This window comes from Tenrec ecaudatus, chromosome 1, assembly GCF_050624435.1.
Source record: "Tenrec ecaudatus isolate mTenEca1 chromosome 1, mTenEca1.hap1, whole genome shotgun sequence".
Classification (NCBI taxonomy): domain Eukaryota; kingdom Metazoa; phylum Chordata; class Mammalia; order Afrosoricida; family Tenrecidae; genus Tenrec; species Tenrec ecaudatus.
In genome coordinates this window covers 77,890,257-77,962,052 of record NC_134530.1, presented here as the reverse complement: position 1 = coordinate 77,962,052, position 71,796 = coordinate 77,890,257, and the positions used below count along the sequence as shown (strand labels likewise).

General features: G+C 46.9%; 2 protein-coding genes across 2 annotated transcripts in view; both read right to left on the bottom strand.

The window, feature by feature from the left end:
- The window catches only part of SHISAL2A (shisa like 2A), a 20,603-nt gene extending 4,509 nt beyond the window's left edge, over window positions 1-16,094 (bottom strand). Inside the window, exons 1-2 of the mRNA XM_075539836.1 lie at window positions 15,913-16,094; window positions 8,325-8,464 (exon numbers count right to left, since the gene is read on the bottom strand). Coding sequence (XP_075395951.1) covers window positions 8,325-8,464; window positions 15,913-16,094 — 322 coding nt within the window. The remainder of the gene's footprint in view (window positions 1-8,324; window positions 8,465-15,912) is intronic.
- A 27,659-nt stretch (window positions 16,095-43,753) lies between these two features.
- Window positions 43,754-59,345, bottom strand: GPX7 (glutathione peroxidase 7). The gene is made up of 3 exons (XM_075556162.1): window positions 58,858-59,345; window positions 54,041-54,302; window positions 43,754-44,360 (listed from the first exon to the last, which is right to left on the bottom strand). The coding sequence occupies exons 1-3, from the start codon at window positions 58,990-58,992 to the stop codon at window positions 44,197-44,199; spliced, it is 561 nt and encodes a 186-aa protein (XP_075412277.1). The 5' UTR covers window positions 58,993-59,345; the 3' UTR covers window positions 43,754-44,196.
- Between the last annotated feature and the right edge of the window lie 12,451 nt (window positions 59,346-71,796).

Genomic DNA, 71,796 nt, shown 5'->3' with positions numbered 1-71,796 from the left:
GCACTAGACGATTTGGGGACATGGGTTTCCCCATCTGTAAAACAGGGGGGTAATAAGATTTACCCGTGACAAGCAGGGGTGAGCATCCATCAGGAGCCCAGTTCACTTTCATTGCTGAATAAAACTCACTGCCGTCCAGTTGATTCTGACGCGCAGCAGCCTGCAAGCCTGCAAGGCAGGGTGTAACGTAACTGACCTTGTAGGTTTCTAAGACTGTAAGATTTTATGGGAGTAGAAAGCCTTGTCTTTCTCCTATGGATGGGGCTGGTGGTTTCAAACTGCCGACCTTTCAGTTAGCAGCCCAACTTGTAACCACTATGCCACCACGGTGATACGCTATCTCATTATTACATCGTGCCAGATTTTATTTATCCATTCTTCTACTGATGGACATTTCGTTTCTTTCCCATGGGATACGTAGTGCCACTTAGAAGTGGAATAATTGAGGCATAGTGTGTGTATCTGTATGTATACATACACACACATGTAAGTATGTACAGATACATTACACGTACAAACACACACCTTTGAAGCCAAAATAGATATGCGCAAATGCTCCATAAACTGGCTGTGCCAATTCATACTTCTGTAGTATGTTTTATTCCTGATTTTTGCCAGTGTGTATAAGGCATGTCACTGTTAAATTTCATTCTCTGATTATCCACGAGGTTGAGTATCTTTTCTTTCTTTCCTTTCTCTCTCTCTCTCTCTTTCTTGCTGAGATAAATTTTATTGGGATGGCTTCGTTTTAAGAAAAGGAAAGAGGGAGAGTCATGAGCCAGGCTCACGCAGGCGCTTAGGCAGCAGGGTGGGGGTGGGGGACCTTTGTGCTTCGTGCCGCGGGTCCTGGCCCGAGCTTCCCGGGGCCGTGGCCTGGCCGCCGGCCGTGGGTCTCACTGCACCTTCTGGAACACGTGCGTGCTGACCGCACCCTGCGCTCTCACCTCCAGATGCAGCTCGTCGCCCTCGATTGGGTCCGGCCGCGCCCCTCCTTCTCTCCCTTCTGCACACACTCAAGTGCCTCCCCTTCCCAGTTCACCACGTTCCATGCGGGTCAGATCCTTCCCAACCTCCTCATGGAAGTCCATGACGTGGTTCCTAAAAGTGCTCCGCGTGAAAATCAACATGTGTTCGCCGCCCGGCACCATCTCTCTGTCCGACTTCAGCAAGCTGGCGATCATGCCCAACGCAGCATTCACGCGGAGAGGCGGCAGCAGCTACGCCTGGGAATTCTCGTTCTCAGCGTCCTCCAGTAATCGGCGAAATGGAAAACCATTTCTGCGGGCGCCTGATGGCCAAGGAGAGGGCGGGGGGGGTGGGGTGGCTCTGGACTCTGCTGGGGCAGCAGGGACCTCGAGTATCTTTTATTGTGCACTGGCTATTTACCTATCTTCGCCCACCCTCCACCTCCCATTTGCTTAAATGTGTACTTGTTACTCACAGGTATCAATTCAGATTCCAACACACACACATCTAGATATATGGATATTGTTAGGCACTGTGATAATTGAGGCTTTGTGTCCACTTGGCGGGGCCAGGATTCTCAGTGGTTTGGCAGTTAGCGCCTCTAAATTGACTCGGTGGCTGTGAGTTTGCTTTGCTTTTTGAGCTAAACCCCCATGACATGACCTAACACAATGAAATCACAATCAGTTATAAGCTTTCATAATGGGACACGATTTGAGTGACAACCTTAGATCACAGCCTTGATGCAATTAACTGAAAGGATGTTTCCATGGAGATGTGGTCTGTTTTCAATATAAGTGGACATGATGTAAAAGCTTTTTGCTTTTAGCTGGATCTGGATTCTGCACCTCGCTCATCAACTTCCTATTCTTTGACCTTGAACCATGGCCTGCTATGTTGCCTGCCGATCCTGAGAACCAGGAGCAGTGCCACCTGATCTGCCGAAGTTACGATTCATTCCCCTCCGCAACCATGAGCCTGATGCCGAGCGCGGATTCATGTGTCTCTACTGCTGACTGGGGGTTCAACCCTCTCAGATAAGTGAATCAGGGGGAGCCTACATCCACAGACTTGGCCCTTCCCAGTTCTACGACTATGGGAGATATTTTCTCGATACAAATTTCTATCTCCATAGCTCCACTGGTTCTGCTTTCTTAGAAAACCTAGCCTGAGACAGGCCTTGTTGAGTCCGCTCCAACTCTATATACAGCAGAACAAAACTCTGTCTGCTCTTGCACCGTCGTACAAGCGAGGCTGTGTCCACTACTCTCCTGGAGAGCCTTCCCCTTTTTCACTGACTGAGCATTATGTCCTTTCTCAGAGAATGTTTACTTCTGATAAAGGTTCAGTGTACACGAGATGCAGGCTCACCATCCTCTCTTCTACACTGCATTCTGACTGTACTTCTTCCAAGACAGGCAGTCCACGGCATAGTCAATATGCACCCACACCAGAAGGCAAAGCAGAATTTCTTCTTTAGCTTTCCTTATTCCATGTCCATTTCCCCCAATCATAGGAAGTGATTGAAAATACTATAGCTTGGGTCAGGCACATCTTAGTTCTCAAAATGGGATCTTTGGTTTTAAACTTTTAAGTGGCCTTCTGCAATAGATTTACCCAATGTACTGTATGCTTTGCTTTCTTGCTGTGCAGCTTCCAGGACATTGATTGTGGATCCAAAGAGGATGAAATAATTGGTAATTCGAATCTTTCCTCCATTGATCACGGTGTTGCTTATTGGTCCAGCTGTGAGGATGGTTTCCCTTTGTGTTGAGGTAGAGTCCATACTGAAGCCTCTTGAAGTCTTTGGTCTTCGTCAGTGAGGGCTGAAAGTCCTCTTCATTTTCAACAACCAAGGCTGTGTTATCTGAATCTTGGAGCTGGTTAATGAGCCTTCTGTAATCCTGATGCCAGTTCTTCTTCATGCAGTCCAGAGTGAGTACGTATAGTGAAAGTATGCAACCCTGATGCACACCTTTCCTAATGTTAAACCCTGTAGAAAGATGAGGCTTTCTACTCCCACAAAGATGTACAGTCTTGGAAATCCACAGAGGCAGATCTACCCTGGCCTAAAGGCTTACCATGAGTCAGAAATGTCTCCTCGGTGACTTTGTTTGCTATGTGTTTAGTTTCCCCATGGTTTGTTCAAATGACTGCCACTTGTCCATGTACAATTTAGACATGGATAAAATTATATAAAGGCAAATAATGAGTATATCTGTATTTTCTGTTCATTTGCCTTTTAATTTTATGTATGATGTCATTTGCATTAGAGATATAAGTAAGATTTGCATTATAAATAGGCAGATTTGCCAATTTTTTCTCTTTAAAATGAAGCTTCTTCTTTTGAAATAATTGTTAATACACATGTAAGAAATAATAGATTCATGCATCCTTTACCCAGTTTCTTCAAAGGGAAGAAACATCTTTCAAAATTATAGTATAAGATCACAACCAGGATATCCACATTAATATGAAGGTAAGTCAAAGGCTTTGTTTTTAGGGTTCCAGTTCATATATCCATGTGTTTACCAAATGAAACATGTTCAACATGTCTCTGCCATCAATGGATGTCTTTGGACAAGTTCCCTCAATGGCACGCATGTCTTGGAGCCCTGCTGGTGTAGTGATGAAGCGTTGGACGGCGGTCCTCATGGTTGGCAGTTTGAAACCACCGGCAGGTCCGCGGCAGAAAGACTGGGCTTTCCACTCCCGTCAAGTTACAGTCTCTGGAACTTGTCACTGATATTTCAAATGCAGCAGGATCATCCAAAGTGAGCAGGTTTGGGCAGAGTTTCCGGACTAAGGACAGACGATGAAGAAGGAAGAGGCTGTCCACTTCTGAAGAACTAGCCACTGAAATCCTTATGGACGTCACTGAAACATCATCAGATATGGAAAACCTAACGAACAGCAGATGGATCCTTGTCAGAGATAGGGCCAGAAGATGAGTCCTTTAGCGAGAAAAGCACTCAAAATATGCCTGAGAATTGCCTTCTCAAAGTAGAGCTGATCATATTGACGTGGGTTGAGGAAAGCCTTCAGGAGGAAAGCCTTCAGGTCCTTAATTTCTAATGGGGCACAACTCGAAATGAGAAGAAGCATCTGCGAACATCAATTAGTGACTCGAAGTTAAAGAGTATGAGGGGATGCCCCCCAAACATGGGGGAAAAAGCTTCATTGGATGGCGCTTTCCTAGCAGTAAGCATTTTTCCTGCTAGGACTGCTTTGAGTAGCGTGCTCTGAGTTAGTGCACCCAGTGGCATTGTCTGGGAAAGTTCTCTCTGGCTACAGTGAATGTTTGCGTGAAAGCAGTTTCGCTTGAACCTTATTTTTTGTGATGGCTGATTTAAGAGAACAGCCTGCAGCTGTGAAATTCTGTTTCCTGCTCAGGGGGGGAAAGGTTGCAGAAACAGTTGGGATGTTGAACACAGCTTATAAGGACAGCACTATGGGAAAAACTCAACTGTAGGAGTAGTTTTCTCATTTCCAAAAAAGGTGAAATGTCGATTGATGACAAACCTCATTCTGGATGTCCATCAACTTCCCGAACAATGAAAATGTCAACCTGTAGTGCATTTGGAGCTCAAGCCTTCTATTTAGAGGGTCTGAAAAGATTGTGTAACAGTGTGCCACAAAAAAAGGCCTGATTTGTGGCAGACAGGAAACTGGGTTTGCCACCATGACAATGCACCTGCTCACAAAGCCATCTCAGTGCGCCAGTTTTTGGCAAAACACAGCATGCCTCCTTTGCTCCACACACCTGACTCACCGGACCTCACTCCATGCAACTTATTTTTGTTTCCCCAAATGAAGAGGGACATGAAAAAACAATGATTTAGGGCATAGAAATAGTGAAGAAAAAAACAAGGGAGGTGCTGTCAGTCATCCAAACAGGTGAGTTTCAAAAATGTTTCTAAGAATGGAATCGCAGATTTGACAAATGTGTTAAATGTAATGGAGAGTACTTTGAAGGTGATAAGGTTGTTTGGTATAAAAAATTTAAATACATAGCTTTGAAAAAAGTTTCTGTTTTGGGGGGGGTACCCTCTTGTATGAAGTATGAATCTAGAAAAATTTTAAGTTGTAAAAAATGAAATGAAACACATAAGATTAATATTGTAGGCATCAGTGAGCTGAAATAGACTAGTATTGGTCATTTTGAATTAGAAAATCATATGGCTTATTACGCTGGAAATGACAGAATCAAGAGGAATGGTGTCACACTTATCATCAAAAAGGACATTTTTTTCTTTTTAAAATCATTTTATTAGGGGCTCGTACAACTCTCACCACAATCCGTACATCCATCCATTGTGTCAAGCACATTTGTACATTTGTTGCCATCATCATTCTCAAAACATTTTCTTTCAACTGGAGCCCTTGGGATCCGCTCCTCATCAAAAAGGACATTTCCAGATGCTGTTTGTGATAGGATGATGTCTATCCACATAGAAGGAAGTCTATTCAATGCAACTATTATTAAAATTTATGCATAAGCCACTAAAGCTATTGATACAGAAATTGAAGAATTCTACCGTCATTTTCAGTGTGAAATTGATCAAATGTAATTAAGACGCACTGATAAATTTTTGACAATTGGAATGCAAAAATTGGAAACAAAGGTGGCAAATGAACTGGAAAAGCTAAATTAACTTTGAAAATCAAGCATAAAATCACTAACTAATTTCAAGCATGCTTTTTATATGCATAGTAATCCTGCCATTAGTGAAATGACAAAGATCAATGAAACAGATGTAAACCCATAGGTTGTTCTCGTCCTTAGATGTTGCCTGCTTGTTACACAGCACCCCTGTGTACATGAGAACAAAACTGCCCAGTCCTGTGCCATCCTGACAACCACTGCTTTGGTTGCCACCAGGGTTGCCAGCCTGTGTCAATTTCCTTGAGGGTCTCCCTATCTCTCACTGACCTTCTACTTTACCAAGAATGAGGTCCTTCCCCAGAGAACACTCCTTCTGGAGCGCACGTCCAAGTACAGGAGATGAAGTCTCACCATCCTCATTTCCAAGGAACGCTCTGACGGTCCGCCTCCAAGACAGACGTTTGTTCTTTTGTCAGTCCATGGGAGCCAGTATTCTGTCTTTCTTATTCATTGTCCATTTTTCTCACATAGGGAGGGGCCAATTGAAACACCATGGTTGGCTCAGGCTCCTCTTCTTCAAATTGATATAATTGATTTTTAACAGTTTACAGCTGTTATTCCCAATGTAATATGTCCTTGAATTTCTTCTTTAAAAAAAATCATTTTATTGGGGGCTCGTACAACTCTCATCACAATCCATCCATCCATTGTGTCAAGCACATTTGTACATTTGTTGTCTTCATCATTCTCAAACATTTTCTTTTTACTTGAGCCCTTGGTATCAGTTTTTCATTTTTTCCCTTCCTTCCCACACCCTCCCTCTGCCATAAACCTTTGATGATTTATAGATTATTATTATTATTTTATGTCTTACACTGACTGATGTCCCCCTTCACCCACTTTTCTGTTGTCCATCTCCCTGTTTTTTCTGGAGCGCTCTCAATCTTTTTCTCTATCTGTTGAAAGTACCTGAATGTCATTCTTTGAAATGCCTTTTCTGGTAATTCCAGTGTCTCTTCTTCCTCAGGAATGTCTTGGCTCTGTGCATTCGTCAGCTGTCTATGCCAGCTCATCTTCCTACTTCATGTAAATGGAGATGGCTGTTGTCTCAGACTCAGAGCAGATGAACTCATGTTGCTCATCTCATGTACAACAGAATAAAACACCTCCTGGTCTGAGGCCATCTTCACAATTGTTCTCATGCTTGAGCCCATTGCTGCAGACACTGTGTCAATCTATCTTGTTGCAGGCTTTCCTGATTTTTGCTGACCCTCCACTTCACCTTCGCCAGGGACCAGTCTCTCCCTGACAACGTGTCCAAAGTACATGAGATGAAGTCTTGCCATCCTTGCCTCTAAGGAGCATTCTGGCTGTACTTCTTCCAAGACAAATTTGATGCTTTTTTGGTAGGCCATGGTATTTTCTATATTCTTTACCAGCACCATAATTCACATGCATCGATTCTTCTTCGGTCTTCCTTACTCAGTGTCCAGCTTTCACATGCTTAGGAGGCAACTGAAAATACCATGGCTTGATTCAGGCAAACCTTAGTCCTCAAAACAATTTCCTTGCTTTTCAATACTTGAAAGAGGTTTGGACAGCCCATTTACCCAAAACAATGCATTGAGTTCTATACTGCAGTTCCCGTGAACATTGATTGTGGATTTAAGCAAGACGAAATTCTTGACAACTTCAAACTTTTCTCCATTTATCATGATGTTTCCTTTTGGTCCAGTTGTGATGATTTGGGTCTTCTGTGTATTGAGTTGTAATCCATACTGAAGACTGCAATCCTTGATGTTCATCAGCAAGTGCTTCAAGTCTCCTCACTTTCAGCAAGCAAGGCTGTCTCATCTGCATACTGCAGGTTGTGAATAAGCCTTCCTCCAATCCTGATACTGCGTTCTTCATAGAATCCAGATGCTCTGAGGATATGCTCAGCATACAGACTAGGTATGGTGAGGGGCTACAGCCCTGATGCACACCTGTCTTCACTTAAAACCTTGCAGTAGTCCCTTGTTCTGTTCCACATGAGAACAATGAGGTGTTCTGGAATTTCCATTCTTCTAAAAGCTATCCATAATTTATGTTATGATCCACAGAGTTGAATGCCTTGGCACAATCAATAAAACACAAGCAAACATCTTTCTGGTATTCTCTGCTTTGAGCCAGGCTCCATCTGATTTCAGTGACGCTGTCCCTTGTTCCATGTCCTTGTCTGAACCTGACCTGGTACTCCTGGCAGCTTCCTGTCAATGTGCTACTACAATCATTGGGGGGTAATCTTCAGAGAAACTTTGATGGCATGTGGTATTTGTGGTCCTGTCTATAATTTTAGCATTCTCTTGGGTCACCTTTCTTTGGAACGGGTTCAAAGATGAATCTCTTCCAGTCGGCCAAGTGATGAGCTTCCCAATTTCCTGGCAGGGACTAGTGAGTGCTTCCAGTGTTTACTCACCCGGCTAGAATTAAAATATTGTTTTTGAAAATGCACAACACAGATTAATCCTTGTGTGACAGATGGAGAGCTGACTTTATCAAATTCTTTCGATAAACACGGGGTACAGGAAGAGCTGGGGATGGAAATGTTCAGACCATGAGCCTCTTGGAGAAATGTGCTACTACTTCTGAAGATCCCACCAACACTTGTCTGGCAAAAGCCCTGCATGTTATTTCCAAATCTCTTCCTTCTGTAAAGCTTTTATTTTAGTCTGCCGAATCTATAGAAGAAAACAACTGACCGCTCTCTTACCTGTAGCCTGTAAGTTTAATCCTGGATGCAGCCTTGTGTGGGGTTTGGAGCTGATGAACAGGTAACAAAGCACACAGGCGGTCACAATGAAGGCCAGGAGGACCACCGCTGCTATGGACAGGCCCACGAGAGCGCCAACGCTGGAGAGAGAAGATGTGCAGGAGCTGAGTGTCAGGACGCAGACTTGAGAGGCAGTGTGAGGTAGCAGACCTGGTGGAAGTGCTATAGAAATGAGCCCATTTTGACTGTACTTATGTCCTTGTTGGTCTTGGAAAATCATAGTTGACCCACTAACTGAAAGGTTAGAGGTTTGAGCCCCCTTATGGGCTCCTCAAGAAGCCCTGGTGGTGCACTGAGTTAAGGCGTGAGCTGTTAACTGCAGAGCTGGCGGTTCCAACCCACCAGCTACCCTGAAGGAGAAAAAGGAGGTTGTGTGTTCCCATAAAGATTTCATCTCAGAGATCCTAAAGAACAGCTCCGTTTTACTCTGCCTTAGATGGCACTGTGAATCAGAATCCACTCAAAGGCTCCTCAGAAGGCAGGTTGAAGACCTACTTCTGAAACATCAGCTTTGCAAACCCAGCCAGCACACACCGGGCGGGGGTGGGGGTGGGTTGACACACCGGGGGTCCCAGTGAGTGGACAGCAGCTCGTTTTTACCCACCTTGAACAGGCTCTCTTTTCCCGAGGAGGAGAAAGGGCCCCCGATGAACTGTTGGAAGCCCCTTCATAGGTGGTACGCTTTCCTGTTCCCAGCTCAAATGTCCTTTCCTTGAGCCTGATTCCTCGGCCATCCTTCCTTATTAATCCAAGGAACTTTATCGGTAAAGGGCACTTGACTTTTAAACTTGCTTTTAATTGTGTGTTGGGTGTTGTATGGTTTTTACTTCCAGAGCAGATCATCAGTTTTACATGCAACAACTCATACACACGGTGTTGCAATTCATCCATCACAATCCCCTCAATGCACCATCCTCGATTCTACTCCCCCCTTGTAGTTTCTCTTCCCATTCCTCCTTCCCCTTCCCCATGGGACTCTGACCTTGGGTAGCCGCTGCACCTCTGACCTTAAGTGGCTGGTTTTGCCAGCACAGGGGAAAAGCTTTGGTCCTGACCAGGGGAGGACTGAGGGTCACAGGCGCGGAGGTTCCACCTGTCTCTCTGCAACCAGTAAGCTCAGTCTCTTTTATGATTTGTGTTTTGTTCCACAATTTTCTCCCATTCTATTCAGGATCTTCTAATATATCCTTTTCAGTGCAGTTGGTGGTAGTCCAGGACACTGTACGCAAAGACCTTTGGCACTGTGGTAGTTACATAATCTGGTGCCAGTTTGGGGGTTACGAGGGTAGGGGTGGAGTCTAGCCATCAATTCGGATATAGCCATTGAGGGCTCTGGGTGGGCATGACTTTCTCCTGAGGTTTCTGGGAACTGTGGTATTTCTTCCGTGGAGGCGGGAGACACACACTCTCTCTGCTCACTCCTTTGGAGACTCTACTGACAAGGCTCACTCCCTGGGAGACACTGCAGCTGACAAGACACATGGAACTACGCTAGTGCCCTGAGCTGGAGAAGCCACGTGGAGACCCTACCAGCGCTGAGATGCTTACAACGCCACTGGATCCAGAGGGGATCCTGATAGATCTTCTCCAAGGACACAGGGTGATCAAGAGGAATCATTAGACTCTATCCATAATTGAGGGATGGAGGTGGGAGGGTAAAGGGTTACTAAACAGAGGGCATTGGAGAGATGAGGATAGAAGATCAGCGGCATAAATCTGACTTGAACAGCTACAACTTTGTCAGTTGATTCCCCCCTCTGATGCATGCCGGATCTGACCTGGTTTTCAACACTGTCTGTCTTTTTGTTTTGTTCTGTTTGGGGCTGTTCTGTTTGGGGCTGTAGGGAGTAGCTCAGAGGTGTTATGTCACTGGAGATCACACTCTTGAAGTTGTGTGATGCGCTGTTCTGTTTTTCGGTAGATGCAACAACTCAGGAATGATGAGCCGAGAGGGACAGCAAGTACAGCAAGGGTTTCCGGAGGCCAGGGTACAGTGGGGGTTGGGGGGGGCGGTGGGGTAGTAAAAGGGAGGCGATGTCAAGGAGTCCAAAAAGAAAAGTTTGGAAACTGATTGTGGTAGCAATTGTACGGGTACTGCTGGACATGATTGAACTATGGAATGATATATGTACTAACTCCCAATTAACAATAAACTAATAATAAATAATTAAATAACTAAATAAGAGAGTTACAATCTCAGAAACCCACAGTGGCAGTTCTACCCTGTTCTATGGGGCTGCTATGCTAATTGAAGCAGGCAAAATTCTTGGAGTCAAGTTTAGTGAGATGGGACTGTTGCCTTCAGAAGAGTCAATGGAGGCTATGTTCAGAAACAATAGTTTCACATTATGATATTTTTGCTTAGTAAAGGTTTCTATGACTTTGTAGCAATTCTTTTTTGATTTGTGTGTGTGCGCATGTGTATAAAAAGATGGAAGGAATACACTGAATCATGAACTGGCTGTCTCTGGATGTAGCACAGGATGTGTACATTCTGTCCATGTCTGTTGAGCCTTATCGCTGTAGAGCCTTCTGGCCTGGTTTTAATTGCTGGCATCTGCATCTCTGTGCCTGAGGCCTTCCTTCAGGCCAACGCAGGCTGCGTGTACCCACTGGAGAGGTCAGACTGCAGGAAAGCCCACGCCGCCCTTCCTCCAGCAATTCGAACCAATGACTGGCCTGGAAACACTCGTCTCCTCACTCCAGGGGGCTAACTGAGGACACAGTCTACACTGGATGGCAGGGGTCAGCTAGCAGAAGCTGTGGTGACCTCTCCATGGTGACTTGCTTGGTAGTATGCCCTTGATTGATACACCTCCTCTTCCCGGTTTCCCTTTCTCCCACCTCCCAGTGTTTCTTGGGGTCGCTTTCAGGATCTTCCTTTGGGGAGAACCGAAACCAAGACCTTGGATTCCCCATGACTTTGCCCACCTTTTGTTGGTCCTGTTCTTTTCACAGGAACTTATCACGCACTTGACTGACCCGATCATACCAAGAAGGGCTGTGCCATCTTCTTTACAATCAACTTTGGAACTCCCCCGCCCGCCCCTTTCGGCACCTTGGTGTTGATTCTGCATTTGCCCCTCGTCTCGCTCAAGTTCCCAGGGAATCACCAGCCCTGTGCCTATCGTTGAGTTAGTCTGAGGCCTCGCTAGGGGTTGTAAGGCCACTGTTGGTGAGTCCTTGCCTGGTGTCTACCCCAGTCTCGTATCGTTACCTGTATCGGGGAAACTGCGATTGGAGCATGTCGTACTTCCGAGGTCTTTCACATGTAATGAAACATGGCCTGCTCTTCTGAGATATACTGACTGTTCACAGGGGAGACCTGTGCACCGGTTGAGAACCTACCCTTTAAAAAAGAAATCTCTGGGCACCTGGATATAAAGGGGCCTCAAAATAGGGTCATTGCCCCAATTCTACCTTACAAATCTGACTAGACCAGAGCATGTACACAGGTATAAATAAGAGCTCAAAACACAGGGAATCCAGGACAGATAAACCCCTCAGGAACAATAATGAGATTAGCCATATCAGGAGGGTAGGGGTGGGGTGGGGGAAGATATGGGGAACTGATAACAATGATCAACATATAACTCTCCCCCTCCCCCCTGGGGGGATGAACAAGAGAAAAGTGGGTGAAGGGAGACCAAGGTCGTTTAAGACATGAAAAAATATTAATTTACATATAATTAAGGATTCATGAGGGAGGGAGGGAGGGTGGGAGAGGGAGGGGAAAATGAGAAGCTGATACCAAGGGCTCAAGTAGAAAGAAAATATTTTGAAAATGATGAAGGCAACATATGTACAGATGTGCTTGACACAATGGATGGATGTATGGATTGTGATAAGAGTTGTACGAGCCCCCAATAAAATGATTTTTTTTTAAAAAAAACAAGTCTTGGAAGGTATGGGTAAGCGAGCTTGGAGGATATGCCCCAGACTGAAGGATATCTCTCTCCACAGTCTCCACTGGTCTGTCTAGGGGCCGGGGAACCAGCCCCTGCGGACAGAGCTGGGAACAACAGTAGACATTCCAAAGGCACGCATCTGGGCTTGGTGTAAGGAGAACTTTAAACGATCATGGTCTCGTAGTGAATGCACAGTCTCAAGAGGTGGCTTGTCCCCGTCCCTGGAGAGGTTTTGGCAAAACACCCGGCGGAGTGCATGTGTCAGTGAAGTTAGGCATGCCTGCCCTGGGTGGGACATCAGATTAGAGAGCTAGCTGTCAGCCTTCTAGGCTTGCAATGATCTATGATTAGGAAGGAAGCTCTGGGCAATGCAAGTCGTTTATGGGCTTGGCTGCACCAGATGGGTGGAGTTTTGAGTCCTCCCAGAGGCAGAAGACCTGAAGACAGTCTTCTAAAAAGGCAGCCTTTGAAACCCATACAGTACAGTCTGCTTTTGAGAGACAGGAGCTAGCCTGCAGGCAGAGAGGGAGGAGAGGCCCAGCAGCAGCAAGTATTGGGAGTGGCAGCCTGTCTGGAAGGGTGATTTCCACATCCCAGAGCAATTCAATCACTGCCATCAGACTCCTAGGCTAATTCTAAACACCAAACTCAGCAAACCCCAGACTCTTTTGCTGACCCATTGCATGCTTACTTCCCACAGACAGGCCAAGTACCCCGCATCAGACAAAAGCCCCTAGACACAGTTCATTCAGGAGCAGCTCACTTGAATTCCCGCCTGCTGTGCAGGTACTTTCCAAATAAACTCTGCTGGCTGCTGGCTGTTTTGTGGTCCGTGAGTCCATTTTTCGGATCTCAAGATCAAGAGCCCCTGGACACATCAGAGCAGTTGTAACACTTTGACACACATGAAGTCACCATGAGTCTGAACTGAGTTTTGTAATGATTACCAACCTTTGAAAATTCACTGTGACCCTCTAAGGAAAACTGGCCGGAGCAGCCTACCAAACAAAGACACTGGAGTCAGTCCTAAGTGTGAATTTTGGGTCTGCAACTTATATATCTGCTGCAATATTCTCTGAGCTCTCTGAACTTTGTTTCCTTCATTGGTAAAGAGAGCAAGGAGCTAACCATACCTGACCACCAACTCTACTCTCCAGCAAGGCTGCTGCTGCCTTAAGGCTCTTGCCCTGGTCAAAAGCAGAACTGGGTTGTTGGGAAACTGGGCCATCGGTGTAATAGCACCAGCTGCTTCTTGAAGGGGAGGACAGATTGCCTGAGGCATGCTTTAAAGACAGCTACTCTCCCTGAGCACTCTCTCCCCAAGGAAATGGTGATTTTGATTGATTGATTGATTTTTTTAAAGCCAGTTCTTGTGAATCAAGCCAAAGAAGAGTCTAGGACAGAGTCAGGTCTTCACCTTCCAAGGGTAAGGCTGTCAGGCATAGACTGAAAGAATCTTTTCAGGGTTTGGAGCACACTGAACAAACACCCAGCTGTCTGAGGGCACTCGATTCCCCTCCTCCACTTTGTTCATGAACCACGTGACATCGCCCCTGTGCCCAGGAGGAGCCAACCCTGCATGCTTGGACTCTCCAGCTGCCCTTGGGAGGAGTGGTGTCACAGCACGGAAGTCACCCATCCAACCCTCTATCAAAGTGTCTGAGCCACGAAAGCACTCCATGTATCCAGAGGGTCTCTAAGGCCACAGAAACCCCCAAAGAGGCAGAGCTCTAGGTAGGAACAGGAGTGGTGGAAGAGGGATCGGGTCTCGCTTAGGCACTGCAGGGGTGGCACATCTCTGTAGCACCATGGGCCAGCCCAGTGCCGAGTTGGAAACCCTACAGAGGGTGACTATGAGTTGGAATCGGTGCCTTCGTTACATGCAGCAATCACTGTCAGACGTATTATTTTACCCAATCCTCACAACTCCACAAGCAGGTATTACTACCTCCATGTTAAGGATGAAAACAGTGACTAATGAAAAGGCTCTGAGATTAACTAATTTGCTCATATCCACCGAGCTTGATAGAGCCAAGGTTTGGACCAGCTTCTGACAAGCCAAAAAGCTGTGCAGTGTCTCTGGGCCTCAACAAGAGGTCAGACCCGTCATCTTCTAGCACCCAGCTCAGTGCTAAGCACCCAGTGCATCTTCCAACAAACACTCCATTGCTCGACTGTAAGGGCATGCCCTTTTCCTCTCAGTGGACTGTGAACTCCAGGGTAGAAGACAACTGATTTCTGTGTTCTGGCACAAAGCACAGGCTATAACGAGAGCACGAATTCATATACTAATGACAAGAGAGTAAGTTAATACGATTCTCTGAGTTACAAATAGTTGTTACATGTGCATCCAACACATAACACACACACACACACAAGCCTTCAGAATGCTGGCTCATAGAGCCTAGAAAGGCTTTACCACCTTGAACTGTCACTGGTGGTATATGCCAGGTTGACTTCACCTGTTTCCTTATTTGACCCTCACCACTGCCTTGTTTGGGAATCAAATCACAATCCCTTTGGATAAGATGCAAAGAGAGACACTAGGGGTTTGGTAGCACACAAAGTTGTCCTTTCCCACCCTTAGCTTCTGCGGCTCCTGCTCACTCCCCTTCTGGAACAGGAAGCCCATCGGCTACTGAGATGGTCCACTCCAGCTCTTCTGTACTTGGCTTCCCACAGCAGGCTCAGCACCAGGCCTTTTTTTTGGCGGGGGTGGGGGTGGGGGGGGTGGGGGGGTGGGGGGAATGGGGGCCAGGCTATGAAATTGTTGCAGACCCAATAATAATGAGACCTTTTGCCTTCCCACCCTCATACTTAGGATTCAGGAAGTTTGGGCTGATCTTGCCAACTCCTACCGGGATCAAATGGGGAAACTGAGGTCCTGTGGGTAGGGATCCATCTACACTCCACTTCTGGTGAACTTGGAGTCCGCTTTTACCCCCAGGTCACTAGCCTTGGAGTAAGGATGAACTTCGACCTCAGTAGGCACCACAAAGCCTGGCAGGATGGCCAGTGTTCAGTAGGGTGGCTGAACGAATGACAGACTATGAGAGGAAAGGCTAGGGCGGAGGGTGGGGTGGAGGCTGGGGTTGGGTGGGTGCAGCATTGTCGTTAGCGTTTGGTGGAGGTCTGGATACTGAATGAGGATGGGTGAATGGGGTTGAGGTGAGATCACAGAGAGGGGTGAGGAGGTTAGGGTTATGAGGGCTGGAGCCAGCATTGGGGGGTTGGGGATGAGTAGGAATGAGGTGGGTGATGATATTTGAACGAGGACTCTGATGGGCGGTTACATGATGGTCGCGTCGAACATGGGTCTCCTGTGACGTTTGGAAGATGGTCATTTTGTCTGGGGTTGTGGTCCTGTGAATGGAGCGAGGGCTGTTGGGGTACGGTTCAAGCCAGGGCTAGGATGGAGGAATGGGGTGAGATGAGGCCGGTTGGGCTGTTGAGGATGAGGGGCTTGGGTACCAGCGGTGAGTTGATGCGAATGTTGCCCTGGTCCCGTGCTGGGGCTGCAGTGTGGCTTGGGGTTAGCAATGGGCTGGGCTGAAGCCAGCGGGAGGAGGCCAGGGTTTGGAGGGGGTTCAAGGGCAGGGTGGTGAAGGCGGGGCTGGTACCTGAGCCACCACATGTAGCTGTGCTCGTAGGGGAAGAAGCTGTGCGGGTCGTCGCAGCAGTACTTGTGGTCGCGGAAGCCGCAGCAGAAGACGGCGGCCGCCTCGCCCCCCGGCCGCGGGCAGCTGAAGCCGCGAACCTCCACCTGCTCGGCGCTCACGTAGCTCGTGCAGGCGCCGCTCATCGCCGCCCGGGGCCCCGACGGCGGGCAGGCGCCAGGGACCGAGCCGCCGGAACCCGCCAGGTAGAGAGCGCCGAGCCGAGGAAGAGGGGCGAGAGGGCGCGGAGAGCCCGCGGGGCGGGTCCTGGAGCCCGGGCTCCCGGGAAGGGGGGAGGGGAGAGGCGGCCCGAGCGCCCGGCGCCCCACTACGCGCCCCAGGGAGCGCGGGGTCCTGGACGCCGGGAATCTGGGGGGGTGCGCGGGGGTGCGGGAGAGAGGCACGCGACGACCGCCACCGCCCCGCCCGCTGTGCTCGGGGACCGCGCGGCCCCTCTTTGACCCCCTCCACCACCGCTTTCAAGCTGAAAGCCGCGGGCTAAGGGGGCTCCCCCTCCCCCCGCGAGTGGGCTCTTCACCCCGATCCTGAGTTCGGAAGCCCTCGCGCGCCCTGCCGCCGTGCGCTCGGTGGGTTCCTTTCTCGTGGTAACTTAGCGCGGCGGTCTGGGTGCGCGCCGAGGGTGCGAACGGATTCGACAGCGCATCTTTCTCTTCCACTCACACGCAGTTGGATGGGGGTCGCAGTCACCTCGCGCTGCCCACTTCCCGGGCACCGTCCCCGTTAGTCTCCTGCCCTGTGGACGTGTCATCAGGGGAGGCCAGTCCCGAGGACCTCACGCTGGGTAACGTCGAGGGGCGGGAAGACAGAAGGCCCTCAGTGGCTGCATCAGTGGGCCCGGGCATCGGAACCATTCTGAGGATGGCGCAGGACCGACCGGGCAGTGTTCGGTTCATTTGAGCACAGGGTCGCAACCAGTAAGCACATGCCTGTCCGATGACGGTTGGCTTGCATTAGTTCCTGGGTTCCAACTACTATTACTTGCAAGGAGGGTCTTTGGAGTGGTTTCCTTGGCCCAGGTCACTTGCTCAGTAAGGTGTTCTGGTTTCCTTCCAGAGTCCTATGCAGGCAGGGCCCAGCTTGTCCTGTTTGTGACCCTCACAGTTGGGCACTGGGGCCCTTACAAGCGGTCAGATCTGGGTCTTCCCCTGAGAAACAGTGTGGTGGGGAATCAGACCCACAGACAGATGGGCACAGGAGGGCAACAGGAGCTCTGGACACAGAGGGGCCTCTGGCTACTCTGTCTGAGGGAGCAGGGAAGAGTTGTGAAAGGGTGGGGTCCAATTTGCCCCATGGATCCTTGGGGAGTCAAAAATTATAAAGCTGGAGAGAATTGTTATTATCCTCCAGAAAACCCTTCCCCAGCACTGTGCATCCTGGCAAACCAGGGGCTGGACTGCATATGCTAAGGAAGGTGCACTCGGCATGTTCATTTTATCAGGTGGCTATTGGTGGGTCAGTGGGTAGCAGAATTCTCAGCTTCTATGTAGGAGACTCAGATTCAGCTCCTGGCCAGTCGTACCTCGTGCCCAGCCCCCGCTTCTGTCGGTGGTGGTTTGTGTGTTGCTTCATTGCATAATATTGTCAGCAGAGCTTCCAGACTAAGAGGGCCTGGAAGAAAGGACTGGTAATCTACTTCCCAAATCAGTGGATGGAAACCTGAAGGATCGCCACGGTCTGTTCCACAACCCAACACGGGACTCAGGCGGGCATTGTTTTTGTCTATTGTGCATGGTGCCCTCATGTGTTGTGGGCAGACTGTCCGGCAGCTAATTTTATCATGTGGAACGTAAAGGGAACAGGGGACAAATACTGTGGGAAGGAAAGAGGCCTTGGGCAGCTGCAGGCGGTTTTCCAAGGCACCTTCCAGCTGAAAGTCTTATCACTTCCTGGGCCGAGCAGGGATCATTGTGCTTCTGAGTTTCATAGTGGGGCTAGAACGAAATGCCACAAGTGTTTCTTGGTCTCGCACTTCGGAGATGTTGTCAGGAGAAACCATGCTTGGCAAAGTGGAGGGGCAGAGAAAGAGTGGAAGGCCTTCAATGAGATGGGCAGACTCTGATTGCAACAAGGGCTCAAATAGAAGACCCCTGTGAGGATGGTGCAGGGCCCGTGGTGTTCCCTCCTGGTGTACACAGGATCGCTCTGATGTGGAGCTGACGGGGTGGCAGCAACAACAAACAACAGCAGCATTTCCTTTAGATTAAAAAAATCATTGTATTGGGGGCTCTTACCGCTTACCACAGTTCATATATCCATCTGTTGTGTCAAGCACATTTGTACATAAGTTGCCATTATCATTTTCAAAATATTTTCTTTCTACTTGAGCCCTTGGTACCAGCTCATTTACTCCCTCATGAACCCTTGATAATTTTTTTTTTCACGTCTTAAACCTACCGCAGTCTCCCTTCACCCACTTTTCTGTTGTTTGTTCCCCTGTGGGGGGTGGTTATATGTCAATCATTGTGATCAAATTTGTGTTTGTTTTTTTTCACAGCGTAGGAAGCTAGAAGGCCAAATTCAGAATGCTGGCTCTGGGTAATGCCGTTTTTGTCCGCTCTGGGGAGAAAGGCTTGTCTCTTTCAACTTTTTCCTCTGTTCCTTGGTGATCTTCCTAGGGCATTGATCCATCTCCATTTGTGCTTCCTTGTGTCTGTGTTTAATCGCAAAATCAATCATTTTGAAAACATCCTACAACTGAAATGACACTCAGTATGACAAAGCAGCCCTCTTCCCACATGGGATTCTATTCACAGGGATAGGATTGAGGATTTGCACCTTTTTCTTTTCTTTTTTTTTTTGGAGACGTGATTCACTCCCTTACCATATTCCTGAGATGAGTCATCAGTCTGCAGTCACAGTGGTCAGTGGCACAGACACTGTCTAGTGAGAGGCCCCCCTTGGCAGTCTGATGTGGCCTGTGGACTTCCTATTCACAATGATGTTTATAAATGTAAAACATGAATTAATTAGGATAACAAAGGTACTGATTATATTGATTCATTATCAGAATATTAATTGAGTGTGTTGTTAGGTGCCATCAAGTTGTTGCTCGTTGCTACTCAGAATGCCCCATCTGTAATAGCACAAAACGTTGCCCAGTCCTGGGTCTTTCTCCCAGTAGTAGGTGTGTTTCAGTCCCTGTGGCAGCCACTGTGGCAGTCCATCTGGCTGAGGCTCCTCCTCTTTTTCACTGACCCTCAACTTTACCAAGCACAATGTCCTTCCCCAGGTCCCTACTGAGGATGTGTCCAAAGTAAGCAAGACAGAGTCTCGCTATTCTTGCGTCTAAGGAGCATTCTGACTGTACTTCTTCTAAGACAGATGTCTGTTCGTTTGGCAGTCCACGGTACATGCAATATTCTTTACCAACACAACCATTCAAAGACATCAGTTCTCCTTGGACTTGGATCTTCCTTACTCATTGTCCAGTGAGGTAGGTAGTTAGTTGATTGTGCCAACCTGGCCGATAAACGCATGTGGGGTTAATTGAAGGGCAGAGGGATAAATGGCTTGGTGAGCCTCGCCTTTCTAGTTTTCTCAGGTCTCTTGCTTTCTGATGGTCGGACCAGGGTGCAGCTGCTTTAGCCAGTTTCCTGCTTTAGCTGGCAAGGCTTACTTCTGCAAAACATCCCTGAGGAGAAGCCGCATGGACCTACGCAGATGCAGCCCTGGGTGCTGGAGACCCCTGTCAGCGCTGAGATGCTTACACATTCACTGATTGGGCTTTTCTCCTGCAGTCGGCATCATTGTGTCTGTTTTGTGAGTTGGAGGAGGACTTTGTGGATTGGTGTTGGACATATGGGTTAATGTTGGATTTGTTGGTTTGGGCAGCACTGGGTTGGGATGTTTCCTTGATGCTCATTTAACTTTTATATAAACTCTCTCTTATACATGCGTTTCTGTGGATTTGTTTCTCTAAAGTACCCAGACTAACACATCCAGCTCTCACCTGCAAAAGTGATTGAAAACACCGTGGGTTAAGCCAGATGGACCTTAAGTCCTCAAAGTGACGTCTTTACGGTTTACCATTTCACAGAGGTCTTCTACAATAGATTTGCCCAGTGTAATATGTCTTTTGCTTTCTTGTTTGCTGCTTCCATGGACTGTGATTGATTGTGAATCCAAGTAAACTGAAATCCTTCACAACGCCAGTCTTTCTGTCTCTCATGACGTTGGTCCAAAGGGTTTTGTTTTATGGCGAAAAGATACAACCCGGACACACACCTTTCCTGATTTTAAACCAGTGTGCCCTTGTTCTACCTTTCAATGCATTAAATAACAAGATCTAGAGAAGAGTCTACTAGTACTTTGATTTTGAGGTGCTGTTTTGACACATCTCTACTGTAATATATTACGAAAGTACCTCTGATGTGTATTGATGACAAAGTTACAGATACTATTGATACTACTATGGTTTGTTGCTATGTACACTGACGAAGAAAATGCTGCATTTCTGCTAGAGGTTGTTGCAAACAAGTATGTCATTTTTTTGTCAACTCAGATTCCTGGGCGCCCTGAATTCTAACCACGGCCCCACTGGGCTCTAACTCCCCTGGCCAAGGCCTTCTCCAGTGCTTGTTCTTTCAGGACGCACGTTATGTTCCTTCATTGTGTCCCCTGCAGATCACCTGACGAGGGGCAGTTCCTATCCTGTTCCTCATGCAGTTCTCGAAAATGCCCTTTGAGGGTAGCTGCTATTTTTTTTCCCTTTAGAGACAGAATTATTCTTTTATTGAGGACCATTATTAAACATCCCCATGGGCCATACGGTCATTCTATTAATGTTTTCATTAGTTTAGGTATCATTAGTATAGAATTGAAAACACTGTTGAGAAAAGGAAATTATAGGTTTTCTCAAAAATTTTTATAAGAAAGAGCTTTATAGATGAAAGCAGTTAAAATGTTGAAAAAACATCCCAGCCCAGTCCAGATCAAATATATAAGTCTGATATAGCCCATATGTCTAATACCAATCTATAAATTCCTCTTCAGACTCACACACCATATGCAATGACATACAGGCCAGTGAGTGGAAAGTCCTGTGGATCCAGTGGCAGTACAAGCATCTCAACACTGACAGGGGTCTCCACGGGCTCCTCCAGCTCCAGGGTTCTAGCATAGCTCCATGTGTCTTGTCAGCTGCAATGTCTCCCAGGGAGTGAGCCTCAATTTTTTATTGGTTTTTAAATATCATTGATTTCTTCTCTTACCTATTACTATCTACTTTCTTTTTTTGGTTCTATCATTGTATTGGGACTCTTACAGCTCTTGTAACAATCCATACATCAATTGTGTCAAGCACATTTGTACATGTTGCCATCTTCATTTTCAAAGCATTTTCTTTCTACTTGAGCCCTTGGTATCAGCTCTTTTTTTCCTCCCTCCCCCACCCATCCTCGTGAACCCTTGACAATTTATAAATTATTGTTATTTCCATATCTTATACTGTCCGCTGTCTCCCTTCACCCGTTTCTGTTGTTCTTACCCCCCCCCATCCCTACCGCCTTCCTCCTACCCTCATGGTATCGCTACTCTCATCACTGTTCCTGATGAGGATAGGTGCTGTTATTCCCATCTTCAGATAGTCACTGAGGCTCAGAGTGGTCAAGTGATTTACCTTGTTCTCCTTTCTTCCCAATGTGTGTGTGTGTGTGTGTGTGTGTGTGTGTGCAAAACTCACTCACAATATGAACTAGGAACTCTGAGGTGCTTTACGTGATCTGCTTTAATTCTCACGCCACCCCGGTCAGTAGTAGTACACTTTGCATTTTGAAAAGTTTCTAAGTGACAAAGCATACACATACTCATTGCAATACAACTCACTAGAAATTGCAACTAAATTTTAAGTTAAGAAAAGAACTCAATCTTAGCATGCAGAAAAGTCAATTAACACTTTAGTATGGCGTCTTCTACATAGAAACATGCACACACAATTATGAATTCACTTGGCGGACAGGAGAGCTGACACCCAGGGAGCTTAGTTAGCCGGCCCGAGGTCACACAGTAGTCCCTCCAGTCACCCGCCGGCCCGGGCACTGGTCACTCTGGCCAGCTCCCTTTCCCTCTCTGCGGATGAGGGCGGAAGCTCGGGGTGTCGCGGGGGCGGGGACGCCTGGCACGTGGTAAGCCTGACGCGAAGGATCTGCGAATCGCCAGAGCGGCGGGACCTCGGCGGCCTTGGCCCTGGGAGCCCGCACTGGCCCTCAACTCCCAACCCCGTGGCTTCCCGAGGGGCGGAGAAAGACACGCCCACGCACCGTGGTTGGCCGCCCCGTGCAGTGACGTCACGTAACCGAGGCTGCCGGCGGGACGCGAGTGGCCTTCCGCTCGCGGGGCGGGGCGGGGCGGGGCCTCCGGTCCCGTTAGCGGAGGGGCGGGGCCCTGGACGCCGAGCGCGAGCCCCCGCGGCCCCTCCCCACGCCTCCTGCCGAGCCCCTCCCCCCACCCGGCTGCCCCGCCCGGGCTGGCTCGTGGCCAGCTGCAGCCCCTCCCCCCACCCCCGTGGAGAAACAAAAGGAAAGCGTGGACGTGCAGGTTTCCCCTGGGTGCCAGCACCTCTTCGGCCCCTCTGGTATTCCAGCCGGATTCTTTTCTTTCTCTTCCAGGACGGAGCGCCCGTGGCCAAAGGGGCACCTCAAATCCGTGCACAAATTGGGACCAAGCCCAGAACTCAAAAACAAACAAAGCGCCAGCCAGGCTTCCCTCCCTCACCCCTCTGTTAAGGCGCCCACGAGCCCACTCCGACCCCGAGGCGGCCGTCCGCCATCATTTGCGGCCACCCTTCGTAGCCCCCGCTTTTGGTTGAGGGCTTCATCCGTTTGCGGGGTTTTATCACACTACCTTTAAGACACAAAGGGCTGCCTTGTGGGCTCTCTGCTCCGGTTAAGAAAGAAAACACATGCATTCAGCCTGGAGCCTCCCTCCTTCTGCTAAGAGGTCACCTCGCTCTGGGGATTTGTTGTTTACCTTTCCCTTGCTGTTCTGAATACTGTTCTGAATGAGTGGATCTTCCAGCAAGGGGGGGGGGGATTGTTTTACAGGCGGTGTGCTTTTCAATAAATGGCACCATCCTCTTGAAATAAATGATCCCATACGTGTGTTCTGGAACCTGGTTTTTTTCAGTCTTATAAACACTTGGGAGTGTTGGTCTACCTTGATGCGCGTGTGTGTGTGTGTGTGTGTGTGTGTAAAATCATTTTATTTGGGCTCATACAACTCTTACCACACTCCATCCATCCATTGTGTCAAGCACATTTGTACATATGTTGCCATCATCATTCTCAAAACATTTGCTTTCTACTTGAGCCCTTAGTATCAGCTCCTCATTTTCTTCCCTCCCTCCCTGCACTCCCCGCCCCATGAACCCTTGATAATTTATCATTTCTATCTTGTCATGTCTTACACTGCTCAACGTCTCCCTTCACTCACTTTTCTATTGTCCGCCCTCCAGGGAGGAGGTTATATGTAGATCCTTATAATCGATTCCCCCTTTCTACCCCACTTTCCCACCACCCTCCCGGTAACACCACTCTCACCACTGGTCCTGAGGGGTTCATCTTTCCTGGATTCCCTGTGTTTCCAGTTCCTATCTGTACCAGTGTATATCCTCTGGCCTAGCCAGATTTGTAAGGTAGAATTGGGACCATGATAATGGAGGGGAGGAAGCATTTAAGAACTAGAGGAAAGTTATATGTTTTATCCTTGCTACACTGCACCCTGACTGGCTCATCTCCACCCTGAGACCATTATATAAAGGGATGTCCCGTTACCTACAGATGGGCTTTGGGTCCCCACTCCGAATTCCCCCTTATTCCCAATGATATGATATTTTTGTTCTTTGATACCTGATACCTGATCCCATCGACACCTCGTGATCACACAGGCTGGTGTGTTTTTACCATGTGGGCTTTGTTGCTTCTCAGCTAGATGGCTACTTGTTTATCTTCAAGCCTTTAAGACCCCAGACGCTGTATCTTTTGATAGCCAGGCACCATCAGCTTTCTTCACCACAGTTGCTTATGCTTTGTCCTCAGTGATTGTGTTGGGAAGGTGAGCATCATGGAATGCCAGTTTAATAGAACAAGGAGTTCTTACATTGAGGGAGTACTTGAGTGGAGGCCCAATGTCCATCTGCTACCTTAATACTAAACCTATAAATATATGCACATAGATCTATTTCCCCATAATCATATGTAAACTTATTTACATATGTACATGCCTGTATTTATACTCTATAAATGCCCTTTGCCTTCTAGTTCTTTACTCTATTTCCATTTACTTTCCTCTTGTCCCACTATTATGTTTGGCTTTCATTCAGATTTCAGTAATTCCTCTCTGTTACATTGCCCTTGATCAAGCCCTACCAGGACTCCTACACCCTCCTCGCCATTGATTTTGGATCACTTCTTTTTCCCTTGTCCCTGGGTTTCTTAACACCACTTCCTTTCTCCCACCTCCCCCCTCCCATGGCCCCCTGGAGCCCTCAGTTCCATTGTTTTCTCCTCCAGATTGTTTATCCTGCCTATCTTATCTAGATAGACCTGCAGAGATATAATATGCACATAAACAAGACAGAGTAAAACAAAGCAACAAAAGAAAATAAAACAACAAATAAACAGTGACAACAAAAGAGAAAAGCCTGTAAATAGTTCAAGGCATGTTTGTTGACCTTTAGGAGTGTTTTACGCTCCCCTGTGCTCTGACTTGATGCCTATATTTTACTGAGTGCATTTCTTTTGCCACTATATACTTTCCATCTTGTAAATATATAACAAGTCATTTATCCATTTTCTTGAGCATCTAAGTCCCTTATTTTTAAAAATTGTTATTACAAACACATATTGCATGGGTAAATCTGCTGTGCAAGAAGACCTCTTTAAAATGTTTAAGGGCAAGGGACGTCAGTTTGAGAACCCAGGTGAGCCTGACCCAAGCTGTGGTGTTTCAATGGCTCATGCATGTAAAAGCCGGACAGTAACTAAGACCTGAGAAGAACTGATGTATTGGAATGAATTGTTGTGTCGTCAAAAAGATGGAAAGTACAGTGGGCTACAAAAGAATAAATAAACCTATTTTGGAAGAAATACAACCCGCATCCTCCTTAGAAGTGAAATAGAACTGCCCCTTTGTGTTTCCTAAATTTTAAATCCTTGTGAGAGTAGCCAGCCTCCTCTTTCAGCAAACCTCACTCCCTGATGAAGTATCTAGAGGCAACCTACTCTATAAGCTGTCCTCCTGCCCTAGGCACTGGGCTGTTTTCATCCTCCAGCCAGGAAGCGTATTGCTCTATCCTAGGCTCTTGGCAGTGTTGCCTCCTGGATGGGCGATCCGGCGGGCAGGGATCTCAGGGTCCAAAAGTGCTCTCTCCCTCTTCGCTCTTCTTTCTCTATGATGTAGAGTCCTCATTCTTGCTTCTATGCATAAGATATTCTGTGGCTACTTCTTCTGAAGTGGATCGCCTATTCCTTCTTTGCAGTCTGTTCTTAGTCTGGAAACTTTGCTGAAACCTGTTCACTCTGGGTGCCCTACTAACATTTGAAAGACCAGTGATACCGCAGCTTCCAGCATCATAGCAACACACAAGCCACCACAGTGTGATATACTGACAAGACACGTGGTGTTGAAAAGCAGGCAAGTTATTAAGAACTTTGAAGACTCAGGTGTGCCTGACCCAAGCCAGGGTATTTTTAGTTGTCTCGTATGCACGTGAAAATTGGACATTGAATAAGGAAGACCGTAGAAAAATCGATGCATTTGAATGATGGGGCTGGAGAAGAATGTCGAAAGTATCCTGGACTGCACAAAGAACAAACCAACCTGCCCTGGAAGAAGTCAGGCCAGAGTGCTCTTTAGGGGCAAGGTTGGCAAGACTTCATCTCACATACTTAGGATAAGTTGTCAGGAGAGACCAGTCCCTGGAGTAGAACATCATGTTTGGTAAAGTAGAGGGTCAACAAAACAGAGTAAGGCCGCAACAAGATGGGTGGACACAGTGGCTGCAACAATGGGCTCAGACATGGAAACAATTGTGAGGCTGCAGGACCAAATAGTGTTTCCCTCTGTTGTGCGTGGGTCACTATGGGTTGGAACTGACTCGATGGTACCTAACAACAACATTCTTGCTTTCGAGATGGCTCATTTTAAACCTAGTGGTGTGACAAACTGACCGGTTCCCTCATTAGATTCCCACATACCTTATTTGCATGGCCCCACCCAAAGGAATTATATCAAGTAATTCAAAGCACTTTATCACTCATGCCAATTTATCACTTTTATTTTTCTATTTTGGTTAGTGCTTTTTGTCTTCTACCTAAAAAAAAAAAATCTTTGCCTACCCCAAGGTCACAACTGTTTTGGACTAGGAACTTTATAGTTTGTTGTGATTGTCTCATCCTGTTGCATTGTTTCTGGCTCAGGGCTACCCCGGGTGTTACCAAGTAAAACAATTCCGGAGGATTTTCTTGGCTTTGCTATCTGATGGAGCAGAGCACCGGGACCACTAACTGAGTGCCAGCTGCCAGTCTTTTGGTGATCAGCTGTGTGCAAACAATGTGCACGATCCAGGGACTGTCTTTATGGAGTTTACTTTTACATTGATGTCTAACTTTTGTGGAAGATATAAAATAAGATCAAAGTGTATCCTGTACATATGGATATACCCTTGTTTCAGAATCATTCTTGGCAGTATATTCTTTCACCATTGAATTAACTTGACACCTTTGTTAAAGATCAATGAATAATAAATATTTGGATTTATTTCTTGATTACCTATTTTATTTCATTGATCTGTATCTATCTTTAAGCTAGTAACACTCCATCTTAATACTGTAGCTTTAAAAGTCAAAGGCTTCTACATGGTACAGTTTGCATTTCACTGAGACCTGAATGTGGGCAGTTTGAACCACCTAGCAATGCTGTGGAGGAAAGTCCTCCTGGTCTGCTTTGGCAAAGACAAGAGCCGAGGGAAACCTATGGAGCACTGGTGTCTCCAGGAGTCAGCATTGACTCAGGGGCAACTGGTTCAAATTTTTTTGTTTTTTGTTTACAAACAAGTCTTGAAATCAGTGTATGTCCTCTAGAGTGCTTTTCCTTTTTCAAAATTGTTTTAGTGATCCTAGGTCTTTATCATTTACGGATAAAGTTTAGAATAAGCTTGTTAATTTCTATTTTAAACAAAAAAAAACATACTGCTGGGATTTTGTTAGTTTTTCATGAGTCTGGAGATCAATTTGTGGAGAATCAAGATAGTAATAATGAGTTTTTCAATCCATGGACATGGTATATCTCTTGATTTATTTATTTCCTTAATTTTTCTTGGCATGATTTTATAGCATTTAGTATACAGGTCTTGAACGTATTTTGTTAAATTTATCCCTAAGCATTTATTTTTATTTTATGCTGCTGTAAACAGTATTTTTAAATGTGATTTGTTTTCAGTTGTTTGCTACTAGACTAGATAATTGCGATGGATTTTTGTATTTCATTCACCTTGTATCCTGTGAACTTGCTTATTAATTAGTTCTAATATCTGTTTTATAGATTACTTAGGATTTTCTATATATGTGATCCTATTGTCTGTGAATGAAGTTAATTTTACTTCTTCCCTTATTTCTGATACCATTTGTTTGGTTTATTACATTATATAGGATCTCTTGGTTTCTTGATTTATTACATTATATATAGGATCTCCAGTATAATGGTACATAAAATTAGTTTGAGTTTCGAGGCAAAATGGTACAATTCTTTTTTCTCTGAATAATATTGTGCTTCTTCCCTCCCACGTGCTATCAACAGAGATCCTTGAAGGCTGTTGAAGCAGCCCCACTGATTCCAACCTGACCTCTACAATTGGAACCGCACTTCTCCACCTACACCTGTTTCTTTCCTAGAAGCAGCTGTCACTCAGCCTGTCTGACCTCCAGTAGCTCAGGTTTTTGTCCATGCCGCCTGATCTCACTCGCTCCCTGTATCTGTTCGTTATCTAGTGCTGCTGTAAAGGAAATGCCAGAGTGGAAGGCGTTGACCAGCAGCACTCTGTTCTCTCACAATTTAAGAAGCTGAAAGACCCAAACCAGGGAGCTGTTTCCAGGGAAAGGCTTTCTGCCTATCAGCTTTGGGGGAAGGTCCCTGTCTCTTTTCAACACCTGTGAACCTAGCATTCCTGGAGATCTCTGTGTGTCTTGGGATTGATCCTTCCCTCGGGTAAGGAGCTTCTCTCAGTGCAGAGACCTCAGGTCCAAAGGATACATTCTATTCCAGTTCTTCTTTTTTGGTGATAATTAATTCCCTCTGATATTTAGTTGTTTGCTTAATCCTTTTTATGTGTCAAAGGAGATTAACTCAAAATACACCCTAATCCTATAGATCAGTGGTTCTCAACCTTCCTAATGTCTCGACCCTTTAATACAGTTCCTCATAAAAATTGCCGATAACTTGTCGGTTTTGCTGCACTTAGCGCAGTTGTTTGCGCATGCGTTTGACACCTAAGATTGCATCTGATCGGCTGCGCTGTATATCAGTGAAGTGATGGGATTGATGATAGGCTTACGTCTATTTTTTAATGCCATGCGATCTACCCACATTCCTTTTGGGATCCACTAGTAGATCGCGATCGACGTATTGAGCACGCCTGGACTAAGGCAATGCGCGTGTATTGTAAAGGTAAGGGCACACCTCTGAGGCGCAGAGGTGGTGTGCTCAGATCTGCTTTTCAGAGCGTCATTCAGCTTGCAACGTGAGGAATTGACTCGAGGAGGGGGCTGGGACCATCCATGAAGATGAGCTGGAATGATCTTGAAGCTTGAGTTAGGATCCTGGCAGCAAGAGAGAAAGATAAGAGACTTGAAGATGTTCAGTGTGGCGCAGCGATGGCTGGGTGTCCCTACTCCCAAACATCTGTTCTCCCCTTCTGTGTCAGTGGAAACCCCAATGTTCATCTGGGCACATAACCACACACAAGATGAAGAAGCTTCACAAAGTTCATGGGGACATTTCATTATTGTTTCATTTCACTTTCCCACAATTTTTGAAGCCTTATGAAAACGATTTCTCAGTGATCCTTCTGTCTGGGGAGAGCCATGCAACTACGTTTTTTATTTGATGAAGATATGATGCTGTGTCATTAAAGGGATGTGTTTAAAGTTGTCAGCTTTCTTGGGGATCACGCAGATGGCAGCCACATCTTAGGGCTGGCAGAACTACAAGCTCACCTGACAAAGTCCTGGCTCACGGTGGAAGTCTGCCTTACTTGGGGCTGTAGAGCCTGTGTTCACGTTGGGTTCCTACCCTAATTCACACAAAGCCACAGAGGGGGAGAAGAGCCAAGATGCAGTGGCTAAAGGTAATGTGGGGAAGAGAGGAAGCTGTTGAGTTTGTTTTAAAAATAAACTCAAATGTTTCTTTAAAAAAATGTTGCCTATAATCTAATCCAGGGTTGCTTAATACGTTGATCGCAATCTACTAGTGGATCCCAAATGTAATGTGGGTAGATCGCATGGCATTAAAAAAAATAGACGTAAGCCTACCATCAATCCCGTCACTTCACTGATGTACAGCGCAGCCGATCAGATGCAATCTTAGGTGTCAGACGCATGCGCAAACAACTGCTCTAAGTGCAGCAAAACCAACAAGTTATCGGCAGTTTTTAGACCTTGTTTTTTTCCCCTCTTAAACGTAAGAAGGACTATTAAAATGAGTGGGGGAGCTGGACCAAGTAAGAAGATAAAAACGTATCACTTTCATACGGAATGGGAGGTTTTGGCACTTCAAGCCGACACTCAGCTGAAGTCCAGAGTGCATGAACAGTTCTGGAACTTACTCGCAGAGGGAAAGGACCCAAACATGAGACAATGTGCTACCGCCTTGACTGCATTATTCGGCTCTAACTTGTTTATGTGAGTCAGCCTTTTCCCACATAAAGATCATTAAGTCTAAGGACCGTTCCACCATGACTGATGATCCTTTGGAAGTGTGCTTGAGGCTGGCTGTCAGCAGCTCCTGTCTGGACTATGCATCCCTGGCTCATTCCATCCAGCGCAAGTCATCAGAGTAAAATCAGGTCATGATAAGAAATGTACATAGTTAATTGTGTTGTGTGGTGCAATCTGGACTCATGCGGTTACGCCAGGTTCATAAACATACAGTGTACATATAAAGAATTCTCCATGCATTTATGAATACATGTAATAAAGAAATAAAAACATGTTTTGCATTTCTGTAGTTGGTAGATGGTTTTGACTGGATCATTTTCTAAGTAGCTCGCATGCTGACAAAGTGTGAGCACCCCTGATCTAATTCATTCAGCTTGGGGGCCCTCCCAAATCTATACAAATAGTTTGGTTATTTGTAGGGAATCCAATGTTTGTCTCCAGTCTGATTCCCTCTTCACTTCCTTCCAGCAACCTCAGGGCTGGTTCTGGCCCCTAGCTAGAGCTCAGAGGTTTCAGCTTGGCCTGCCTTCCGTGAATGTTTCTATGGTGACTCACTTTGGGACTTCACCACAACAGCCTATTTTTCCTACAGCACTTTCATGTCTGTCTCTGCCCCTGTGGTTTTCTCTGGCCTTATTTGAGATGCTAATGGAGGTTTCTGTGCCCCTCCTAAAGCCTGGCTGTCACGCCAAGTCAGGCTTCTATCCTTTCTCACCTGGATCCCACAAGGCCGCTAGCTACCTCTCTACCCTTGGCTTTCTTCCTGGGTGACAGCCAGCCACATTGGCTCCATGCTGGCAAGCATCCTTCTTCTTGAGGGCCTTTTCCTGAATGATTTTATTGGTTGAGACCTCTTTCCCTGATTAATTCATCCTAAAATTCCAGCTCTCAGTGTAAATGCCATTTCCTCCAGGAATAGGTGGTGTTTATTATCATAGTTTCCTGTACTTCTAGTGCTTATCATAACTGCAGCGATACGGTGATAAGCATGATTATTTGTTTGCTGGTTGTCTTTCCCACTATTCTCAAGGGCCACAATGGCACAATGAGTGCGTGTTTGGTTCACTGATGTACCCCTAGCACCTAGCACAGGAGCTGGCCCATGGATTGCCATTAACTGTGGTCCAGTCCTTTTTGGGACCCATTGCGATGGACTGCTCAAGAAGGATCTGTTGAGGAAGGAGTATTCTTTCCAATCTTGTCTTCCCAGGAAATCCCCTTATCGGCCCACTTTCCTCTCTCTGCTTTCCAACCCAGCTCAGGGAGCGAATTCAGACTGAGGGTGGGGCTTCCCTTTCTTTGAGGAGCTGGGACTACTTGATGTTCAAAGATTGGGGAAAAAGGAGAATTCAGAAAAAGACAAAGAACTGATCCAGGCCCAACTCCTTCCTGGAGGTTTGTGGTCTGATAATCTTTTCAACTATGATCAGATAAGTAAGGACCAGTAATAAGATTTAAGCAAATAACTAAACTTTTAATACTATCAGTTCATTTCAGCTCATAATGACTCTATAAAACAGCATATAACTGCCCCATAGGGTATCCTAGGCTGAAATCTTTTTTTTTTAATTAGGAAATTTTTTATCATGAATTGGGTGAGGGCTAACAAACAAATCAGTGTTTCACACAGTTCATACATATTTGTTTCATGTGGTGGGTTGCAATCCCGACAACGTAACAGCATTTGTCCCACGTCCACTCTGTGCTTCCTGTTCCGTCCCTCGCTCTGTCCTCACCCTCGGAGCGTTGTCCTTGGTAAACGCTGCCCTCCCCCAAGCTCAGTACCATCAAGTTGGTTCCAACTGCTACCGACCCTGGTGGTTGATATTTCTAAGATGTGTGCGCCTCCTGGGGACTAATTGTTTCCACGTGCTCTTGATTTCCACCACTCTGCTTTCCTCTGAAGAGGGAGGGGTCAACAGTTACACATTACACGGCTACTCATGAGCCTGTAAGCCGCCAGAGTCTGTGAACAGAAGTCGCATATAGACACTGTGGACTGGCCTATGCTGATCGACCTGAGTGTCCCCTGAGACTAGGACCCTGAGCCTCCAGGCCCAGCGACACATTCCTTCAAGGTGCTTGGTCATGTCTTGGACATCTTTATAACCACGCCTCTGTATGCTTTTCCTGTTCATGGATAGATGCCTGCAGCAAAGGGAGATAAATACCCATGCCCAGGATCCGCTGCTAAAGATATAAACACTGTGGGTCTGCTCCTAGTCTCCCTCCCGCACCCACTCAGCCTGGGGCCCAATCACGTGTCTACTCATGTTGTCCTTGTTAGTTGTCATCGGTCAGTTCCAACTCATAGCGACAGTCACTACGCACAATAAAGCAACCTACTAGCCAGTCTTGCGTGGCGCCCCATCCTGTGCGCCCATTGCTGCAGTCCCGGTGGGCCGACACCTCCTTGCTGGTCTTCCTCTCTCCCCTGACCTGCTGGACTGTGGGGAGAGGGGGCCCTCAACACATCATCACAGGTCCGGTAGGTGCAATTGTACAGCGATAATAAGTAAAGATTATAGGAAAGTGTTAGGGTCTCGTCCAGCAAGACCCTCACACGGTGACCGGAGGGGCAACGAACCTGGATGGGAAAAAGAAACAGAGACATGGGGCAAGACAAGTGCTGATCAAGTCCGTTTATTTTGCCAAAACTCTGGGTATATATTCACAACAGAGAAGGAAGTGGGAGGCACATATTCCAATGAAGCACCCTGTGTAACTACCACACACCGTACAACAACCAATTAGCCACATGTTCCCAATAAGGTCCAAAGGGTGCGCAACAGTACTCAAAGACGTCTGTGGTGACATCCGCATGCAAATCAAGGCTTACCGGGTGAGCTTCTCACGATGTTCCTAATATGGTATATCTGCAGTTCAATGGGTGCTCAGTACTGTGACTAATGGCAACAAGTTCAGTTATCGCAACTGCCCGTGCTACAGTAGCGAAGTTGGGCAGGAAACAAAGCCTTGCTGTTAGAAAGCGGCCAAGTTTCTGCTACGTGTCTGAAGCCAGGGTCTTAATGGCTATCGGCTCCCAACAGGAAAGTCACAGAGAGCATGAGAGGTAGAGGAGAGATTGGAATAATGGAGTCAGACACATTTCATGGCAGGATGCTCACTTCAGCCCCGCTTGGTGGTCCTCATGGGGGGAGCCCAGCCCCGAAAGCAGGAGTGAGCCTCAACTTTATTGCTAACCCAGGGTTAATCTCCTTATGGGGGCATGATGACAGGTAACCACACGTCACAGGAAGGGGCAGTACAATAGGCAAACACATCATAGGAAGGGGATGTCTGATAGGCATAAGCGTGACAGGAAGGGGATGAGCTAGGGGTGTGCCCACAGCAATGGGAAGGTCTAGGGGTATACATGTGACGAGATGGGCGGATCCTAGATTCATGATGGCAGCCTAACCTTGGTCATCCTAGGGCAGGTTTGACCTCTCTGGGGTCTCCTACAAGGAAACAGATCAGAAGGGAGTGGGCCCTATTTGTTGTGGGATAAACAGTTGTGTCTGCTTGGTCTAGATGGCTGATAATCCTTAGGGAGAATAACCCCTGATCTACTCCTGATGACCTCCAAGTGTACAGTCATTTGCAAGCAGCTAAGTCTGGCATATATTTAGGGGAGACAGCTTGGGAGCAATCCTTCTGTTTCCCACACTGGACCAAGCAGGCTGTCCTTGTCCAAGTTTTCCCGATCACATGTCCAAGTGTAGGAGATGAAGTCCCACTGGACTTGGTTCAAGGAGCAGTTCGGCCGTCCTTCCTGCAAAGCAGATGTGTTCGTTCCCCTGGGCCAGGGACTCCCATGGTATTCACCAGCACTGTCATTCTCCCGCAGCAGTTCCGCTTCAACTTACTGTCTTTCCTGCAGCTTTCCCACGCCTCTGAGGAGTTTGACACACCTTGGTTTGGGTCTTTAAAGTGCTGCTCTTGTTCTTCAATACTTAAAAGAGATCTTGTGCAGCAGATTTACCAAATGCAATATGGCCTTTGGTTTATTGATGGCCACATTGATTATAGATCCAAGTAAAAAGAAATCCTTAACAACGTCAATCTTTTCTCCATCTATCATGATGATGCTTATTGATCCAGGTGTGAGGAGCTTGGGCTTCTTTGCATTGAGTTGTCATCCAGACTGAAGGCTACAATCTTTGATCTTCATCAGTAAGTGCTTCGAGTCCTCACTGTCGCAAGCAAGGTGTGCCATCTGAATTCCATAGGTTGTGAATAAGCCTTTCTTCAATCCTGATACTGTGTTCTTCTTCATATAATCCAGCTTCTCTGGTTATCTGCTTAACATGCGGATTGAATAAGTAGAGTGAGAGGATGCCATCCTGACATGCACTTTTCCTGAGTTAAAACCACACAGTATCCCCTTGTTCTGTTCGATTCATGTACTCATTTCCCAGAAGCACTATGTTAAGCTGAAATGTCTACAGAAACTAATTCATATATGTATAAGAAAGAATTTTATATCAAGAAAGTGGCCCATCCTGGTCCAACTCAAGTTCACGGGGCTAGCTGGAGGCCCTCCGACTCACACAGATGCTAGCAAATGAAGCAGGCAGGTGAGATGGGAAGCTGGGACATCACAGGTCAGTGGGTGCAGATCCATGTGACTCCACAGTCTGCAGGAACATGGCAAGGGACCACAGCTCACAGGGTTGGCAGGCTGCATGGGCCACCAAACCCAGAAGCAGACCACCATCCAGGGAAGAAGAAAGGTGAAGGGCAGGGGTGGGGAGAGAGAGAGAGAGAGAGAGAGAGAGAGAGAGAGAGAGAGAGAGAGAGAGAGAGAGAGACCAGTTGTCCCCAGTGTCTCTCTTACAGGAAAGGCACATCCCCAAGGAGAGCTCATAGGCTTGGGCCTTGGTTAAGAGGTTGCACTCCCCTCTCGCACATCACGTTAACCATCATGAGCACACTGACGTGCTCTGGAATTCCCATTTTCTCAAGGTTCTACGTAGTTTGTTAGATCCACACAGTCAAATGCCTGTGCACAGTCAATAAAACATAAGTAAACACCTTTCCGGTATTCTCTGCTTTCATCCAAGATCCATCTGATGTCAGCAAAGAGATCCCTCCTGCCACATTCTCTTCGGTGGCTAGCTTGAATTTCTGGTAGCTCCCTGTGAATGTACTACTTCAACCGTTGTTGAATGATCTTCCGCAAAAAAAAATTACTTGCATATGATATTATGTAACAGTTTCTACATTCTGTTGAGTCACCTTTCTTTGAAAGGGGCACAAATACGGATCTCTTCCAGTTAGCTGGTCAGGTAGCTGTCTTCAGAACTTCTTGGCATGAGTTAGTGATGCTTCTAGGGCTTGTTGGGCCATTTCCGTGGCTATTCCATTCACCCCGAGGCCTCGGGGTTTGCTAGAGCCTTCAGTGCGGCTTTGACTCCTTTCTCCAGCATCACTGGTTCTGGAGCATACGTTCCCTCTTGAAATGGTGGGATGTGACCATTGGTACGGGCACTGTGTGTTCCTCCCATCATCCTTTGATGTGCTCTGCATCATTGAATCTTGCCACAGAATCCATGAGGAGTCAGCATTTGTCTGTGGCAGTGAATTCATTTAGTCATGGGTCACGGGTCTTTACAGTATCGTGGATATAACAGCAGTTGCCTCTGTTGCTTGGGCTGAAAACTTTATGGAACAGACTTCCAGGTCTTCACTCTGGGGATCAGCTGGTGGGCTTGGAACACCGACATGAGAGTCAACAGCCAAACTGTCAGCCAGTGCACCACTAGATGCCTTTGATTCCTAATGAAGGCTCTGCAAATATCTTAACTATTAAGCGCTGAGATATAACCTATTAAACAAAATGTGGTACTCATAAGTTATATATCTGAAGATAATTAAGGTGTTAGTAGATGACCAAATGTCAACTAGTCAACTGTTAGCTGATAGCCAGGGTGTTAATTTAAAACTAGGATGTCAGCAGATACAGGTTAGCCAATAGCTGAAGTGACGATAAAGGTTTCAAGGGTGTTGTTTTTATTTGCTTTTCTCCCTAGGAACCTCTGCACTTAAGAAGGGGCTTGGGATTGCTGTGAGTTGGAATCCACTCCCTGGCGGAGAGTTGTGTTGTTGTTGTTTGTTGTTTGGGATGGAAGAGAGTTGAGGAGTTCAATAGGAGTGGGCAAAGAATATTGTATTTCGACGAACTCCCAGAAGAATGAAAACAATCTGTCTTGAAAGAAGTATAGCCGAAGCCCGGATCATGACTCCGTCTCATGTACTTTAGACATGCTAGCTGACATGACCAGTTCCGAGCCACCAGTGGTCGAGGAGACCCCAACTGGCTGCCCTCAAGTCGATTCCGACTCATGGCCCCTCAGCGATCCTGCAGGATCCTGTGTGCGTCCCAGGCTGTCACTCTACAGGAGTAGATGGTGCCAGCTTTCTTCTGCAGAGTGGCTGGTTTCAAACCGCTCACTTTGCGGTTAGCCCACTCTGCCCCGGGGTTCCTGGTGAAGCCGAGGGTCAATCACAAAGAGGGAAACCCACCAAGTGGACCTGATGAAGGCCTGTCTGGCTCAGCCTAGTAGCTAGTGGTGGTGAGGATGGTGCCAACTGGGCAGCGTTGCATGTTCATGTAGGGGCGTGAGTCAAACAAGTATTGTTACAAAATCATAGAAACCTTTCTTACCAAACATACCCAGATGTGGAACTATTTCCTCAATATATCCTCTAGCAAGATCTATACATTTCTGAAAGCAGTGTTTCTATTCCGATAATCGTTTGCCAAAGAATCCTGGGCTCTTCAATTCATACCATGTCAAAAAAAGCAGGGCTCGCATCTGTGAGGGATTCAAGTCAAGTTCCTTTTAAAGGTTGAGTTTGAGCCCCCCTAAAAACCCCATCTGAAGGGGCATGGTCAGGGCTCTACGGTGGAAGGGGTAAGGTTTCCAGTGACATTCTCATAGGGCAGCCCTTACCCTCTCAAAGAAGGAGCCGGTGCGACATTCCCATAGGGCAGCCCTTATCCCCCTCAAAGAAGGAGCCGGTGCGACATTCCCATAGGGCAGCCCTTACCCCCTCAAAGAAGGAGTTGGTGCATTGTCATAACGGGAAAAGCAGTTCTGCAACTTTAGCGGCCTTTTTCTCTCCAATGCAGTTCTCCAGTTCCTAAAATGTCTAATACTCCTCTGTGATCATCCTGTGTCCTTTAAGAAAATCTATCAAGATCGTCCCTCTGGTATCCCCCCCAAATTGCCATCACCTGAGCTGACCACTCCGCCTTGGATTTAAGTGGCCCAGTAGATTCCCTTAGAAGCCACTGTGGTGATTGGACCCTGCTTTTAGGATACCATTGGTAAATCCAAAACTAGTCCTAGGTTAAGATATGTTGTATAAAATCGTCTTCATAGGATTTCATCTTGCTTTAAAGATTGATCAAATTATCAGATCTTTGAGCTAACTGATCTTCATGCAACTCTTTTAGAAGCCGTTGAGCAAAAAGTTCACTGGAACCAATATGTTCACATAAAATTGTAGTGTCAACTAAGTCCACATGGAAGAAGCACACCAGACTGTGCGATCCATGGAATGTAAATAATAAAACTCAAATCCAAAGGAGGGAATGGTATCAGCTTAAATTAAAAACACTTGATTTTTGAAAGGCTATGAATGACAGGGGAAGCCTAGAACTAGTTTGCAGGTTCCACACATAGATTAAATCTCCGCTGACTCTCCTCTGATCAGTCGAGGGATGTGAAGAGCTTTGTTATCATGCAGAGAGCATTGTAAAGTTGATTATGGCAGATATAGTTAGGTTAAAATGTAATACTGTTTGATATCCCTTTTGACCCACTTGTTTCAGCTAAAAAGAAAGTGAAGGAGAAATATGTGTAGATTAAGCCTCTGGTGAATTCCTTATTACCACAGACCGGGGATGTGAACAGCCGTGCTTTGCATAGCGCATTGAAAAGCGGATTCTTGTACATGTAGTTAGGTTAAATTTCAACACCTCATCATTTGATTTCCCTTTTGACTCATTTAAAATTTATTCTAGTTTTTAATATTTTCTGCTCCTTTTAATGGAGGTTTTTCTGTTTTACTTTGTTATTGTTGCTATTTATTTATTTTAATGTTTTCTGTACATGAAATCCAGGCTAGTTAAATCTATAGAGACAGTAACTGGATTAATGGTTTCTTGGGGGTGTGACAGGACAGGCTGGGGGGAAATGGGGAGCTAACAACAATGAGTACAAGAAAGAAGAAAATGTCCTCAAATTTACTGCGCTCTTGATATGCTTGAACCATTGAATTGCATGATATACGGATTGTATGCCAACAAAACTGTTTACAAAGAAATAAAGTGAAATTCTAAGAGTATATATGCTAAACAATATGAGATCCCAATTTCAGTCGCTAGCTTCTTGGTGGCTAATTCGACAGTCTTCTTCAGCAATTTCTGGACTTCAGCCACAGGTGAGTCATTCTTCAAGGTGACAGCTTTTCCTGTTTATCTTTGAGGTCGTTCCAACCCTGCTCAAAATGCTGGATCCATTTAAAATGTGTTGTTTTATGTAGAGCAGCATTCTTAGAAACTTGTAAAATCTCAATGAGTTGAGGAAGTATCCACTCATATTTTGGTAAAACTTTGATATTAGCTCTGACCCCAAGATTGTTTCTTTCCCATGGCACAAAAAGAATCCTTTCTATTTGAAGACACCCTAATAAGATTAAGACAAGTGTATTACTGAGATAGGAGCCATATTTCTGTAATATGAGCAATGGAGTATGTACTGAAACATGAGCTTATGAGAAAGAACCAGCGGTGCTGAAGGAGGAAGGTCAAACTGCACTGGACGATCAGTCAGCACAAGGCTCCGGGAATGGATGGCCGACCAATCGGAATGTTTCAGGAGCCGGTGAAGCCCTCACGCATCTAGCTAGGGAGTTTGGAAGACAATTACTGGAGGAGATCCGTGTGTGCCCACTTAACAGACAGGTGACCCAACAGAACGCTCAAGTTACAGACCACGCTCAAATCATATATGTCACAGTCAAGAGAAATGCTGCTGAAAATCATCCAACTGTGGTGTGGCTATACATTGACAGGGAACTGCCGGAAGTCCAGGCCAGATTCAGAAGAGGACATAGAATGAGGGGTATCCTTGCTGATGTCAGGTGGATCCTGGCTGAAAGCAGAGAATGCCAGGAAGATGTTTACTTGTGTTTTGATTATGGAAGGCATTTGTCTGTAACCTGGAGAAAAATGGGAATTCTAGAACACTTCATTGTGCTCGTGTGGAACCAGTACATGGATCAAGAGGCTGTTGTGTGAACAGGACAAAGGCAGACTGCATGATTTAAAATCAGCAAAGGGGGACAACAGGGTTGTGTCCTTTCACAATACACGTTCAATCGGCATGCTGAGCAAATCATCAGAGAAAGTGGATTATATGAAGATTATGGCATCAGAATCGGAGGAAGGCTTATTAACAACCTGCGATATGCAGATGACACAACCTGGTTTGCTGAAATTGAAGACTTGAAGCACTCACTAATGAAGATCAAGGTCAGCCTTCAGTCTGGATGACAACTCAATGTAAAGAAAATCAGCATCCTCACACCTGGACCAGTGGGTAATATGATAAGCAGAGAAGATTGAAGTTGTTAAGGCTTTCTTCTTGGTTGAGTCCACAATTCATGCTCACAGAAGCATCAGTTGAGAGCTCAACCTATCCACTATCGTGGGTAAATCCGCTGGGCAAAGCCTCGTGGAAGTACGGCAGAGCCAGGTTGTTACTTTGAGGACCCAAGTCAGGCCCAGGCCAGAGTATTTTCAACCGCCTCTTAGGCGAGTGAAAGTTGGACAGTTAATAAGGAAGAATAGAGAGGAATCTATTTGAATTGTGGTGCTGGAGAAGAATAGTGAAGTAGCACGGGCTATTGCAAGGACAAACCAATCTGTCTTGGAAGAAGTAAGGCCAGCGGGCTCCTGAGAGGCAAGGATGGCAAGCCTTTGTCTTACATACTTTGGACATATGACCAGGAGAGACCAGTTTCTGGAGAAGGACATCATGCTGGGTCAGGTGGACGGGCAGTGGGAAGGAGGGAGGCCTTGTGGGATGGAGGGACACCGTGCTGCAACAGGATTCAGGCAGAGGCGCCCTCGTGAGAACCGGGTGTTCCATTCTGTTGTGCATCGGGCCATTATGGGTCAGAACCAATTTGTTGGCACCTGACATTACTGAAATAACCTGTCTGCAGTTAAACACCGAACACAAAGCATAGCTTGTTTGGGATAAATCTGTGCATATATGAACTGGTATACCAGCAACACTATTTTTTTATTTTTACTATCCTAGTATATGCGGTTGCTATGAGTCAGGCCAGCTTGACAGCACCTCAAACATGGGACTGCAGGCCTAATGGGGAGTCTCAGGTCCTGAGCTGGACGCTAAGCTTCTGTGCCTGTTTACTTTCACTTTCAGTCTCGTGCTCAAAGTGGATTCTTACACAATTCAACTTGGCCTCTAAAGATCAAGGCACGGTGTGGAGAGACGTGGGGACAGTTGCGGATACCGTGGGACCAGAGTGAGTGAGTGAGAGGGCGTGAAAGGGAAAGGTGGGGCCTTCTTGAAGGACGAGTGGAAGGGGGAGAGCAGTTGTGAGAGAGAGGTCCGTGGTGCACATGTGGAGGTTCAGCTGTCTGCAATGATGTCCAGTCGGCAGACGATCAGCCAGTGAGGCTTGCACAGACAAGGTACAGACGTGTCGTCCAAGGGTAGATGGTTGTCCAGCCTGGGAGCGAGTGAGGGAGCCGAGGAAGACTGCCCGGCGCGGTAAGAACTCCAGGGGAGACCAGCAGCGAATGGGCGGACAGCAAGTGTGAAGGAAGGGGCACTTGTCGAGGGCTATTAGTGTCGCTAGCAGTCGCTATTAGTGTCGCTATTAGTGTCGCTGGCAAGGCTATTCGGACCCATAATGCCCCCGTAAGACAGAGCGGACCTGCACCGGAGCGTGTCCTAGGCTGTCATCTCCATCCGCGCTCCCTCCCTCCCGCTATACTCACGTCTCCACCTTCTCACCAGCCACAGAGACACTTATGACCTTTTCCGATAGCAGTCAAGCACTTCGCCATGGTGCCACCCGCTCCTTCGCCCCAGAGTAGGAATGCAAAGAGAACACGGTGACAGGGGAGGCGAGGAAGAGCACAGGCGCAATAGCGACGCGACTGAGGCGTGTGGATGATGTTCAGAAAACTAGCCATTGGAGTTCACAGTACAGAAATCAAGGGCAGTCTTGGTTAATGGGATTAGATGAGAGCACAGATGGGTGGGTGAGAAGGTGGCCACACGAGCTGCAGGGGAATGCGGGGTCCCAGATATCTGAAACAAACATTCTGACAGCTCGGTTTGCTCCCATGCGCCTCTCCTGGAGTGTGTCAGAGCCAGCTTTGGCCACTATAGTGGGAGTGGTGGTCAGCCCACAGCCAGCCTTCATTGTATTCCCGATAACTTATTAGAGGGGCCACTAGGAGAGACGGAATGATACACACAGCTGAACTCTTTTATTATCAGTGGGAAACTACAAGACAGCAAAACCCACTGGCACAGAGCCAACTCCGACTCACGCCCGTCCCAGAGCTTCCAGCAAGGGAGCTGTGCATGGCAGCACGCGGCCTGTCTCTCCCCAAGGCGCAGTGTGTTGGTCAGCAGTCCAGTTGCCACCAGGGAGCCTTGGGAGACTGTTGAGATGGCGTTGTTTGCTTAGTTGAGTAAGGGCCCAAACCAGCATTTGAGGCTGATCTCTGGCCGTCTCGAAGAATGACCTCAGAAGTCAGAAGTTACCAAATTCGAATTCTAATACTAATACTAATTGGTCAATGAGCTTTGCTCCCAGTCTAGTTTTTAACTTTTATTTCCAATTTGCATAAAAGTGAAATATATTTTCTATAAAAATGCCCTTCTCCCCCATGTTCACCAACAGTGGGCATTTTTTGCCAACTTTACCAACATTTCCAATTCTCATTGGAAACATTTCTAATTTCATTGAAGTCAAATATATTTTCATAGGCAGATGGTACATCTGTATTCGTCTGTGAAGTATGTACTCATATTCTTTGCCTATTTGTTATTTATAAAGTTAGTTTTGTTCTTTTAATTTTAAACGATTTTTTCGTTGTGCACCTATTTGTCACTGTAATGTGCTTTTAGTCAGTGAATTCCTATTGGGCATTAACTGTTGGCTTATGTCCTCAAATTGCTAATGATTCCCTTTCCAGAGGTGGAGAGTGTGAGAAATATGGGGAGACTTTCACTTTGTCCTCCTGCATCATTTGGATTTTTATGATGAGTTTGTATTACTTTAAAAAATTTTAACGTTTTATTAGGGGCGCATACAACTCTTATCACAATCCATACATATACATACATCAATTGTATATAGCACATCTGTACATTCCCTGCCCTAATCATTTTCAAAGCATTTGCTCTCCACCCAAGCCCTTTGCATCAGGTCCTCCTTCTTCCCCTCCCTCCCCGCTCCCCCCTCCCTCATGAGCCCCGGATAATTTACAAATTATTATTTTGTCATATCTTAACCTATCCGGCGTCTACCTTCACCCCCTTTTCTGTTGTCTGTCTCCCAGGGAGGAGGTCACATGTAGATCTTTATAATAGGCTCCCCCCTTCCAACCCACTCCCCCTCCACTCTCCCAGCATTGCCCCTCACACTCCTGGTCCTGAAGGTATCCACCCTGAATTCCCTGTGCCTCCAGCTCCTATGTGCACCAGTGTACAACCTCTGCTCTATCCAGACTTGCAAGGTAGAATTCGGATCATGGTAGTGGGGGGGGAGGGGGAGAAGCATTTTGGAACTGGAGGAAAGCTGTATTCTTCATCGGTGCTACATCGCACCCTGACTGACTCATCTCCTCCCCTAGACCCTTCTGTGAGGGGATCTCCAGTGGCCAACAAATGGGCTTTGGGTCTCCACTCTGCACTTCCCACTTCATTCACTATGGTAAGATTTTTTTTTTGGATGATGCCTTATACCTGACCCTTTGACACCTCGTGGTCGCACAGGCTGGTGTGCTTCCTCCATGTGGGCTTTGTTGCTTCTCAGCTAGATGGCCGCTTGTTTATCTTCAAGCCTTTAAGACCCCAGACGCTATATCTTTTGATAGCCGGGCACCATCAGCTTTCTTTACCCCATTTACTTGTTCACCCGCTTTGGCTTCAGCAGTTGTGCCAGGAGGGTGAGCATCATAGAATGCCAATTTAATAGAAGAAAGTATTCATGCATTGAGGGAGTGCTTGAGTAGAGGCCCAAGGTCCTTCCGCCACCTTAATAGTAAACCTATAAATATAGTCACATAGATCTATTTCCCCATCCTCATATATATATTTGCATGTACATGTCTTTGTCTAGACCTCCATACATTCCCCTTGACTCCTAGCTCTTTCCTCCATCACCCTTGACTTTCCTCCTGCCCTACTACCATGCTCCGTCCCCACCTGGGCTACAGCTATACCTCTTCTCTACGCAACCTTACCCTTGATTATTCCCCACCAGGCCTGCCACTCCCCCTCACCAGCAATTTGGACCCCGTGTTGTTCCCTTGTCCCTGGGTTAGTTAGCACCACTTCCTTCCCCCCCCCCCCCCGGGTCTGTGTTACTTTTATATTAAAACAATAGTAAGCCCCTGGTGCTCCTTACTCAGGCCACGGGACAACCAAACAACTAAGTGCGTGGCCTGCATTTACAGTTTCTAGAAATTCACGTTGGCTGTGATTTTTTCCTCTTCAACGACGCATGAGCCGAGTGATCCACCGCTAAGTGTCATTGTTTGTGATTTTTTTTTAATTAACCACAAGTCATTGTTTGGTTTATATGCAAACACGTTTATTGAGTGGCTCCTTAGCTGGCCCTGCCTCGGCACCTGCACGCATGTTTCACTTGAGCCCTCACAACAAACAGCCTTGTGAGGTAGGAACTGGCTCCGTTTTTTTGAGAGTACTCATTGCCTAGAGATTACTGCTTGCTGCACTTCTATTGGCCACATATTTTCATTGGCTGGAACTTCTTATTGGCTGAAGAATCATCGGGCAAGAGCTCTCATTGGCTAGGTGTTCCTCCTTGTTGCCCTAAGATTTAAATAATAAAAAGTACTAGAATCCCCCTCCCCCAGTGATGGGATGGGCTATTAGTGGAGGAAGGGAGAGAGTTAGGAGCTCTCCCCTTGAAGCACCATTTGGATTTACTTTGGTGGCCTATGCACAGGTGGGGCAGGGTGGGGATCATGGGAAAAGACAGGAAGTGGCTATAGCTCTTCATGGTTCTGCACGATGAGCTTCCTCACAAGTGCATTGATCTGGGGCCTGATCTCCTCCACCGGCACGGTTGGATCCCAAGCCCCTGCCACCTTCCCATCGGGGGCTACTAGGTACTTCCAGAAGTTCCAGGTAGGCTCCTTTCCAGAAGTCTCTAGAGAAAGAAAGAGGAAGAAGATCACCACAGTGCGCTTCCTGTGTCTCCTCACCTGGGATTCCACTCGGAGCGTTCATCCTTTTGAGGCAGTGACTTTCAGTTAACTTTGGGGAGGTTTTTATAATCCTGTTGCCCAGGCCGCTCACTCCATAACAACCAAACCTGCTGCCCGTCAAGTCGATTCTGACTCAGAGCAACCCGGAGGGTTTCCAGGGATGTAAAACTTTCCAGAAGTGTGCCACATCTTTCGGTTAGCAGCCCACTGCTTTAACCAACGCACCAGCGGGCTCCTGCTAAGCTACCAACCCTCCCCCCCAGGTCACTTAATTTAGAATCTCTGAGGCTAAGACTCGGGTAAGCATTATAAAATAAGCTCTCCACGAGATTCCATGATTGAGAACTGCTGGTGCATGATGCTGTATCAGATCTTCCTTCATTAATGACCCTCAACATCCTATACCTACTTTGACCGACATTTAATAGGTTCCCCAAATTAGTATCAAATTAAGCACTGAGGCGCTAACCACCAGGTCAGTGGTTCAAACCTACCAGCTGCTCTGTGGGAGCAAGATGAGGCTGTCGACTTCTATAATTATTGAAAGTCTTGGAAACCCAAAGGGACAGTCCTACAAGGTCACTATTGAGTTGATAACCGTGGGTAGATGTAGTCCATGGACTGGCTGCATGAGGCTCCCTAATGGAGAGGGAGAAGGGCTGAAAATAAACAGCTTCTTGGGCCCTGCTTCCGTCTGGCTTATGTGTTTTTCTGAGTGGACCAGGTGCTTCGGAAGCACGGTGAAGCTGGACCAACAGTGATGGGAGCTGGGGAGCAACTAACAGAAACACACTGGGAAGAAAAAGGAAACTTCAAATCAGCCTCAGTCAGGGGCCTCACTACCCTCTTGCTTCTCGTTTGCTCTGCCAGGTCCCAAAGAGCAGGGCTGGAGGCAGGGACTAGGACCATGAACCTTGACCTGTGACCCCATTTTGTGACTCCGAGGCACCCATTTCTGAGACATTGAAATGCGGTGTTTCCATTTCTGGGGGATTCCTGCCAGGGTCTACAGATGTTGCCTCCGACTCAGGGCAGGGGAGGACTGTCAGCTGCCTTGGGCAGCCTTCTTTAGGCAGATGGTATCTCCTGTCAGCACCCATGTTTCTCCTAAATTAGAAAGCGGAACGAATGCACCAGGACAAAAATGGGAAAGCCCAGAATTCTGGGAGCGGCTGCATGTGGAAACAGAATGCCAGTGAAGTCAGCAAGAGGGCGGAGCAACAGAACTGAAAATGCCCACGCAACGAGGCAGAAACCAGATAACCACAAAAATGAAATGTGTGTGCTCATCAGAAGACTGAACCACAAGAATAAGGAGAATCCATGGAGTGCTTTTTAATTGGCAAAAGCATGTCGGAAAAGGGACTAATGTAGATCTAGATTTGGCAATACCTCAGAAACTGGCAATACCTCAAACACTAAAAAGCAAATGGTCCAATTAAAAAATGGGCAGGAGATGAGCCAATACTTCACCAAAGGAGACAGTCAGGTGGCCAACAGACAGATGAAGGAATGCTTGCAACCATTAGCTGTCAGACAGATGTGAATCAACACAATAACGAGCTATCATCTTACTGGAACAAAGTTAAAACCAAAACCAAAACCAGAAGACAACAAATGCTGGCTGGCAAGGGTGGGGAAAGGCTGGAACCGCCATATAATGTTGCCTGGACTCTAAAACGGTACAGCCGCTGTGGGAAGTGATATGAAGTTTCCTTTAAGAGCTGAGAGCAGAAATACAAGGTGATCCAGCAATTCTGTGTCCTACGAAAACAAGAGCTGTGATACAGATAAATATATGCATATCCATGTACTGTGGGGCACAGAGAAAGTTCTCCCTAGTGGTCGCCCCCAAATATATGCCAAACCTAAGGCTGTTTGCTACACATGGTAAAAGACTGTAGACTAGGAGGTCAATGAAAGTAGGTCAGAGGTCATTCTCCCTGAGGGTTATCAGCCATCTAGAGCAATCAGACTGTATAGTCTGTCCCACCCTAAGCAGGGCCCACTGCCTTCTGATGAGGATAGTAGTAGATTGTTTCCCTGAGGAGAGCCCAGGGAGGTCAAGCCCACTCAAGGGTGACCCAAGTTAGGCTGCCATATTGAGTCTAGGGTCCACCCATCTTGTCACATGTCTACCCCTAGTCCCTCCCCTTCCTATTAAGTGTACGCGCCTAGCTCATCCCCTTCCTGTCACACTTATGCCTATCATACAGCCCCTTCCTGTAATGTGTACGCCTATTGTGCAGCCCCTTCCTGTGACGTGTGGTTACCTGTAATCACGCCCCCAAGTATACATGGCCTTGGCCAGAAATAAACAGTCCCCTCCTGCCCTTGCTGTATGCGGAACTGGCTGGTGAGATCATGGCCATCCAGGAGGTGAGCATGCTACCATGAAATGTGTCTGACTCCATCATTTTACTCTCCTATCTCTATTATTCTTTATGACTTTACTCTAACCTTTATATATTTTAACTGTACAATTGCGGTTACCGAACCCACGATTAGTAGTGGGGAGGCTGGTTCCCCCACAATGTACATCACACCATTATTCACAATGCCAAAAAGATGGACACAAACTAAGTGTCCACCACGCAATGAATGGCTAGAAACGATGCCACATTATGAAGCCCAGGATTGCTGAACCTATAGAAACAACAACTAGAATATGGGTTGGGGGAGGGGGGAGGTGAGGGAACAAGAGTTCAAAAAGGAGGAGAATGTTTGGAAACTGATTGTGGTAGCAATTGTACAACACCACTTGATGTGACTGAATTATGGAACAGTGTGTCTGGATTAGCACCTAATACAGTGGTTTTGGGGGAGGGGAAGAAACTATGGTTCATGCACACAATGCCATGCTATGCACAGTGCAAGAACAGCAATGAATCCAGGAGACACTTTATAACACGGATGAACCTGCAAGACATGTTGTTGTTGTTGGGTGCCGTCAAGTGGGTTCCAATTTGTAGCAACCCTCTGTGCAACAGAACGAAACATCACCCAGGCCGGCCCCATCCTGACAACTGCTGCTACGTCTGAGCCCACTGTTGTGGCCACTGAGCACGTCAGTCCATCTTGCCAAAGGCCTTCCTCTTCTTCGCCGCCCCCCCACCCCACTCAACCATGCCTGTTGTCCTTTCCCAGGAGCTGGTTTCTCCTGATAACATGCCCAAGGGTGCGAGATGAAGTTTCACCAGCCCTACCTCGGAGGAGCATTCTGGCCACAAATGGACGAATATGGGTTGAGACCACTACTGTTAAAAAGTCAAGAAAAGGTTCTCAGGCAGAAAGACACAGTCTTTGATGGTTAGTAGGAGTGGGAAGGGAAGGGAAAGTAAATCACTAACCTGGGTCAAGGGGAAGGTGATCTACAATAAGGGGGAGGTCAGCACAAAGTGATCAAGGCAAAGGAAAGCACCGGGGGAAATACAAGCATTCAAGGCAACAGAGGGAAACACCATTAAACACGTCCCCACAATCCTGCAGAAGCAGTACTACCAACAACCTGAGTGCATTCATAGGTATGCCCACGAGCTGAACAGAGGTATGGCCACGAGGTGAACAGAGTTATGCCCACGAGCTGAACAGAGGTATGCCCACGAGCTGAACAGCGGTATGCTCACGAGCTGAACAGAGGTATGCCCACGAGCCGAACAGATGGGGGAGGATAAGTGGAACCACACACAAATATATAGAGGTTCATGGAGGATTTTTTATGGTAGTATTCAAATAGGCTATAAATACAATATCCGTGGATATCATATGGGGCAAGGTGGTAAGAACTTCTTCGCCATAACCAAACATCTTGAGAGAATGCGTTGCTGAGCCTGGGGTCAGGACTGCAAGGGGGTACCCAAAAAAACCCAGAATTTTTTTTCAAAGCTGTGTATGGATGTAATTTTTTTTAACAAAACAACCTTATCTTCAAATTATGCTCCATTACACTTCATACATCAAATGTGCAATTCCATGATAGGAAACACTTTTCAAACTCAGCTGTTTGGATGGCTGACAGCACCTCCCTTGCTTTTTTTCTTCACCTCTTCTACATCTTCAAATCACTGTCCTTTCATGTCCCTCTTCATTTGTGGAAACAACAAGAAGTCACGCAGAGCAAGGGCAGGTGAGCCAGGCGTGTGGGGCAGGAGAGGGATGCTGTTCACTGTCCTGAAGGGCAAAACCAGTCACCCGTCTGCCACAAAACAGGCTCCTTTTATTGCACATGGTTATGCGATCTTTCCAGAACCTCTAAATAGAAAGCTTGACTAACAGTCCGATCTGCTGGAATGAACTCCAAGTGCACTATGAGTTGACATTTATGCTGTTCCGGAGGTTGATGGGCGTTCAGATTAGGTTTGTCATGAACTGACATGTCACCTTTTTTGAAATGAGAAAACCACTCATACACATGAGTTTTCCCCATAGTGCTGTCCTTGTAAGCTTTGTTCAACATCGCAACAGTTTCTGTGGCATTTTTCCCGAGCAGGAAACAAAATTTCATAGCCTCAGGCTGTTCTCTTAAATCAGCCATCACAAAACATGAGATTTAGGCAAAACTGCTTTTACAAAAAATTTCACTGTGACCAAAGAGAACCTTCCCAGGCGATGCCACTGGGTGCAGTAACTAGAGCAAGTTGCTTGATGCCTGCCTAGCGGGAAAACGGCATACTATGAAAGCTCTGCTCAGCGTAGCTTTTCCCCATTTTTTGGGGGTGGGGGTGGGGGGGGTGGAATACCACCTCCTTATCTCAGGAGGCACGGGCATAAAGGCTTATTGGTAGAGCATTGTCCACAAAGCCAATGGTTGCATCTACGTTGGTGAATAGCAACTGGTGTCTTAAAAGCTTAAGAGGCCATATAAGGTGCGGTTATTTGTTCTCTCATTGTCTGGAGCAAAGCAAATCAAAGACACATGGAAATAAAGAGTCCAAAGAAGTCATGTAACACATGGATCTCAGCCTCCATGAGCCTGAGATAACCTAGAGGGTGCAGCAGCCACCTCAATGAAGCATCACCTCAGGCCACATGGAAGAGGCACACCAGTCCGTGATCCAAGGATTGGAAACAGTAAGATCCAGATCCAAAGGCGGGGATTTTATCAGCGTTTACGTTGTCAACATCTGGTTTGCGGAAGGCTAGAGTGACAGTGCAAGCCCCACATCCATTTGCAGGGCCCCCACCTGGATTAAGCCTCTGTGCATCTCATGTGGTCATAGCTGAGGGACATAAATAGCCTGTTATCAGACAGAGCATTGTAAAATTAGGTTAAATGTGATATCTTGTCACTTGATCTCCCCTTTGACCCATTTTAAACTTGCTTCAGTTTAAAAAATCCCAAAAATTAAAAAGTGGAGGCGAAATACACGTGGATTGAGCCCCTGCTGAATTCCCTACGACCACAGACCAGGGGTGTGAGGAGCCTTGCTGTCTATCATGCAGAGTGCCATGGAAAGTGGATTATTGCAGATGCCGTTAGGTTAAAACTTAGCACCTTATTGTTTGTTCTCCCTTCTGATGCATTTTAAATTTGTTCTACTTTTTAATATTTCTGTTTTATTGAGATCTGAATTTACTGTTGTTTTGTTGTTGTTGCTGTTCGTTTTTAAAAACAGATTTTTCTGTATCTGAACTCCAGGTTAGGTAAATCGATAGAGACAGTAACTGGATTAATGGTTTCTTAAGGTGGCAGGGAATTTGAATGAGTACATTGTTCTAAAAATGATTGTGGAAATAACTGTGCACCTCTTCTTGATGTGAACTGTGGTAGTATTATAAAGTGGTGTCAATTTGGGAATTAGAGGATTAAGAGTGAAAGGGTGGAGTCTAGTCTGTCAATCGGATCATAGCCAATGAGAACTCTGTGTGGGCATGGCTTTCTCCTGAGAATTCCGGGAACTCCTATTTTTCCTCCTTGGAGGTGGGAGATAGCTTCTCTCTGTTCACTTCCTGGGAGACCCTCTACTGACAAGACACATGGCACTATGCCCTGGGAGCTGGAGAAGCCACATGGACCTACCTTGATGCCACCAGAGACCTCTGGAGCCGGAAAAGCCACATAGAGACCCCTGCCAGTACTGAGATGCTAACAACACCACTTGATCCACAAGACTTCCAACCCATTGGCCTGTGATCCTCCTGCATTCAGCATCACTGCATGTATTTCATGAGGAGGGCTTTATAGATTGGTATCGGACATATGGGCTAATATTGGACTTATGGACTCGATCTGGACTGGGCTGAGATGTTTTCTCAATATTCAACTACTCTTGTACCTCTTTCTTATATACATATGAGTGTCTATGAATTTGTTTCTCTAGCTTACCCAGATTAACACAGTCACTGAACTACTGAATTGCATGATATGTAAATCATATGCCAATAAAACTTAAAAAACAAACAACTAGATGATGCCCAGTTACAACCATTGACTGCTCTAAATGGGACCACAGTAGAAGAGTGTGATAGAGTGGGAGAAAAATATTAAACAAAACTCAAGATAATGAAAAAGCTCAGGCTCATTGATCAGATAGAGACTGGGGGCCCCCTCGAGACTTTGCTCTCGGTTATCCTTCATGTCTGGAACTGAGCTCACCCAGGGCTCAACTTTCATCACAAACATAAGAAAATTCCTACTGTCAGGAGAACAGTAACACCAGGAGGGGACACACTCCCGAGGATAATCAGAAACACACGGAGGAAGTGACACGAATTCTCCTAAGATGGTCAGGATTGCAATCAATGGCATGAAGCAAAAGGTGTGTGAATTGTTAAATGGAAACGGATTTTCTAGGTAAACTTTCACCCAGATCATAATAAAAAGCTTTTTTTTTAAAGAAGTTTAACTTTTGTGAAGAACGACGGTTGTTTGAGTTTGCTTCCTTGCAAAAGCTGCAGGGTAGCAGTGTTAAAACACTGGGGGGGTTAAAATAAAAAAGGAATAGAAAAAGGCAGAGTAGAACTGTCCCTTTGGGTTTCTGAGACTGTACATGTTTCTGGGAGCAGAAAAAGCCTTATTTTTCTCCCAAAGTTTGGCTGGTAGATCCAAACTGCTGACCTTGAGGTTCGCAGCCCAGGCTCCTTACTGGCTGGTACTCATCGTTAAAACAAATGGGCAAATGACACAAAGACACCTCACCGAAGAAGACAATCGGCAACTAACAAAACCGTGAAGAGAAATTCGCGATCACTAGCCAGGAAACTACAAATCAAAACTAAACCGAGAGACCATCTCACTCTTGCAAAAAAAGGAAAAACCAATGCTGGCAAGCTTCTGTGGAGATTAGAAGTCGTGTGCATTGCTGGTCGGTGTGTAAAATGGTACAATCATTATGGGAATGTTATGGTGTGAACCCAAAAAATCAGAACTAGAAATACCATATGATCCTGTAATGCCCACTCTAAGGCATATATACTAGAGAAATTAGGCCAGTAACATGAATGAATAGCGATACCCACACCCATGTCCACTGTAGCAATATTCACAAGAGCGAAAACAGACAACAATGGACAAATGGATAAACAAAATGTGGTACATACATACAATGGAATGTCACACAGCCATAAAGAATAATGATGGATCTAAAAACCATCATAACGTGGATAAATCTGGAAAGACATGCTGAGTGAATGAAATCAATCATAAAAGGAAAAGTAATGCATGAGGTCACTATTACAAAAAGTCAAGAATGGGTCCACACAGAAAGCAACTTTCTTTGCTGGTGACCGGGTACGGGTGGAAGGATAGGAGGAGGAAGGCGCACTCCTAATAGCAGACATATGTTACTGCAGGTGAAGGGAAAGCTGACACACGATCGAGTGGAGCTCAGCACGACAGGACCAACGTAAATGAAGCCAGTGAGAGAGAGAGGGATGCAACTATGGAGCTCTGGTAGCATCGTGGGTATGCTTTAGGCTGCTATCTGCAAGGTCGGCAGTTCAAAACCACCAGTCACCCCAAGGGGAAAGACTGGGCTTTCTGCTCCCATAAAGAGTTGCAGTCTTAGGGATGGGGCTTTCTGCTCCTGTAAAGAGTTAGTCTTGGAAACTCAGGCACAGTCCTACCATGCCCTATAGGGTGGCTATATGTTGGCACTGACTTGACAGCAGTGAGGATGGCAAAGGCTAGGGGCCCTGGTGGCACAGTGGGCTATGTGTTGGGCTATAACATGCAATTCTGAAACAGCAGTAATAAAAACCAACCTACTGCCATCGAGTTGACTCTAACTCATCGCGAACCTATATAGAGTTTCTGAAACTGTAAAGCTGTACAGGAGCAGACAGCCTCCTCTTTCTCCCTCAGAGTGGCTGATGGGTTCGAACTGCCAGTTTTACTGCCAACAGTCTAAAGCCTAACCCATAGTGACCCCAGAGCTCCTTGCAACAACAGTGAGAACCACCAACAGGGTGGGAGGGGCTACACAGGCAGATATATATGCTCTATAGGTGTGGGCAGGGCAAATGGGCATCCATGCATGGGCACGCAGCGGTATAGTGGTGGGCATATGTATATGTGTACTGCATAAATCTTCATATAGACTCATTCAACAGAGCACACGTGAGACACACAGTTACGGAAACATCTCAGATCTATCCAAACACCTCACAGGACTGAGTTACTGGCCTTGAAGGCGAAGGACCACAGTGCTGGGGAGCATAATTCATAAGGAAATTGTTCTGCATCCTAGTTCCGTGATATGAGGAGCAACTGTGGTCTTCCAAGCTTGCAAGGAGTCATCTAAGCTACAACTATTGGCCTCTTCCTGTCTGGAGCACAGAAGGGTGAAGAAACCCAAGACTCCAGCTAGCCCACGGGACTAGTGGTCCCGCCGGACCATTGCCTCTTCTGGCCTGAGACCTAGACACAGTAGATGGTGCTCAGCTACCGCTACTACTGACTACTCTGAGCAGGACCATGACAGAAGTCCTGGCTAAAATGGGAGAAAATTAATAGAACACTCTCCAAATTCATAGGACAGACCAGACTTGTGGGACAGATAGAGGACGGAGAAACTTCCAAACCTATTGTCTTTTTAACTTGGAACCAAAGCAAATCCTGAGGTCACCTTTCAGCCAAATAATAGGTGGAGCCATTGTGTCAACAGGGCTCCCAACTAGTAGATTGGCTTATACAATAAACATAACACCTGAGCGGAATGTGCTGTCAACTAGCGGAGACCAAGGCACAGCACCTGTCCGAGAGCAAAGATGAGAAGGCACAGAGGGGCAGGCCACCCGGGGCAGGGCAACAGGGAAGAACGGGGGGAGGACTGGCACACTGACTGGAGAGCAACTAATGGCACGGGGCGAGCTGGCGATGAATCGTTGAAAGGGAAACGAAAAGGCTGTGTAAACGGTCATCTAAAGCACAGTCAAATGTTTAAGGGGAAAAAAGAGTGGCGGAGGGAGAACTGCAAGGCAGCAGAGAAAGAGAGATTCTGAGGAAAAAATACCTGGATACCTCATCTCCACACCTGCCCCAGTCTCCCCAAAACTTACTGCTGCATTAGAACGCCAGCCCACCAGAGGACCAGGAAGAGGCGCCAGGTCACTCCGGGGGTCTCCGCTGCCCACGGGGTCGGCAGCCGAGGGAAGGCATGGGGAAGAAGGGGTGAGGACTCACGGGTCAGGTACTTGAAGGCGGGGTGGGCACCGGTCCCTGTGACCGCGACCTTGCTGAACATGGGGAAAGAGACGCTGTAGGTTCGGCGGGCGAAGTTCTCAATCTCCTTGTTGCTGTCAGGCTCCTGCTGGCCAAACTGGTTGCAGGGGAAGGCCAGCACGTTGAAGTGGTGGGGGCCCAGGTCCCGCTGCAGCCCCTGCAGGGCCCGATAGTTCTGGTCTGTGAAGCCACACTCGCTGGCCACATTCACCACCAGGGAGACCTGGATGACGACAACGGCAACAGGAGCTCAAATCCGTCACACAACCCACTGAAAGGCAGGCACCTGTGCTCACCCACACCCTCTCCCACCCCACAGGCGACTCCCTAGGCTCTCTCCCACATGGAGGAACACATATGTAAACTCCTATGTAAATGTATGTGCAATGACCTCACGTACAAATACACACACATGAAATGACAAATGCAGTGGCTGACAGACAGAAGCACACACCTATAATGGACACAATGGAGCATAGACAGACACACTACACATAAATAGGTAGGCACATGCTCTGTGATGGACAGAAACATAAGCACAGGTCACACGCGCCCCAAACCACACACATCCCCCTCACCCAGAGAGGTACACAGGCTGTTGTGCACACCCCGGAGGTGACATGAGGGAGTGGCAAGGTAGCCCAGAGTTCAATTCCCTGCTCAGTCAGCTCGAATCTGTTAGCATCTCTTCGTTCCTGGCTGGAACACAGCCATTTCTCTTGTGGGTTCAGGAGGCCAGAAGTCCAGAGGCAGGGCCCTGTGCTCGGGGAGGGCTGTCTCTTGGTTGGCTCTCGGGGAAGGCCCTTGTCTTTGGATCCTTGATCTTCATGGGGATCTGCCCCCATCTCTGCTTGCTGGCTTGCTCGTTGAGTCTCTTTGTATCTCAGAAGAAATCAACTTAAGACACAGCAGGGATTAATGTGTCTGAATGATAACTTATTCCCAAACGGACTCATAACCACAGACGTAGAGGTTAGGGTTTACACCACACGTTTGGGAGACACAGTTCAGTCGTTAGGAGTCACGCGCACTCATCGCTCCATGCTGCGGGTGCTGGTATCTGCCCATTGTATACGGAAGTTGGGCTGCTTCATCTCTGAGCCTTACATTTGGAAAAATCTCAGTAAGCGCCACTGAATGACCAAGCAAGGGCATACATGTGCCAAACACCTGCATGGGTACATCAACAGACATGGTGTTCTTTATATCAGGACCCCAGGGAAATACGTTTTTAACCTCCCCCTCTGATAAATATCACTTTGTAATAAAACTTTCTGAGTCACAAAATTAATAACTACATTTACTGAAGCCTTTAGGCGGCAAATATAAAGCTGGCTGATGGCTCCTGATCATACGATTGCAATGTGTTTCACGGCACGGATGCTGTCTGCTATTAAAACAAACAAGCAGGCGAACAGCTCACCGCCATGGAGTCAGTTCCAACTCCCAGAAGCCCTGTAGGCGCAGGAGAACTGCCCTGAGGGTCTGCAGGTGGTCAGTCGCTAAGGCGTGCGTAGAAAGCCTCGTCTCTCCCTCCCAGACGCTGGCTACACGCCTTGTGGTTCGCAGCCCAGTGCATAGCCAGCTTGGCCACCGGGCTTGATGCAAGGTGGAACTGATTCGGTGGCAGGGAGCTTCTGTGGATTTGGCTATGGATTATGAAAGTGGGGAGCGCTGGTGGCATAGTGGCTGCTCTTGGGCTGCTCACCGCAAGGTCCGAAGTTCATAACCATCAGCCGCTCTATAGGAGAAAGACAGGGCTTCCAACTCCCTTCAAGAGTTCCAGTCTCGGAAACGTGCAGGGGCAGTTCTACCCTGTCCTTTAGGGTCGCTGTGAGTGGGCATCCACTTGATGGCAGTGAGTTGGTTTTCAGGGACCCTAAAAGGACCCTGAAATCCCACCTTGCACTGCTGCAGTCCAGCCCCATCTCCCTGACCACTCTTTGAGAAGAGTCAAGACCACTCCAGCTGGCACCATGAAAAACCACTTCCCAGTGGCAGGCGGGACACTGGCCCTCACGGATACAAAGGGCTCAGGCTGGACAGGGTTTCTCAATGTCAGTGCTATCAACATCTGGGACTGAATCGTTCTTGGTTGGGGAGGCCTGCTCTGGTTGCAGTAGGATGTCTAACTCCACCCCTGGCCTCTGTCCACTAACTGCCCAAACTTGACCATCAGTTGTGTCTACAGACATTGTGTGTGTGTGTGTGTGTGTGTGTGCAAAATCACCCCAGTGGAGAAGTACTAGACCAGATGTGAAGACCCACCATGCTGTAACTTCCTCCCCGCCACCAAGAGATGAAGGGCCCCGTCACTGGGACCCCAGGCTGACTGAACGTCTCATTCCATGCCAGTATCTGCCGTACTCTGCTTCGGGTGGTGAGAAACTGGGACTCTGGGCTCCCTTCCTCCATTCTTAGGGACTCTTTTCTTTCCTTGTTGGATCCCCGAGCAAAGAGAGCTTTAAATATCGCTTATTTTTCATGTATTTTTTTTGTGTCTATGACAGCTACACTCTTGGAGCAGGGGGAGACCCTACTTCTAGCTTATCTCTAAAACCCATAGGCTTATGTTTAGAAACAGACACACTCAGCTACAACCAGCTAGTTTACATATCTACACTCCAAGTGCAAATCCAGATGCTTGCAGGGCACGAAAACAGCTATGAAACCATTCACACACACCCTCCTGCAGATACACAATCACACTGTAGGCAAGTGCATTCCTAAATGGTCGCCCCTTTCTCCACACTCGACCAGGTCAAATGACTGGCTTCTCAACGGGGCTGTCCATTCTACATGAGGGCCCGATGTTAATCTTGCCCAGGGCTGTATCTACAGGGCTGGGGCTAGTGCCAAGCAGGTAGCAGACTTCAGTGACTACTTGCAGGTGAGTGAATGAGCATCATTCCAGCCCTCACTCCCAACATGGGACATCCCGCAGCGTCATCCGCAGCTTCCCCAGACCAACTGGTTTTCTTCTAAGTACAGTGATTAAGGGTATGCCCTCTGCAGTTGAGCTACGTGGGTTCAAATCACAACTCTGCATCTTAGTAGCTGTGTGGTCCTGTCTGCTTTTATTTTCGCACTCAGTACTATTGGGAATGACCTTGTTCATTCCTCCATCCCTGTCCTCCTGATTTCCATTCCATAGAAGATTGCTTTAAGCAATCTTCTGTTTGGTTCACCAATGCATTCCCAGAGCCTGGCCCAGAATTTTAGATCCAGCAGGGGCTCAATACCAAACAAATCCACTGCCGTTGAATCGATTCTGACTCACAGAGACCAGCTAGGACAGAGTAAGACTGTCCCCTAGGGTTACCTAGCTGTCAGTCTTACTGGAAGCAGTCTGCCGCATCTTTCTTTCGTAGAGCAGCTCATGGGGTCAGACCCATGGCTTTCTGTTAGCAGCCTGATGCTTAACCATTGTGCAACGAGACCCCTGGGCACTGAACAGTGAATGACTAATGGGTCCATGAGCAGGAGAGCCACTGAGGGCAAGGGAGGTCTGAATGGGAATAGATCCTGCCCTTCTTGGCTCTCTGCCTGAGTCCTGGATGAGGTTCCTGCACCCATGCACAGCCCACCAGACACAGGTACACAGCACACTACAGTTGATCATGGGCTTCCGCCCTGTCAGGAACCCCGGTAGGGTAATGGGTTGTGCAGTGGGCTGCTAGCCACAAGGTAAACAGTTTGAAACCACCAGCCACTTGCAGAAAATGGGGCTTTTTACTCCCACAAAGAGTTACAGTTTGGAAACCCACAAGGAGGGGTAGTTGTGCCCTGTCAGTCCAATAGTCCCAGCTGAGTTTGTTTGGGGTCCCAGTGTTATGTGATGTGAAATTCACAGCCTGGGGCACTGGCAGACCCCTCCCTCCCAGCCTCACTGAGAATTTCATGAGAGGCCCTTTTCCACTAGACAGCCCTGCTGTCTGTTGTGTGGTGCCCATCTCTCCTCTAAGGACCTCCCCAGCTGTCCCACACCACAGCCCGCGGGCCTGTCCTGAAAAGTAGAATTGCTCTCCACTCCGCTCAGCGTAACATCGAGGCCTCTGGACGCAGCTAGGTTCCAGGCCCCTCACATCCTCCCCATCGCCTCCCCCTCTTCTCCCACCACTTGGCTCATCCTTCATACTTTTCAAGCCCAACAGGCTGAGGTCCCCCCAACCTTCCTGCGGTTTGCCTCGGAGCCCTGGCCTGGCCGCGGGTTCCTTTAAGCTGAGGTCCTCTCAGTTTGGGACAAAGCCACTCTTTGCAAGGACCCCCTCCCCGGGCCACACTGCCTCTCTGACGTCCTGTGTGGGCTAAGGCCCCCCTCGGCGAAGAGGCAGCGCTTGGCTGCCCGCTGCCATCTTAGAGTGGACAACGGGTGGAAACGCGTTCGCTTCCAAAGGGTCCTTTCGAGCGCGGTGTCGCCGTATGCAAAGGAAGGTCTTCCCCTGCCCGGGCCCGAGTGTCCCTTAGGGTAATCCAGGCAGGGGCTCTGTGCCTCCAAAATGGCTAACGCCCACGGCACAATGTTCCCTTGGGGTGCAAGCGGGCAGCCCCCCCTCCCCCGCTCTGACGGCAGCTGCACACGCGGGTCACCTTTCTCACCGGGAGGGGGGGCGGGTAAAGGTCGAACCTCGTCAACCAGCCAATGGGTGGATCCGGGCGCAGGGAGGGAGCGGGGAGGGGGCGTCGGCGCCAGCAACTTCAGTCTCGGGTTTCCCGGCGCGGGCAGTGCCACGTCGCCGCCGGGCGGGGCGGGGGGCGCGGGGCGCGGGGCCACTCACCGAGCCGCGGTACTTCTCCAGCGACACCAGCTTGCCGCGGATGTTGACCGCCTGGAAGCCGTAGAAGTCCTGCTCCCGCTGCGCCGAGGCCGCGGCGCACAGGAGCAGCCACGCCGCCGCCGCCGCCGCCGCCATGACTCGCGCCCGGGACCAGGGGACCGGCTGCGGGGCGGGCGCGGGGCGGCCCCAGCGGAGGCTGGACGCGCCCACTGGGTCTTCTAGGCGCCCGGCGGGCGGGGCAGGGGCCGGCGCGGGCCTCAGTTTCCCCGTCTGTCCGGTAGGAGCGTTGGCCGCCCGACGAGCTCGCGCCGTAGCAAGGTCCTGGGCGCCTGAGCTGTTTTGGAGGGCCCCGCCCGGGGTGCCCCGGGAAGGGGGATGGGGCTGACCTCGCAGGAAGGACTAGAGGTGGAACACAATGCCACTGAGTGGGCTGCCTAGCACCCTGTGGGGCTGCCGAATGCTTTGCACACACACACACACACACATTGATATTGGCCAGTCTGACGCAGGGAAGTAAGTGCAAACGTCCTAAGGGAGAGGGAAAAAAACGCGAAAAAAATTAAATACTTTTATTGGGAGGTCTTATCTCATCACAATCCATACATTCCTCCAGTGTGTCAAGCACATTTGCACATAGGCGCCATCATCATTTTCAAAGCATTCTCTTCCCACTTGAGCCCCTGATGTCAGCTCCCCATTTCTACCCTCTCCTTCCCCTACTCGCCCTCCCTCACAAACCCATGATAAGTTATAGATTATTGTTTTCATATCTTACATTCCTCCGTTGCCCCTCGCCCATTTTTCCATTATTCGTCCCCCTGGGAGGGGGTTCTAGGTTGAAACTTGTGATGGAGTCCCCTTTTCTACCTCCACCCTCCTCTAATCCTCCTGGCATCTCTACTCTCCTTGTTGGCCTTGAGGGGGGTTATCTGATTTGTAAGGTAGAATTGAGGTCATGATAGTGGGGATAAGTAAGCACCAAGGAGTTGGTGGAAAGTTGTGTTTCATCGGTGCTACACTACACCCTGACTAGCGCATCTCTTTCCTATAACCCCTCTGTGAGGGATGTCCAATTGTCTACAGATGGGCATTGCATCTCTACTCCATGCTCCCACCCCCATTCACCTTGGTTATGGTTCTGTTCTGGGTCTTAGATGCCTGATACCCGATCCCATTGACACCTCATGATCACACAGGCTAGTGTGCTTCTTCCATGTGGGCTTTGTTGCTTCTCAGCTAGGTTGCCACTTGTTTATCTTCAGGCTTTTAAGACCCCAGATGCTATATCTTTTGATAGCGGAGCACCATCAGCTTTCTTCACATTTGCTCATGCATCCATTTTATCTTCAGTGATAGTGTTGGGAAGATGATCATCACAGAATGCCGGCTTGTTATAACAGAGTGTTTTTGTGTTAAGGGAGTACTTGAGTTGAGGCCCAATGTCCATCTGCAACCTAATTCTTTTTTTTTTTTCTCTTTTCTTCTTTTACATTTTATCAGGGACTCAAACAACTCTTACCACAATCCATACATATACATACATCAATTGTATAAAGCACATCCATACATTCCCTGCCCCAATCATTCTCAAGGCATTTGCTCTCCACTTAAGCCCCTTGTATCAGGTCCTCTTTTTCCCCCCCCTCCCTCCCCATTCCCCCCTCCCTCATATGCCCTTGGTAATTTATACATCGTTATTTTGTCATATGCAACCTAATTCTTAACATTTAGAAATGAGTACATAGTTCTGTTCCCCTCTCGTTATATATATATATATATATATATTTACATTTGTACATGCCTGTATTTAGGCCTCGATAATGTCCTTTGCCTCCTGGTTCTTTCCTCTGATTCCTTTTTACTTTCCCCTTGTTCCACCATCATGTTCAGCCTCTATCCAGGTTTAGTAATTCCTTGCTGCTACATTGACCTTGATTGAGCCCCAATAGGCATCCTACGACCTTTCCATTGATTTTAGTTCACTTGTTGTTCCCTGGTACATGCTGGTATGTTGTATTCACATCTTGGCGTATCGGGTTGAAGCCTGGTCTCTCTCTCCTTCTACTGTGGAAATATAAACAATACCTTCCCCTTGGGTGGATTAGTGTCCTGTACCCCCCTACCCATTTCTTTTTTTCCCCTCTTTTTTTCCTCCTCTTATTTAGTTGGCTGCCATATGTATCCCTGGATTGGGTTTGGCCCCTGCCATAGTTGTTGGACATCACCCTGGGGATGTATGTATATAGTAGCTTTTCTCTATGCCCCATTTTTTGTTGTTGTTGTTTTGTTTCTAAGCTTACCTCAGTGGACTCATGTTGTGCTTGTCCTTTTGTGTTTGTCTTACTTCACTTAGCATGATTTCCTCCAGTTCTTCTCATGCGGCGATGTGCTTCATGTATTCACCACTGCATTTTAGGAACGTGTAGTACTCCATTGTATGTATGTACCACAGTTTTTTCATCTATTCTTCTGTTGATCGATATTTGGGTTTTTCCCAACTCCTTGCAATTGTGAACTGTGCCGCGGTGAAGACTGGAGCACAGATGTCTGGCCGTGGTTTGTTTCTTGCCTCTTCTGGGTATATGCCCAGTAGGGGGATTGCTGGGTTGTATGGTCGCTCAATTTCCATCTGAAAAACATGAAATTTTAATCATTAAAAAAGCATATTTAGGTTGGTCTTTCTGTTTCTCAATATTATACCTTTTTCTACCCAAATATTGAAGAATAAAGAAGATTATGTAGCCTGGTGAAGAAGCCCTGGTGGCATAGCGGTGCATTGGGCTCTAAGTTCAAGGTCCCAGGTTCAAAACAAGCAGCCACTCTGCAGGAGAATGATGAAGGTTTCTACTCCTGTGAAGAGTTATAGTCTCATGCGATCCAAGGATGATAAAGAATCAAATCCAAGTCCGAAGGAGATAATGATATCAGAGCTTCAATTGTGAACACTGGATTTGCAGGAGGAAATGAGTGACAGTGGGAACCCCAAATTCATTTGCAGGGTCTCTATATGGATTAAGCCTCTGATGAATTCTCCGACCATAGTTGAGGGATATCAAAAGCCTTGTTAATCAGACACAATATCCTGAACACAGCATCCCAGGTGTAATTAGGTTGATATGATTTTATTTCTCTTGACCCATTTGAAATATGTTCACTTTTAATACTCCCTGCACTTTTCTCAATTGGGTTTTCCCCCTCTGATTTGTTATTGCTGTGTGTGTGTGTGTGTGTGTGTGTGTGTTTTCTCCAGTATATGGACTGGGATGGGTGAAGCTCCAGAGACAGTAAATGGATCAGTGGCTTATAGAGGGCAGGGGGCTTGGAGGAAAATCGGGAACTAACAATGAATACAAGAGGAAAGAAAATGTTCTGGGAGAGATTGTGGGGATGATTGTACAACTCTTTTTTAATATGACTGAACGATGGAAGCATATGCTATGTGAACCCTGTTGTCAGTAAAACTATATTTTTTAAAAGGTCACAGTCTCAGAAACCCGCACGGGCAGTTCTTCCCTGTACTGGAGGGTAGCCAGGAGTTGGAACCACTTGATGGCGGAGGTTTTTTCCCTTTAGGCTGGAAAAAGAGGCCTGCGTGGGCTGTCTGGTAAGCATTGAACTTCTAACTGCAAGGTCAGCATTTCAAGACCACCTGCCACTCTTTGAGAGAAAAATGAGGCTGTGTGCTGCCATAAAGATTTACAGCTTCTGTATCGAGTCATTGTAAATCGGAAAGTGCTGTGACTGCCTGAAGAATACATCTGTCTCCGAAGAAGTTCGGCTCGAATGCTCTTTAGAAGGAAGGATGGTGAGCCTTCATCTCACATACTTTGGACATATTACCAGGAGGGACCAGTCCTGAGAATGGCTTCTTGCTCGGTGAAGGGCTGTGAAAAACCGAGCAAGGTCCTGAAGGGGACAGATTGCTACAGTGACTGCAACAAGGAACAAGGGCCTCATGCATAATCGTTGTGAGCATGGCCCCAAACTGAGCAGCATTTCGGTCTGTTGGACGTGGGGTGGCTATGAGGTGATGGCTGCTCAGCAGCACGGACAACGACAGCAACCTGAGTCTGGGCCAACTGAATGGCAATGGGTTTGGGGCTTTGGGGGAGTTATTTAAGTTGGAAAGAGCCCTGGTAACAATGGCTAAGAGCTTGACTGCTATTCAAAAGGTCAGAGGTTCGAACCCACCAGTTACTCCTTGGGAGAGAGACCTGGAGACCTGCTCTGGGAAAGATTACAGTCTAAGAAGCTTGGACAGGCAGCTCTGCTCTGTCTTATCGAGTCATTGGGTTGGACTCGACTCAAGGCCATGCAGCATCTTCAGGCTTAAGAGCAAGAGGAGGTATGGCGAGAGGTGAAGGTAGATGGACCGACAGAGGTGAAGTCACATAGTGCCAGGCATGCCATGGTCAGTTATTGCCCGTAGACACAAGACATGAAACAGAGAGGGACAGAGTGAGTTCAATGTATTTTGTAGTCAGGTTCCTTGGGCTGTTCTGTAGGAGTGGATGGGAAGCAGAGGTGGAGGTGACAACGGCAGAGACTACCTGGGGTTGCCATTATGGTCCTGATGCCAGGGGAGAGGAAGCTCAGAGGTTTTGAGATCCAGAGGCAGTTGTTAACCTAAGCAGTCATGGAAGGTCTCTTGGTGAGGACACTGGAGTTCTGCTTGAAGGGGGAACAGGAAGGCTCTAGATTGGTGTTATACAGTGAACCGTGTCCCTCCAAAGCATGTGTTGTGAACCTTACCCTGCTTGTGGTTGTCATCTCACTTGGGGACAGAGTTTTCCTTGTGGCGCTAAGGAGGCAGTATTGCTGTAGAATGAGTCCTAAATCAGTCTCTTGAGAGATAGGAAAGCAGGTGACAAAAGCATGGGTGGGGAGAATGGGCAAAGATGGGGAAGCTACAAAAGATGCAAGCCACATGAGCCACGAGGGGCCTAGGAATAGAAGCGGAGAAGTGACAAGGACCTTCCCTCAGAGGGAGAGAGAGAACCTGCTCCTAAAGCCGCCTCACCGCGAGAAACAGGTTTCTGCTCAGGTCACTCAGTTGTGGTATTTCTGGGATGGCCATTCTGGATAATTGAGTCATTGGGGTGGGGGGCGCAAAGGTGTTTCCGCTTGAGAGCCGTCTCTGTGAAGGTACAGATGCCAGAGAGAAACGATTTGGGGCAGATGAAGTTGGAGCAGTCATCGGGGTCCACGAGGGAAAAGCCTTGGATGCCAAGCCACGGAGCTTGAACTTCACTCTCTCGGGGCACAAGATCACACTATTCATAAGGTTCAGACTCGCATTTCCAGAGCCTGGGGCTTTTCTGCATCAGCAAGTAGCCTCTTGGCGCCCAGGAGGCAGTGAACAGGCCAAGGAGAGCTCTAGGAAAGGGGCAAAGTGCACATAAAGGAAGGCCCAGTGGCCCTGCCCTTCCTCCTCTTCCTTCCTCCTCTTTGGTGTGAGCTCCAGCCGAGAAGATTAACCCCTTCTGCTCTGCTCCCTTTGTGCTGTCTGTCTTCACCTACTCCAGTGACCAGGCGGCCTCAGTCCCATGCAACTTAGAGCGCTGCACGTTTGAGCTGTTTGTTAACATCTAGGTAGGTGGGCTAAGCAGCGGAGTTAATAACCAATTATTTCTCACTTCTAAATTGCTCTCCGGAGTCCATCCTTCCTCCCCTATCCACGGTGCTGCAGTACCCAGTTCAGATATTCTCTCCGATTAATCACTCCCTCCACTCCGCTACCTTTGTACTTAGTACAATTTTCTGTCAGTGGGTGGAGGATCATGTTGGGTAGCTGTACGTTTCCATGACTATTCGTCCTACCAGATTGTGAGCAAATTGAGGGTACAAATCAAACCCACTGCCATCAAGTTGCTTCTGACTCATAGAGACCCCATAGAACAGAGTGGCAAGTAGCCCTTTGGGATGGCACAGGACCTGGCAGCGCTTTTTGTGTGGATCATACCTAAGGTCACCATGAGGCAGGACTGACTTGATGGCAACTAACAGCAAGATCAGACTTACTCTTCTTTGTGGTTTAAATGCTTCAGAGCATTCATATCAATAACTTTCATAATTGGTGCTGTTAGGTGCTGGTTAGTCAATTCCAACTCATGGTCGTCCTCTGTGTGCAAAGAACTGTTCTAAAGGGCTTTTAGTAGCAGATCGCCAGACCTGTCTTCCGAGGCACCTCCGAATGAGTTTAAATTACCAACCTTTTAATAGTCATCCAACACTTAACCATTTGCACCACACAAGGATTCCAAACTTTAATACACGTGCTTGCATGCGCGCACATGCGCGCACACACACATTCATAAACACACATGTAAATAGGCACACCTTGCCCTGGAAAGCTGGTTGTTAAACATTTACCAGCACACTACAAATAAGCATACCTTCCTGTCTGTTCTGGCAACCTTGAGGACTTCAGAGGAGCCTCGAAGACAGAGGAGAACATTCCCATAGAGTTTCTAAGGCACTAATCGTTACAGAAGCAGACTGCTACATCGTTATGCTGTGGGTCTGTTTCAGTCCATTGTGTCAGTCCGTCTTACGGAGGGTCTCTCATTACTCTGGCCCTTCACCAAACATGGTTTCATTTCCTAGTGAATATCTTCCTTAATGATGAGGCCAGAGAAAGCCTGTCAGCAGCCCTTGTCCTCCCTTCTAAGAAGCATCTGTATTCTCTGAGATGGATTCGCTCGCCCTTCTGCAGCCTCCCCGCCCCCCCCCCCCCCCTGCGGTCGGTATTCTGTGCCTCACCAGCACCACAGCTGGAATGCACCTTTCTTTTCCTTTCTCTTTTGTCACTTGCTTTGTTTATTATTCAAAAAAGCTTCCTTTGTATCGACTTCGCTCTCTGCCTCTGTGCTGTGTCGTCCACACGTCCACCACTGAGTTCGGCTTCTCAGCAAGGAGAGCCCGCCCCGCTCGACCCTGTCTGGGACACACGGGCACCCGTGGAACCCCCACGGGCCCTGCCCACAGGCTTGCTTGGTTTGGACAAGCTCCTGGGAACTTTGGGTCTCACCGCACGGACCCGTAGGCCTGGGCACACGCCACATGTGGACTTTACCAACCATCTTTGTATCAACGTGACCACTTGTATTATTTGGGGCTCAGGACCACCTGGGCGTGTTAGGGGCACATTGCCCTGTCGGTAGGTCAGGTGCTGAGCCACTTTGAATGCCTCTGCACAGCATTTCTCGGTAGAGGAAGAAGGGTTCGTCTCCTTTTTCTTTGCCAGGTTTGGCTTGCACATGAGGAGCCTGAAAAGACCATGCCTCGGATCACCTCCATCTTAATCAAAGTGACATCCTTACCATTTGAAACTTTTAAAAGGTCTCTTGCATTCAATTTGCCCAAATGCCAAATTTCTCCTTAAGTCTAGACAATCGGAGAAACAATAAATCACACGCTGGCTGTTAGCATCTGTGGGTGTTCATAACGTGATATTGTCACTATAGTTGATGCCGGCCTCTCTGGACATGGAGTGGGGAAAGCTGTGCCATCGCCGTTCATCAGTGCGTGATATTCTCACGCTGCACCTGCCGTGGGCACAAGTCACCGTGGGTGTGGAAAGCCATCACCCCCATTGCGGAGGCTTGTGTGTTGCTGTGACTCTAGGAGCTATGAAATGTGCAAGGAGCTGGAATTAGAGAGCCAAATGGGAGGAACACGCTCAGCATATTTGAACCTGCAAGACTCACTAAAAAAATTCAAACCTCGAGTTGCAATCTTGAAAGACTCTGCAGGCAAAATGTGGAATGATGATGGAAGCAACAGGAGAAGATGGAAAGAGTATAGAGTTGCTATACCAAAAAGAACTAGCCAACATTCCACTATTTCAGGGGGTAGCATATGAGCAAGAACCATGGGCGCAGAAGAAAGAGGTTCAAACTGCACTGAATGCACTATTCAAAAACTCCAGGGACGGATGGAATACCAATGAAAAATTTCCCACAAACTGATAAATCACTGGAAGCAATCACTCATCTATACCAGGAAATTTGGAAGGCAGCTACTTGGCGAACTGACTGGATCCATATTTGTGCCCACTTCAAAGACAGGTGATCCAAAACGATGCTCAAACTATAGAATGATATCATTGATATCGCATTGCATGCGAGTAAAATTTTGCTGAACATCATCCAACATAGGTTGCAGCCGTATATTGACAGGGAGTGCCAGAGGTCCAGGCTGGGCTCAGAAGAGGACACGGAGCAAGGGATGTCATTGCTGATGTCAGAGAGATCCTTTTTTTTTTTTTATCCCTCTTGTAAAAGCCTTTACTTTTTGTTAAATGAAGCTTTAATCTTAAAAAGTAAACCTCTAATACAAATTTCAAACTTGCAAAATATCAACTTTCAGAGTGAATGTAGTCTTACAAATGATTCTTTGATTTGTAAAAGGATAAACCTAGACATTAATTTCCTTACTTTCAAAAATGTTCTATGTCATGTTCCCCCTTTCCAGGAAAATGGATTTTGTTTAAAGTGTGGTAAACATCAACACTCAAATATAATTCCTTTCTTTTGCATTCAAAATCATTTCTTAAGTTCTGAATGCACACCAGGAGCAGGGGGAACAAAGATGACTTTCTCGATCTGATACATGAGGAGCTTATGATACAAAGAGTGTAGATCACCACAAATACAAATGGAACTCAATGAGATAAAAAATTAAAAAGAAAAAAAATCACCTTATTTTTTCTCTTGGGATATGTACCCAATTTGCGGGGAGGTGACAGTTGGAAAGTTTTCATTTTAACCCTTTTTTAAAAAAATCATTTTTGGGGAGGTGGCTCATACAACTCTTATCACAATCCATACATGCATCCTTATATGTCAAGCACATTTGTACATTTGTTGCCCTCATCATTCTCAAAACATTTGCTTTCTACTTAAGCCCTTGATCAGCTCCTAATTTTTCCCCTCCTTCCCGTCTTCCCCCTCCCTCATGAGCCCCTGACACTTTGTAAATGATTATTATTTTGTCATATCTTACACTGTCCGACGTCTCCCTCCCTTCGCCCACTTTTCTGTTGTCCATCCCCCAGGGAGGAGGTTATATGTAGATCCTTATAATCGGTTCCCCTTTCTACCCACCTTCCCTTCACCCTCCTAGTATCACCACTCTCACCACTAGTCCTGAAGGGATCATCTGTCCTGGATTCCCTGTGTTTCCAGTTCCTATCTGTACCAGTGTACATCCTCTAGTCTAGCTAGATTTGTAAGGTAGAATTAGGATCATGATAGTGGGGGGTGGGGGAGGAAGCATTTAAGAATTAGAGGAAAGTTGTATGTTTCATTGTTGCTACACTGCACCCTGACTGGCTCATCTCCTCCCCACAACCCTTCTGTAAGGGGATGTCCCATTACCTACAGATGGGTCTTGGTTCCCCAATCTACACTCCCCCTCATTTACAATATGAAGTTTTGTTCCGATGATGCCTGATACCTGATCCTTTTGACAACTCATGGTCACACTGGCTGGTGTGCTTCTTCCATATGGGCTTTGTTGCTTCTCAGTCAGATGGCTGCTTGTTTACCTTCAAACCTTCAAGACCCCAGACGCTATATCTTTTGATGGCTGGGCACCATCTGCTTTCTTTACCACATTTGCTTGTGCACACAATTGTCTTCAGTGACAGTGTCAGGAAGGTGTGCATTATGGAATGCCAATTTAATAGAACAATGTGTTCTTGCATTGAGGAAGTACTTGAGTGGAGGCCCGACATCCGTCATGTCAGATGGATCTTGGGAGAAAGAAGAGAATACCAGAAAGATGTTTACTTGTGTTTTGTTGATTATGCCAATGCACTTAGTTGTGTTGACTGTAGTAAATATGGATAGTCTTGAGAAGAATAGAAATTCCAGAACACTTCACTGTGCTCATTTGGAATCTGTACATGGATCAAGAGGCAGTTACATGAAGAGAAAAAGGGACTATATCACCTGATTTAAAATTAGGAAACATGTGTCAGGGTTATATCCTCTCGCCATACTTGTTCAATCTATATGCTGAGCACATTATCAGAGACCCTTGATTATATGAAAAAGAGTGTGGCATCATGATTGGAGGAAGGTTTTTTTTTAACAACCTTTGATATGCTGATGACACAATCGTGGTTGCTGGAAACAAGGAAGACTTGAAGTACTTGATGATGAAGATCAAGGATTGCAGCCATCAGTATGGATTACAACTCAATGTAAAGAAGACCCAAAACCTCACAACCGGACCAAAAGGAAACATCCTGATAAATGGAGAAAAGTTTGAAGTTGTTAAGAATTTTGTCTTGCTTGGATCTACAATTAATGCTCATGGAAACAGGAGTCAAGCGATCAAAAGACCTGCTGCATTAGATAAAGCTGCTGCACAAGATCTCTTTAGAGTGTTGAAAATCAAGGAGATTACTTTGAGAACTAAGGTGCATCCCATCTAAGTCATGGTGTTTTTCCATTGCCTCATATGCATGTGAAAGTTGGACATCGAATAAGGAAGGCCAAAGAAGATTTAATGCATTTGATTTGTGAGGCTGGAAAAAATACCGTAAGTTTAGCATGGACTGCTAAAAGGACAAACTGAACTGTCCTGGAAGAAGTATGGCCCGAGTGCTCCTGAGAGGTGAGCATGGTGAGACGTAGTCTCACATGCTTTGGACGCGTCGTCAGGAGAGAGCAGTCCCTGGAGAAGGACATCGTCTTTGGTAAAGTGGTGGGCAGCAGGAAAGAGGACGGCCCCCAAGAAGATAAAATTGACACCGTGGCTGTGACAATGGGCTCACACGTGGGAACAGTGGTAAGGATGGTGCTGGACTCTCCGTGCTTCATTTTGTTGGGCACGGGACTGCTATGGATTGGAACCAACTCAATGGGACCTAACAGCAACAACATGACATAAGTATTTAAAATAGCGGCAGGGCCACCCATGTTGAACAGCTTTCAGCAGAGCTTCCAGACTAAGAGGCAACTACGAAGAAAGAAAAGTCTGTCCGTTTCTTAGGGATTAGCCACTGGAAACCTAATGAAGGCAGCAGAATATTGTCCTCAAGATAAAGTTGACCTTAATCCGGTGGGTGGGGCAAAGCTTGCAGCCATTTGCTGATGGGGCAGGACTCAAAATTAGAAGAAACAGCTGAAAATATCAGTGGAACTTGGAATGTACAAAGCATTAATCTTGAAAATTGAAAATCATCAACTATGAAATGAAACACCTAAAGATTAGTATCTCAAGCATTAGTGAGCTGACACGAACTGTAATGGTTTACTGTGTGAAGAACGGCATATAGAATGTATTGTCAAAAAGAACATTTCAAGATCTATAGTGTAGTACAGTGCCTTCTGTGATAATATCTACGTGCCTACAACAGAGCTCAGGGACTGCAACTATTATACAAATCTACTTTCCAAGCACGTAAGCTACTTATGAAAAAATTGAAGAATTCTACCAACTTCTTCAATCTGAAATTTGATCAAAGATGCATCAAATATGTACAGAGACAGTATACAGAGATAGTAACTAGAGTAAGAGTTTAAATCTATAGAGGAAGCAACTCGATTAAGAATGTATTATTGTTACAGCAAAGGAGATTGGAGGGAAATGGGAAGCTAAGAATAATGAGTACAAGAATGAAGAAAGCATTCTGAAATTGATTGTAGTAATGATTGCATATGTTTAAACCATTGAACTGGGTGACACGTGTCAATAAAACTGTTAACATTTTAAAAATAACTGTAACTTTAACATTAAAAAATAAGACAATCCAAAAAAATCAGGCAATCAAGATAGCAAATGGAATAGGAACGTTGGAAACAAAGAAGAAAGAACAGTGTTGGAAAATATAGCTGATGGAAACAAAGCTGGAAATGACAAGGGAGAATTTTGCTAGACCAATGACTCCTTCATTGCAAATACCTTTTCTAACATATAGTTGGTGACACTACACATTAACCTCATCAGATCTAATACACAGGAATCAAATTGAAAGCATCTGTGAGAAGAGACAAAATCATCAACAAAAACGAGGCTGGGTACCAACTGTGGAACAGACTACCAATTAGTTTATTACAAGGGAAAAGAATTTCTGATGAAGTCCAAGGATTGAAGCCTCCAGTATGGATTACATCTCAATATAAAGAAAACCCAAATCCTCACAGCTGGACCAATAGGTCACATTATGATAAATGGGGGAAAGATTGAAGTTGTCCAGGATTTCGTCTTGCTTGGATCCACAAGCAGTGCTCATGGAAGCAGCAGTCAAGAGATGAAATGATGCGCTGCACAGGGTAAATCTGCTGCACAGTCGCCTCTTAAACGTGTTGAAGAGCAAGGGCGTTCTTTGATAACCGAGGTGCGCCTAACCCAAGCCGCAGTGTTTTCACTTGCCTCCTATGCATGTGAAAGTTGAAAATTGAATAAGGAAGGCAAGAGGAATCAATGTGGTGTTGCAGAGTATTGGAAGTACCACGGACTGCCAAAAGAACAATAAAAATCTGTCTTGGAAGAAGTACAGCCAGAATGCTTCTTAGAGGCAAGAATGGTGGGACTTTGTCTCATACTTTGGACATGTTGTCAGAAGAGGCTTGTCACTGGAGAAAGACATCATGCTTAGTAGAAGGGCAAAGAAAAAGAGGAAACTTTCATAGTAGACATTTTCCCCACTAGGTAAGCATCCAGCAACTCACTCTGAGTTAGTGCACCCAGTGGCGTCGCCTGGAAGGATCTCTCTGGTCACAGTGAATTTTTTCGTAAAAGCAGTTTCATTAAAAAAAAAAAAAAGCAGTTTCATGCGAACCTCATTTTTTGTGATAGCTGATTTAAGAGAACAGCATGTGGCTGTGAAATTTTGTTTCCTGCTTGGGAAAAATGCAGCAGAAATTGTTGTGATGTTGAACACAGTTTTCAAGGACAGTGCTGTGGGGAAAAAAATCAAATGTA

What these genes read in the sequence shown, in the direction of transcription:
- GPX7 (XM_075556162.1), bottom strand. Translation starts at nt 58,992, where the DNA reads ATGGCGGCGGCGGCGGCGGCGGCGTGGCTGCTCCTGTGCGCCGCGGCC. An exon ending in TGGAGAAGTACCGCGGCTCG is followed by an intron (nt 54,303 to 58,857) that starts GTGAGTGGCCCC and finishes GTCGTCATCCAG; the next exon opens with GTCTCCCTGGTGGTGAATGT. An exon ending in CGCCTTCAAGTACCTGACCC is followed by an intron (nt 44,361 to 54,040) that starts GTGAGTCCTCAC and finishes TTCTTTCTCTAG; the next exon opens with AGACTTCTGGAAAGGAGCCT.